At 41.8% G+C, this 72089-nt stretch overlaps 2 long non-coding RNA genes across 2 annotated transcripts; both read right to left on the bottom strand.

The window, feature by feature from the left end:
• Positions 1–11859: 11859 nt before the first annotated feature.
• On the bottom strand, positions 11860–50098 carry LOC110196547 (uncharacterized). The gene is made up of 7 exons (XR_002321258.2): positions 46338–50098; positions 45719–45923; positions 43442–43498; positions 42422–42551; positions 37112–37181; positions 15681–15827; positions 11860–12394 (listed from the first exon to the last, which is right to left on the bottom strand). It is a non-coding gene; the product is annotated as an uncharacterized LOC110196547 (long non-coding RNA).
• Positions 50099–57741: 7643 nt separating this feature from the next.
• LOC144454984 (uncharacterized) lies at positions 57742–63563 on the bottom strand. The gene is made up of 4 exons (XR_013483587.1): positions 63369–63563; positions 62542–62772; positions 62048–62115; positions 57742–59766 (listed from the first exon to the last, which is right to left on the bottom strand). It is a non-coding gene; the product is annotated as an uncharacterized LOC144454984 (long non-coding RNA).
• Positions 63564–72089: the final 8526 nt, after the last annotated feature.

The raw sequence follows: 72089 nt of genomic DNA, 5'->3' as shown, positions 1-72089 counted from the left end.
TTCAACGTTCTATAATTCGGACAATCAGTGGTTTCTTAAATGTGACCTATCATCTCCCATCTCCATGCATTTTTTGTAGGCCACACTCATTCCTGAAATGTACTTCCTTCTTGACTATCAGAAACTTTGAGACTTGGTTCAGGTGTTAGTTTCTCTGTGTAGCCTCTCCTAATCTTTGACACGGTTGCTAGAGCCTAACCCTCTCCTTTGTGAAATGAGCTTGTGGTTTGACTTACCTGCACACAGCTGCTTAAGGCAGCTAGACGGCTCAGTGGGTAGAATGTCAGGCCTGGAGTCAGGAGGACCGGAGTTCAAATGTGACCTCAGACACTTACTAGGTGTGACTCTAGGCAAGTCACTTCATTCTGTTTGCCTCAGTTTCCTCATCTGTAAATGAGCTGGAGAAGGAAATGGCAAACCACTCTAGAACCTTTGCCAAGAAAACCCCAAATGGGGTCATGAACAATCAGGCAGAATTGGACAACATCCAGGTTCAATTCAACCAGTAGAATGTAAGTAGTAAGGAACTCTCCCTTCTCTCAACACCCAACCCCTCCCCACTGGCTCTCAAGATTGGGATTTTATTCCTGTCTTCCAAACTTCCTTGATGTGGGCCAGTAAACTGCTTTACATCTCTGAGCCTCACTTTCTTCATCTATAAAATCCTAGCTGTTTGGCCTTGGGCAGAATCGCTTTGTTTTTCTGAACTTCAGGTCTCTCATTTGTAAAACGGAATAATAATCTTTGCATTACCTCCCTCAACTGTCAAGAGGAGAGCTCTTTATCAACCTGCTTTTCTTATCACTAGAGCCCCTTCTTGGAAGATACCTGTGATCCTGCAGCTTTAGGCCTTCAGGGATTACAGAAAGCAAACAGTGATATTGAACAGGTTGCTTGAAAGGCTGCAGGCCCTGAAAATAAGCACCATCAATAGATCCCAAAGAATGCTGTCAAGGCATCATTAAAGAGGCTGTTACTGGGTTCTAAAGAATCCTGGGATAGAGAAAAGGAGCCGATTCCTGCAGGCCTCAAATAAATCCTTTGGTGCCTGTGTCCCTTGGACAAATCATCTCACCTCCCTAGACCTCAGTTTCTTCCTCTGTAAAATGAGGAGGTTGGACTAGATGACCTTTAAGGTCCCTTCCCTAGGATCCTATGTGACCATGGTTAAAGTACTTTCCCCCTCTGGACCTGTTTTCTCATCTGCAAAATAAGAAGTTTGAACTAGATCACCTCCATGGCTCATTCTAGCTCTGCAACATTCCATTCCATGAGATCATCCTTAGGAAGATCCAGGATAAAATCCAGTCTTCACCCACCTGTCTTAGCCAGACCAAATCAGTAGCAGTAGTAGTATCATTAGCATCAATCATAATTTTTATGGTACTTTGATTAAATGCTTTCCTCAAAATAGCTATGTGAGGGAACACATTTTTCTTTCTATTTGATGGAGGAAAAAGAGCCTTTGAAATGACTTGCTCAAGGTCACACAGTTAAGTGGCAGATATGTGATCTGAACTCAGGTCTTCTGACAGCAAGTCCAAGGCTTTCTATATAACAATTTTCCAAAGAGAAAACATTGCCTTCTTGGGTGTGGAAACATAATAGTGCTGAATTGGCAGTTATTTCTTCTCAGTGTAGGCAAGGTTTTACTTACTATCCCCATAGTGCTGGCCCACTAAGGCTTCCTAGGAAGGCCCAGGCCCAGCTTCACTCAATCTCAGACCTCCTGCCTAGAGGAGCTGCATAGCTCTTGTATAAAACTGGGAAGGGCAATCCAGCCTTATTCTCTTTTTTTGGGGGGGGAGGGGTTTGCAATTACCATGCCTGTATCCAAAAGACCTGAAAAGTGACAGTGTAATAACAGCTTTCTCAAGACAGTGCTCCCAAGTCATGTGGAAATTGCTAGCTACTTGGGGTAATTAAAACAATTAGAATTGTTTGTTTCTATGAATGCTCGCACCAAATCCGTGTGGGCTTGATGTGCATCCACAGCCCTCAACTAAGAGCTAGAAGTCTCTGAAGAAGCAAAACATGTCTGCATCAATGCACCAACATAAAGGCATCCAGGACATGGAAGGCCAGAGCAGAAAATAACCAACTTCCTTCACTTCGCAGAGAGGAAAAGTAAGGCCCACAGAGGCAAAGGGTCTAGACCATTATATACTACAGAGTAACATAGCTAGGACTTAGGCATCTTGACTCCCCAAACAGTATACTTTTTATTATCCCATAATTCTTAAAATAGAAAGGGTTAATAATGGGAAAGGGGAGAGCACCAGAGGCAAGAAATGCTTCCCAGGTTCCTTCTTTTGAGTCACTGTATTTTCTTTACATTTTCCCCCTTCTCTTCTAACTTTATGATTGATGGATAGTTGGATGAATGGATATGCTCTCAATTCTGGATTCTTATTGCCCAGCTTCTCCACCTTGGGCTTTGAGACTTTATTTCTCCGTTGCTTCCCTAACAGATGGGTAAATGACAGGTATATCTCGTGTGTGCGTGTGTGTGTGTGTGTGTGTGTGTGTATGAATGACAGACTGATAGATGGATGATCAACACAGCATCTATTAAGTGCTTACTGTGTGCCAAGGCAATACGAACACAAGCAGGTAAGCTAGTCCCTGCCCTTTCAGAACTTGCATTCTATCCCTTCATCTCCCACTGCTTATTCCATTGGCTTTTCTCCTTCTCTACCATTCCTTCTTTCCCAGGAATGTGAGCAGCTGGCCATCCATGGCCTCAGCTGGGCTCACAAGACAGTGGAATGTCATCGGCTAGAAGTTGCTCAATTCTGAGGGGTTGCTGGAAACTCTCTGAGGGAATTATCAAGACATAACACTTTTGAAAAGTTCAGCTGCACAGGAAACCAAGAAAGCAAATCTATTAAGGTTAGCATAGAAAATTTGTACTGAATGAACAGAAAACCCATTTTTTAAAAAAAATCCTTAGGAATTTATGACAAACTATAATGGGATTGGGGCAGAAGAGGAAGGAGGGGTTCAGCACCCTTTAGAATCATGCATTTGCTAAGGATCTAAGTATAGGATTAAATGAGCCAGAGTGCGCTAGACTCATCAGGAAAAGGTCACATGACTATCAATGCCAATCTAGCTGTCAGTAATCGCACAGCCCCCTCCCCCACCCCCACTTGCAGAGTAGTGGCGGCCTTGGGCAGGAATTATATTAAAAGTCCCTGTTGTGCAAAGCCTTTGGCTCAATGTTAAGTTTCACTTGGGTTGCTTATAATTCAGGACTCCTCTCCTCCATCCCAGTTTCTTGTTGCCCCTCTTCCACCTGGACCTCGTGCCTTCCCTAATCCCTGCCTGACTGCCTGGCTTGGACCTGATCTTTTTAATTCTTTGTTCCTCTTTCAGTGCCTCCCTCCCAGAAAGGATTCGATAAATTTATCGTCTGGCTATTGAAACTCCTGGTCCTATCCCCCTTTTTTTCCCTGGGTCTACATTCATAGACTGACAGATCGTTAGAGCTGGAGGCTTCCCACAAACCTAAAGGCAGGTCTTCTTACTGCCTCATTTATTCCCAGGGCATTGGTGCTACCTACCACAGATATCAGAGCACAGTAGCTAACCCACAACTGAATCTGACTCAGACTTGTGGCACAGTAAATTTAGGAAGTCTTTAGAGGATCATTTAGTCCAAAGCTCTCATTTAACAAATGAGGAAACTGAGACCCAGGGAGGTTAACTGATTTGCTCTGGGTCACATATATTTTAAGAAGAAGGAAAAGTATTTCAACCAAGACTTCCTATCTCCAAACCTAGTGCTCTTTCCATTTCACTGAATGCATCTTCAATTCAGAGAAACCAAATATTCATGCGTCTAATCCTCCTACCAGACTATAATTTCCATCTCCACTTTCAATCTCTCCCAGTACTTAGCACAGGGCTCTGCATATAGAAGGGGCTTAACATTTTGCCAACTGAATGAACAAAACAGTGAATATCTGAGCTGGAAAGGTCTTCTGAAGTCATCTCATCCAATCTGCTTTGTCCTTCAGGAACCCTTTTATACAGACTGAGACTCAAGAAACACTTTACTGGATCAGCACATACTCTAGCCGGCACAACGCCCAGACACTCACCTAACTCCCCCTAACTTGCCTTCAGGAGCCATTTGGGGTCTGCCATTCAGTTATGTCCTCAAGTCCTTCTTGAACCTAGTTACATTTTCAACATATGTTCGGTAGAGAAGATAATAATTTCAGGTGTTTGTTATGCACTATGGAGGAGAAGTATAAAGGAAGTGTTTTTCATAATTACACTTTGGGGGTGAACTGGGTAAAAGTCTTTCAGGATTGGGTAAATAAATCTTAGTCCTCTCCCTTTCATTTCAAAACCCCTTGGCTAATATCTCCCACTCTTTCTTCCATTCCCCCACTGTCTGCCAAAGGGGCACTGGACCAACCCCTCTACATAGACACTTGAGCCCATCCCCACCTGTCTTCTCTAGCAGACTGCATCATCCTCCAATCATCTTCCTTTTCAACTGCTATCTACTAGTTCCCTCCCTGTCTTCAAACAAGCTCTGGTCCATCTCCCCCATCCTTGAAAAAACCCTTCACTAGACTACTGTCCTCTCACCAATCAGCAATAATCTTTCCATTGCCAAACCAGATGAGCTTTTCCCAGTCCTTATCCTTCTCAACACGGCTGCTCCATCTGCCACTGGTGACAACCTCTTCCTGGCTCCTCTTTCCTCTCTGGGTCTTTATGATACTACTCTCTCTCCTGGTTCTGTTCCTACTGCCTGACTGCTCTCCATCTCTTCTGCCGCTTCATCATCCATGTCATGCCCCTCAAAGTTCCTTCCGGGTCCCCCTTACCTTTTCCCTCTATCTGCTCTCACCTCATTGGGTCTCATGAGTTTAATCAGCATCTCTACGAAGATGACTTCCACATCTCTGTGTCCAGCCCTCATCTCTCTCCTGAGCTTTGGTCCCATAGCACCAATTGCCTATTGGGGTTTTTAAACTGGATGTCCTGGTGACACCTTAAACTCACCATGTCTGAAATTGAAATCATTATCTTCTACCTCAAACCCTCCTTTCTTCTAAACTTCCCCATTTCTGCCAAAGGTACCACCATCCTTCTAGTAGTTCAGGTTCATGATCTTGGTATTATCCTCCATTTCTCACCCTTCTTCACCCACATATCCAATCAGTTGCCAAATCTTGTTCTACTTCCTCAATGGCATCTGACCCTTCTCTCTACTCACACAGCTAGCCCCCCTAGTTCAGGCCCTCATCGCCTCTCACTTGCAATAATCTCCACTGGTTTTCCTGCCTCAAGTCACTCACCATTCCAGTCGAACCTACACAACGGCAAACTTCTGTCTAGTTTTTTAAGTTCTTTACAACCTGGCTCCAACCTCTATTTCCTGCCTCCCTGGACACTTCTCCATCCCACACTGAGATCTTGTAAAACTGGCCTCCTCTCTGTCACAGACACTCCACTCTATCTCTCACCGATAAGCCGTTGCACTGGCTATTCTCCCTATCTGTAATATACTCTCTCTTCACCTCTGCCTCCTAACATCGATCTCTTCTTTCAAGTAGCTCAATCACCACTTTCTCCAGGAAGCCCTTCTGGTTCTTTCTCCTCCTCTTTCAACGGCCAGTATCCTGTCTCCTGAACTACCAAGTATTCAAAGACTTAGTGCTTGTCATTTTACTTATATTGATTCTGTCTGTGTTTATATATGGACTTGTCTTCTCCATTAGAAGCTTCTCATAAGGAGGAATTGTTTAATTCATTGTATTTGTATCACTAATAGTTGGCCTAGCACCTGCTTAATAAATGCTGGTTGATCAGTCTCACCTACATTTATATGCCACTTTAAGGTTTGCAAGGCCCTTTTCATATGCTACCTTATTTGGTCCTCACAATGATCTAGGTGCTATTATTATCCCCCTTTTACAGATGAGGAAACTGAGGCAGGATCTGAACTCAGGTTTTCCTGACTCCTGCATTCCGGAGCAGCCCAGTGCTATCCACCTACCTCTCCTTTTAGACTGATTTCCCAAGACTGCCCCATCAATTCACAAGGTAGTTTTGGTCCTCTCCACACTATGCCCCTTAATTATCAAGGTGGAAAGGAGAGGAAAGGTACGTAGGAGTCAGGAGGCATGTATCAGTTACTGTGTGACTTGGGAAAAGTCCCTTCCTCTCTCTGGACCTACTTCAGTTTCCTCATCTGTCAAGTGGGCAAATTAGACTAGGTGGTCAGTCTCTTCGTGACCTTCTCAGATCTACCATTTTAGGATTCACACCACTTCATGTTACACAAGACTCAGAAAGGGGATGGGATTTGTCCAAGATCACACAATTACTTAGTAGCAGTTCAGGATTCCTGATGCCCAGCCCTGTGTACTTCCCCCCTCTCTACCACTAGCTGTAATTAGCATGCAGTGAACGGGGCCTTAAGGCCACCCACTTGTACTTTGCCTTGACTAGACTCATACTGCTGCATGGGACACCTCCTCCAGGTCTCTCTTCTCCTCAACCACTCAGGGCAGGGGCTAGACTCTGAGGTCCGGGTCATCCCCTCTCCTGGTGCTGTTCAACTGTCCTCTGTACTCTCCCCACCCACCCTCCACCAAGTGAATTTACTCCCCTCCTTATTTATGGCTCTGATTATACCACACGGCCTGCCTCTTCAAAATGCTTCAATAAACAGGGAATAGGATAGAGGCACATTTTAATCTGCAAAGGGAGGCGAATTTACGGGAAAATGGGTAGAAAGACGTACAAATTATCAGCAACTTCTACTAAAAGGCTGGACCTCAAGGGCCACTGATCTATCTTCTAGCTATTTACACCCTCCCGGTGCCAGCTTTGCCAATACTTTTCTCCTTGAAGTGCTACGGTTTAATTATTTGTGGGGGCTTGCATTAGCTGACTCCCTGCTATTTATGCAGCAAACAAAGTTTGCTCCTCTCTCAACGCTCAGCTCGGTACTTGCTGGTCTCAAGCACCCACATTGTGATTATTGGTTTGAGCCCACAGCCTGACAGGTGCATCTGAGTCAGGAGAGGGCTGATGGAAATATTTCTATCTTTGTCACTCCCCTACTCAATCAACTCCAGTGGCTTCCTATTGCTACAAAGATAACAGATCAACTCCTCTGTTGAGCTTTTAAAGTCCTCTATAATCTGGTCCCAGTCTACCTTTCCAGCCTCATTAGACGTTGCTCCCCCTCCTCCCACACGCCAATCCAGCCAAACAGGCTTTCGTTCTGCTCCTCACTCACACTTCATCTCTGTCCCTATACCTTTGTACTGGCTGTACCCCACGCCTGCAAAGGATGCCTGCCTCACAGAATCTGTCTTCCTGTAAGATGCAGCTGAGGCACCATTGTCTACAATGGTGTGGTCCCCCCAGCTGCTAGGAGCCCTGCCTCCCAAACAACCTTGTATTTAACTAACCTGTGGGTCTCTCTATCTGTATGTACCTGTTCACTTCATAGCTGTGCTGGATGTATTTTACATGTATTTATCTCCCCCATTAGAATCTGAGCTCATTTTTACCTTTATCTTCAATCTGTAGTCCAGTCCTGGCACACGGTAAATGCTTAACAAATACACGTGGATTGTGCTCACCATGGGTGGGGGTGGGGGTGTTTCTACATAATTTAGGGGACTCAGACACTAAAAGGACCTGGTACTGGTTTTGCATTGCTCCGCGCTGGCCTAGGGGTCTCCTTCAGAGGAAGGACTGCACCTCCCAGGCTGCTGAGAACACTGAACGCAACAACTCACGGACCCAGGACTTCCTCCCGGCAGTCTGTCCCTGTGTTCACACAGATCACTACCCCATCTTTACCTTAGGCGCCAGCTTCGGTAGTGGCTGCAGTCCATGCAGGCCACTTCTTCCACTCCAGATGAGAGAATGTATGGGAAGAGCATTGAAAACCTCAAACCACAATTGAAATGCCAATTATTATTACTACAGTGATTGACAGTTTATAAAGCACTTTCCTCACAGGCATGCAGAAAAGTAGGGAGGAAAAGTATCCCCAGTTCTACAGACAAGGAAACTAGGGTTCTAGGAGAAAAAGGGACTTTTTCAGGGTGCTATAGTCAGTGGTAGAGCCAAAATTCAAGCCTGGGTCTTTTGCTTCCCCAGACCAATGTTCTTTCCATTGAACTACATTGCCTTTCCAAGAATCCCAGCGTGGCTCAGCTGGCCTTCAGGCAGTTAGCTAGTACGATCTTCAGAGCACCTGGATAAGGTGTGTGGAAAAAACCTTTGCTTGAATACTCCCAGTGCCAAGGCAGCCCACTAGCTCAAGCAGTGTAGTAGATGGAGCACAGCACTTGAGAGTAAGGAGACCTCAGGCTCGAATCCTACCTCCAATGTTTATTATAGCTGGATGGCTCCGGGCAAGTCACTCAACCTTTCTGAGCCCCAACTTCCTCATCTATAAAATGGGTGGTTGTAGGGAGCCAATGGAAAAAAATTACATGCAAGAGCTTTTCAAACCTTTGAGCGCTATACAAACATGTACTCTCCTCGCTACTTCATTAGAGGGTCCTTTCCATGGTCAGGTATCTTAAAAAGACGCTTCCTTTTCATGTATGCTCCCCCCCACCCCACTCTTCCCACTCTCCCCTCCTCCAAGGGCTACAACTCAGCCTTGCAATGAGAATCCCACTCTTAGAAACACTGCTGATGACTACTTACAGCCTGGCTTCCCACAATGCCAGCAGGCTCAGCTGCGCTGACACCCCAATTGCTGGGTATCAGGCCTCTCCCATTATACCCCAAAATAACAGCAGGCCTCACCATTTGCAAGAGGATAGCTGACTTGAAGCCAAGAGCTGGAGCAAATCAAGAGCAGCAGACACGGGTGACTCTTCCTGCAAGTTCCCATAGTGGGTGCTTCCCCGTTAACTGGCTCCCAATGTTTCCTGTACAACAGGCTTCCTTGTCACTTCTTGTCAAAAGATCAGCTTTGAGCTGCCTGAAATGTCTATTCAAAACTTAGCCTAAAGCAGGTCTTTCTGAATGTGGAGGTCGCTGATTCGGGGCCTGGCAGGCAGGACTGTGTCACAGCCAGTAAATGGATCGAATACTTAAAAAGCTGTTTTCCCTTTCAGCTTTCCTCTCCCCACCTTTCCATACTTAAAAGGCTGTTCCCCCCCTCGGCACTCCCTACCCCCATGGTTCCTCTTCTTTTTAATGATGTTCCCAGAAAGAATAGGAAATGCCTAGGCCCTATGATGGGAGTCATTTGCTGTGAAAACGTTCAGGTCTGTGGCTTTCCAGACGTCTTTCCATATAAAAACGATGAAGAGACGGCGAAATGGCAGACCTGCAACCACACGCATCATACCAGAAACATATGATGCACATAAAAAGAAAAACCCACTTTAAAAGGGAGTCACCCACACAGTTGACCTGTAGCCCTGTCGGCTTACAGTAGTTGTGAGTTTATGCTTCAAAAATAAAAAACACCTTTTGTATGAATCCTAGGAAATCTTTGGCTTTTTCCAATTATCCCTCTGATAACTATGACTTCAATCAGGAATCATCAGCCTCAGAGAAATCACGAGTTAGGCTACAATAAACAAAAATAAATACTGCTATACCATATCCAATATCCTGATGATATTGGGAAATGACACCTGGAGAGGTACAACTTGTCACAAAGACGGACCGATTGTTTTCGTTCACAGAAGCTATTGGACTGAACAGAATCATCTTGAAGTCTGCAATTGAGTACCAAGTCCAGAATCGCAGAAATAAATAAAGCTAAGTACAATCTGAATCTCCCTCCTTGATTTTTCCCTCCTTTCTAAATGTCCCCAAATACAACATATTTTTTCCACTCTTTCCTTTTGGTTGCTTACCTTTCCTCAGGGAGAGGAATAGAGATCTGGCTTCTCCTTTTGACGACCAAAGTGTTGTCAGCATTCCAGAGCATTAAGCAAATGCTCAAAGGACAAAGAACAATTTCAATGAGAATACCACCACCACTTACCCCTTGGATGCATAGCCCAAACAGGTGATTCCATGAAAGCACAGATTCTCCAAGCTGCAAGGGATCCCTGAGGCCAGCCCAGTCTGTGCCAGAACAAGACTTCCCTCCCTGGCAGCCCCATACAAGTGATCATTCAGCCTTTGCTTAAAGATTTCCAGTGATGGTCAACTCACTACCTTACCAAGGCAGGCTGCCCATTCCACTACAGAACAGCTCCTACTCACAAATGTTAAGTATGCCTCAAAAACTACTCTGTGTTCAAGGAAAAAGAGTACTTGCTCTGGAGGAGTTTCACGGAAAAATGCCCCAAACCCATTTTTTAAAATAAATAAAAACTCATTTTCTGAAAGGGAAAAAGTACCATGTTTGGATGGTTTTTGCTGGGGCCAACAATCACCTCTTGGGTTAGCTAATGAAGGTAAAGTGGACAAATGGCCATTAGGTCATGCCAGATACGAGGAGGACAATAAGGGGACTGCCACTTACATCTACCATGAAAATCTTCTGGGAATCATCCAGAAACTGGACTCGCAAGTGCAGCATTCTCGCAGAGGCAGGGGGCTGCCAGCAGTCTTGGTGCTGTAGGTACCAAGTGAAAGGGGCTTCTCACTAGGCAGCCTGTCTCCACTTAAGCTTCCCCCTTACAGCTGGATGGAGCTTGATAAAGAAACCGCCCCTGGCACAGGGCACAATCCAGTTGGGCTGAAGTGATGTACGCCAAAGGAGGCCGTGCCAGAAATAACCCAGCTCGTGAGAGCAGCCCCCTAGATTTAGATGGCAGACAAAGAGGAAGTATTCCTTGCTGGTATGCTGAGTGCATCCTTAAAGCAATCTCAGCATGAGAATGAGCTTTTTAAAAGAAGATTTGTAAGCCATAGGGCATCTCCTTGATTTCAGAATTCTACACTAGAAGATGTCCTAGTAGAACTGGGCAGATACATATTTCTGCTCTATAAAATGAAGGGGTTGGATGGGGAAGCAGAGTGGGGTACAGTGGCTAGGAAACTACTCTGACACTACCTAGCTGACCTTGGGCAAGTTCCTTCCTTGCTTGGGGCCTCAGTTTCCCCATCTATAAAATAAAGCAGCTGGCTCTTGACCCAGAAATACTGCTGTTGGGCATACATGCTTAACACATGATAAACACTTAATAAATGATTTCTCATATGCCCCTCAAAGGAGTAAAAAACAGAAAGGCTCCACATATGTATGTTATGTGTATATGCATGTATACATATATGTATACACATACACACACACACACAAATATTCATAGGAACACTTTTTGTCAGAGCAAAAAAACAAACCAAAAAAAAACCCAACCCCATACCAGGCGTCCAATGACTGAAGGATGGTTGAACCAATGCTGATATATGAATGTAATGGAACATTACTGTGTCATATAAAAAGAAAAGGAATCAATAAAACTTTTTTTAAAATAAAAGGATTGGACTAGATGGTCTCTGAGGTTCTTCTTAGCTTGTATGTCTGAAGATCATATAATCCCCATTAAAAAGGACAACATGATTTGAGACATGGCAGAAATGTCAGTGTGAGTAGAAAGAGTGCTAGGCTCATAGTCAACAAAATCTGGGTTCAAGTTCCACCTCTGACACTTACTAGCTGGGTGATTATGGGCAAATTAGTTTCAATCTCTGGGCTTTAGCTACCTTCTCTCTGAAATGAAGATCACACTTGTAATGAAACGCTGAAAAAAACTATGGTACAGAAATGTAATATGATTGAGAAGAAAAATGACAATTTATGAGGAATTCAGGGATATGTGGGAAGACTTGGATGAACCGACATAGACTGAAATAAGCACAACAAAGACGACAACAAGGACATAATAATGGCTTCCAGTTTGGCAAAATGCTTTATGGATGTGACTGGGTGCATCTCTGAAATGGAGTAATGAATGCTGAGGAATCAAAAACTCTTCGGCCTGTCAGAATCCGCAGAATGAAGAGTTGTGTCTTAAAAGTAGTGCCTTTTTTCCTCCTAGCTTTGAGAGAGATTTAGAGTGATGCAATAGCCCTAGGACACAAGGGTGGGAAAAAGATGCAAGGGACAATATAAGGGAGAGACACAGGGAGCACCCACTGCCACTGTCCCAATGTGATGGGTTGTGGGGGGAGATCTAAATCACACAGACACCATCTAAGGATGAGGCAAGCTAGGCTACCGACGCTTGAGCTTGCCAAGGATGAGGGACATGATACCCCTCTAATTCTCTCTCAGTGTCTCTCTCCCCCTCTCAGGATGTGACTTTCTATTCTAAAGCCTATCTCTGTTCTTTGAAGTTACATCTTTAATTTCTGTTTAATTCATTTGAATGTCAACTTGATAAAGGTTGATGTGGCCATAAGTGTTCTGATCTGTCTGTTTCTGCAAAAAGAGACAAAAAAAAAATACACACAACTATAATAATGTAAACAAAAATGCTAAAACAAAACTTAATGCTATGTAAGCACAGTGACCAATCTTAGTCCTAAAAAATGAGGGAATGCACTATCCTCCTTTTGTTGCAGAGGCAGAGGACTGTGAGTGTAAAGTGTTGCATACTGTGTCAAACGCAGTTGTTATGTCAGTTGGTTTTACTTAACTGTTTTGCTTTCTTACAAGGGAAGGTAGAGTGGAGTGCGGGTATAACTAAAAACAATGAAACAATGTAAACAGACAAAAGTATATAAATCATCAGGAGTCTTTCTTGAATGAGGGCTCAGGAGCTATAAGAGAAACTTGTTATATTTGATAAACTTCTGAAAAGTAGAAAAAGATCAAGTCACATGGATCTAGTCCTTTTAGCTCCCCATCCTAAAACAGCAGCCTTTGAAAATAGCACCTGATCACAGCCATAGCACTTCCAGGGCTGTATCCCAAAGAGATCAAACAAATGGGAAAAGGACCCACATGTACAAAAATATTCATAGCAGCTCTTTTTGTGGTGACAAAGAGTTGGAAATTGAGGGAATGCTCATCCATTGGGGAATGGCTGAACACGTTGTGGTATATGATGGTGATAAGATACCATTGTCGTATAAGAAATGATGAGCAGGACGGTTTCAGAAAAACCTGGAAAGACTTATATGGTCTGATGCTGAGTGAAGTGAGCAGAACCAAGAGAACATTGTACACAATAACAGCCACGTTGTTCAATGACTAACACTGATAAACTTAACCCTTCCCAAGCAATACAAGGCTCTAAGACATCTCCAAAGGTCTTGTGATGGAAAATGCTATCCACATCCAGAGAAAGAACTATGGAGTTTGAATGCAGATTGAAGCATGTGGTTTGCTATTTTTTTTCTTTTCTGTTGACTTTTGTTTCCTCTTTCTGGTGGTTCCTCCTATTGGTTCTAATTCTTACTCACAACATCACTAATGTGAAAATACATTTATGTATAGCCTGTATCAGATTGTGCGCCATCCTGGGGACGGTGGTGGGGAGGAAAGGGGAGAAAAATTTTAAACTCAAAAGTTTATGGAAGTGATTATTGATCAATCAATATAAATTAATAAAAAAAAAAACCAGCACCTGTCCTGTTGCCTTTCCCCTGTTTCCTTCTATGAATGTATGATCACTAAGATTCTTCTGCAAGATGTAGAGAGCGGTCACACCCAGTGAGAGGGAGGAAAGAATAATACTTACATTCTAAAGGGGGTGGGGGTGGTGATTAGGTGAAGGTAGTACAAACACAGGAGTCAAGGGCAAGCTCACAGAGGAAAATATAAGAAGATGGGATCAAATGCATAAGAAGAGAGGCTGGCTTTGGCAAAAGGGTCACCTATTCATCAGAGCCTGGAGAAAAGGAAAGAATAGAGGGATGTGATATTGAAGGAATCTGAAGTGTAGACTTGGGGAAAAGAGGAAGCACATAATGGATGGCCTCAATTTTTTCTAGTAGGAAAGCAGCTCTTCTGTTGAGGCAGGGAGAAGGGAGGAAGAATGTGAAGGTACCTTAAAGGAAGAACAGAGGGGCAGCTAGGTGTGCTGCAGTGGATAAAGCACCAGGCCTTGGAGTCAGGAGGACCTGAGTTCAAATCCAGTCTCAGACCAGACATTTGATACTTACTAGCTGTATGACCCTGAGCAAGTCCTTAACCCCAACTGCCTAGCCCCGCCCCCCCAAAAAAAAGGAAGAATAGAGGATTTGAAACAGAGGCTGTGAATTGGTTAATCCAGAAAGAGCAAAAGGATTGTCAATTGCAGTGAGAGCCTTAATGAGATTAGAAAACAAATCTGAAGTGGATCCAGTCAATTTGTGACTTCTTCCCATAGTACTAAGCAGCACAGGACCAAGAATAGAGAAGACTGATGGTGAGACAAACTCGTGGTTGGGGGTTTAGAAAGGGATGAGCCTAGAAAAAGCTTTCTACACTTATTGCCTTTATTTTCTCATCTTCTCACTTTTCAATCCTTTGCATTCTGGCTTGTCTTCACAACTGTGACTAAAACTGTTCCTGCCAAGGTCACTATGGCTCTTTACTGCTAAACCATTTCTCATTCCTCATCTTTTTTGATTTCCCTGCAGTATGTGACACTGTTGTCCAATCTCTCCTCTCTCCTCCCTGGGTTGCTGTGATAATGGTAGGACACTGGTCTGACAATGCAATCAAGAGTAGAAGACATTGTAAAGTTGGACTAGTTAACAACAGGGTCAAAGAGTTTGAAGGGAAGAAAGGCCAGAGTCAGGAGCAATAGCCTGGTAAAGCAGGAAGGGGTAGAGTGACCGAAAGTTACACTGAAGAAGGAAAATAGGTTCAGCAAGGGTAACAAACAGTAAGGAGATGGAAATCAGGAGATTATAGTCCAAGAGAGGAATTTCTGAGTTATAGTTTAAAGAGGTGAACACTTATGAGTGATGACAAGATCAGTGAAATGACCATTCTTATATGTGGCTGAGATGGAATGAAAGCATAGATCTTGGGAATAAAGGTGACTGATAAACCAGAAAGCAAGGGCATTTGAACAGGTAACAACATGTAAACTAAAGTCCCCCAACATTAAGGACAGAGGTTGGGCTAGAGAGGAAATCTGTAAGTCGGATATGAAACTCCTTAAGAAAGGAGGATAACCTGGAAGTGGGTAGATAACTGCAACTGGGATCTAAATAAGGTGATCGGTCTGCACAGAGCAACCTCAAAGGAATGTCTGGAAGTGGTGATAAGGAACAACATCATGCCGAATGCCTTTTCTGGCCTAGTGTGTCAAAGACATTGGAGAAGGTACACTCAGTACTGAAGATGTTGGCCACAGACACAATGTCTCCTAGGGAAAGCCAGGATTTTGCGACTGAAAGAATATGGACAGAGTATGAGAGAAAAGGTCTAACATGAAGAGTAGCTTGTTACCTTTAGAACACAATGGAAAGTTAGGGCAAAGTTACAAAGAATCTGACTAGAAGACAGTTCAGTAGTCATGGAACAGTAGATTGTCACACCCTTCCCAGAAACAATGGCAGCTGAGACTCTGGCCTCAACTCAAGAGTATATCGGGATTAACATTGCCTGAACAATAAGCAGAGGAGGCCAGATGGCAAGAGGTCTGAGGCCAGATGGGAGGAGGCCTGTGTTATTTGTGTTCTAGGGAGGTCTAGTTGATTTATTCACCCTCCAATCATCAGCAAGGGCAGTTCTGCCTCAAGGCCAGCTCCAATGTGGAACTGATTACCTGGGGGTGGGGCATCAGGTCTCGTAGTCTGGGCAGAACTTGGTGGTGAGGGGCAAGGCTGGGAAGGCAAATGGCAAGAGGCCTGTGTCTGGGCCTTGATTTTGGTCTTGTTCCAGACCTGGTGGCCAGGTGGTTGGGTGCGGGAGCCTGGATGGGAATAAAAACATAAAGAGATGACATCAATATAAACCTTAGAAGACTTGCAAAGCATTGTACATGCACTGTCTCATTTGATCCTTACAACCCTGTAAGGTAGGTGGTACTATTCCCATTTCATATATTAAGAAACTAAGATTGAGAGAACTTTAAATAACTTGCCAGGGTCACACAATTCAAAGCAGCATCTGAATCCAGGTCATCTTGACTTCAACAACAACATTTGAACCTTTTGGCTGGCTACCGATAGCTAAAATCAGAAACAAGGCCTAAAGCATATTTTGCCTTCCCAATGAGGTAAGAAGGAATTTGGAATTCAAAATTTTAAAAAAGAAATGTTAAAAATTGTTTTTACCTGTAACTGGAAAAAAATAAATTTTTAATAGGCATATTCCCCTCATCTCTTTTTTAATCCATATTTTATCTGTTGACAATTTCCATATGAGACATTCACATTGAAGTCCACGTTCTTCCCACTGAAGTGACTGACTCTGCTGGTCTCTAGATTGCTCTGACCAGTTATGGGCACTTTAGGAAAAACACAGACAAACCAGGGCACACTCAGGGAAATAACTAGGATAGTGAAAGGATAGGACATTATTTACAGTAGAAACAATATTTAATTTACGTGGGCTATGATGGTTTTCCATCAAGGAAGCTGTCCTTGAGACTTGTTTGGTCCAGAGAACTGTAGGTATAAAAACCCAGTCTATTTGAGGTTAGAGCTCAAGAGGTTTGGTAGAATGCCTACTGACCTATTGGACATCTTTCTGACCTAATGCTACTGCCCTGGTGAATGTAGAAGTGGGAGGAGGGGAGCATCTGTTCTTATTAAAGTATGTCCTTTTTATTATAAGTTATTTTTATTGCATTTTATGGTCCACAAGTATTTCACTGTGATCCAATCCCAAGCCTAAATCACTGGACTGTCCTGATCTGTTTGGCCCACAACAGTAGTCAGCAGGGTTAGATGGCAATGATTTTGAGGTTCTCATGGCTGAAGTGGAGGAAGGGCCATGCCAGAAAAAAGGTAGTCTCAGATTGGATGACCACACGACTCTGGTATTCCACATCTGCAGCACTGCTAGTCAGGCCTACATGAGAAGCCCTCTTAATAGGTAGGATAAGGTGACTCTCACTGACCCTATAATATTAGTCCAATGGGTATTTAAGAAGTTTGACAAGGAGAGTAAAAATATTTTGAAATCCAATATGCCCTGACTCTTGCCAATGATTTTAGAAAAGCTGGATCAACAACATAAGGAAAATGAAAACAAACTGTCTGCTTGTTCAGTAATAAGAGATAGATAGGAATCCACTTTTGGTTTTTAAGGCTCATGCCTTGAAGGCAAAGAGGCAGTAAATGGCACTGGTAACAACTCAGGTGAAAAGAGCAATACATATGAAGGGGAAGGAATAGGATTGATAGGTTGCAGGTGAGAAATGAGGCTTCTGACTCAGAGGTCCCACCAGAAAGGGTCAAATCTTGCTGATATTAGGGTTATCGTTAGGGAAGAAAACCAAAGCCACAGTAAGGATGAGAATTTGGAACTGTTGCACATAGTAAGAAAGCCAAGCTTAACCTATCACAACCTCCTGGAGTGGGATTTCCTCTACAGAGGGATCAGATAGTGGGTGGGCTTTTACCACCACAAACCTGGGAATTTGCAGAAGCTTAAACAGCAACCTAACAAATCATTATTGAGGGTATTAGCGAGGGTGTTATTGAGGGTGTGGTCTAATGGAGGTAACATGTAATCCCAGCTGCAGAGTATCATCAGTTTGCAAGGCTTCACAGATAAATTCCCTTGGGGAAACTCAGTTAAATCAGTTAGAGGCCCTAGATAGCAATTACCCTTCATCCTTTTCAGGTGGCAAAGATGAGGAGTTCTGCATATGTGGCCCAATAAAGATGAATTCCATCTTTAGGTAGTTTCCTAGTGGGGTCAGCAAGGGAGGTGGGAAAGTTCCTAAAGAGATGGGTCTCGTAAACTTACCTCATACCTCACCCCACCTCCTCTACCCACCCTATGACCAGCCTGTGTCTGAGGCAACTAGATTTCACATTCTGGGTGGAGGCCACATGAATGGCATTATACTTTAGCTATGGGCCATCACACCTCCAGACAGACCTGGGCAGAGCAACTCATGATATCCAGACAGGTGACTAGACAGCTCCAGTGGTTTTCTAGGAAAATATGGTTCCTCACACAAATAGGTGCTCAGGGGATGATGGGAGGAGGCTCTGTGCCTGTCATCTTACTAGATGAGCTGTGATGATACCATCTCCCATAAGGAGTTTTGAATGCAACCCTTGAAACATGGTTTTAAGAAAGATGAGTGATCATCAGCCTATTTTAGTAAAATTATACCACGATATCTGACATCAGGGTGCTTTTGTATGGCCCAAACTTAGGACATCCCTGAAAGTCCCCACCTTACCTGGCCATTACAAGCTACCTAAGCCTTGTATGCAGACTTTAAGGACTTGGAGCAAGGGCTCTTAACATGCTTTGTGTCTTGGACCATTTTTTGGCAGTCTGGTGAGACCTATGGAAGCTTTCTTGGACTGTTTTTAAATGCCTAAAATATATAGGATTTCATGGGAAACAAATCATACTGAAATATAAAAAAAAATTATTAAAAAAATTTTTTTTTTACTTTTAGGCAATTGGGGTTAAGTGACTTGCCCAGGGTCACACAGCTAGTGTCAAGTGTTTGGTCTGAGGCCGGATTTGAACTCAGGTCCTCCTGACTTCAGGGCCGGTGCTCTATCCATTGTACCACCTAGCTGCCCCCTAATAAAAATTTTTAAAAATAGTTCACAGACCCCAGGCTAAGAGCCCCTGTCCTAGAACAAGAGCCAAGTTTCCCCTGAAGCTCAGACTATTCTAACTGCAGGACCAGTGGTTACAACCACTGCCCAAGTGACAATGGCTTGGAAGGGGGCAAGGGGTCAAATGGGAACCATCAAATATATGAATATACGCGGCTGCTAGATACACTGGTGGTGAAATAACTGCTATACTGGGGACTCTAGATGATTCCAGTGAGGAACCCCAGTTTCTACTGGGAATTTTGGAAACAGGCCTACCAAAGTAAGCAGTATTACTGCTCAAGTAGAAATGGGTAGAAGATTCCCTGTCTATGTCACAGCTGTGGTGGCTAACAATAATAATTAGCATTTATATAGTACTTTAATATTTGCAAAGCACTTTACATATATTATGTCATTTGATCCTAACAACATCTCTTTAAGAAGGTAGGTGCTATGAACCCCTTTTACAAATAAGTAAAAGGGGGGAGGGGAGAACAGCTAGGTGACACAGTGAATAAAGCTCCAGCCTTAGAGTCAGGAGGACCTGAGTTCAAATCTGACCTCAGACACTTGACACTGACTAGCTGTGTGAGCCTGGGCAAGTCACTTAATGCCAATTGCCTCACCAAAAAAAAACCAAAACAAAAGGAAAACAAAAAAACCAAATAAGTAAACAAATCAAAAGAGCTTAAGTGACTTGCTCAAGGTCACACAGTTAGTAACATGCAGGATTTGAACTTAAGTCTTCCTGACTCCAAAGTCAGCACTCTATCTACTGTACAATCAAGCTGCTTTTGTATAATCAGTTTAAATATACTGTGGGAATGGGCATGATGAAGAGAAAGGAATAATCATTTACATGACACCTACTACGTGCGAGGCACTGCTAAGCATTTTACAAATATCTCATTTGATCCTCACAACACTGGAGGGAAAGTACTGTTACCCCCATGTTACGGATGAGGAAACTCAGGCAGACAGCAGTGCAGTGACCTAGGATAAGAAGGGAAGGGAATAGGGAAAAAAAATTCTGTCATATTTTTCAGTAAAGGGCTTGTTATCCAAGAGACATGAACAATTAACAAATATAAGACCAACAGACATCCCCCAAAAGATAAGTGGTCAAAGGACATGATTAGATAGTTCTCCAAAGAAAAATTACTAACTATTCGCCACCATACGAAAAAATGTATACATCATTAATAATAAGAGAAATACAAATCAATATAACCCTGCGGCTTTACCTCATACCCTACAAATCAACAAAGATGAAAAAGGATGGCAATAGTCGATGTTGGAGGGGTTGTGGGAAGACAGGTACATTGTTGGTGGAACTGTGAATACATACAAGCATTCTGAAAAAAAATTTGAAATTATGCAATAAAATGACTAAAATGTCCAAACCCTTTACAAAGACAAAAATAAGCTAGGCTCATACCCTAAGGAAAATACGGGCTTATGTACTAACAAAGCCATTGATAAGAAAGTCCTCATATACATCAATATATCCATAGCAGGACTTTTTATAATAGCAAAGAACTGGAAACAAAAGTAGATCCCCATCAATGGGAGAATGGCTAAACAAATTGTGGTATATAAAGATAATGGCATATTACCATGCTGTAAGAAATGAATGTCATTTCCCAATTGACAATGGTCAAAGGATATGAACAGGCAGTTCTCACATAAAGAAATCAGTTATCTATAGTCACATGAAAAAATGCTCTAAAATCACTAATGATTAGAGAAATTAAAATTCAAAAAAACTTTGAGGTACCACCTCATACCTATCAGACTGGTTAATAATACAAAAAGGAAAATAATAAATGATGGAGGGAATGTGAGAAAATTGGGACACTAATGCATTGTTGGTGGAGTTGTGAACTGATCCAACCATTCTAGAGAGCAATTTAGAACTATGCCTAAAGGGCAATCAAACTGTGCATACTCTTTGATCCACCAATGCCACTACAGGTCTATATCCCAAAGAGACAAAAAAAAAAAAAGACGGAGGGGAAGGACCTATTTGTACAAAAATATTTATAGCAGCTCTTTTTGAGCAATTTCCAAAAATTGGAAATTGAGGGATGCCCATCAACTGGGGAATGGCTGAACAAGTTGTAGTATATGAATATAATGAACTGCTATTGTGCTGTAAGAAATGATTAGCATGGGGGCAGCTAGGTGGCACAGTGGATACAGAACCAGCCCTGGAGTCAGGAGGACCCAAGTTCAAATCTGGCCTCAGACACATTCACTCACTAGCTGTGTGACTCTGGGCAAGTCACTTAACCCCAATTGCCTCACCAAAAAAAAAAAAAAAAGAGCAGGATGATTTGAGAAAAACCTAGAAAGACTTCCATGAACTGATGCAGAGTAAAGTAAGCAGAACCAGGAGAACATCGTACACAGTAACAGCAACAGTGTACAATGATCTACTGTGAATGACTTATCTATTCTCAGCAACACAATGATCCAAGACCATCCCAAAGAACTCATAATGAGAAACGCTATCTGCCTCCAGAGAAAGAATTGATGGTGTCTGAATGCAGACTGAAGCATACAATTTTTCACTTTCCTCTTTTATTCTTTGGTTCATGTTTCCTTCTACAAAATGACTAATGTGCCATCATAAAACATTTCCACATGTACAGCCTATATCAGATTGCTTACCATCTCAGGAATGGGTAAGGAGAGGGTGGGAAGAATAAAATATGGGACTCAGAAATTTAAAAAAAAAATTTTAACCCCAGGAAATGTTTAAAAAAAAAAAGTGGTTAAATATTTTTAAAAAGGCAAATAATTTAAACCCCCTCCCAAATAAAATGACTGTAATGAATAGAGGGAAGCAACAGAAAGATCTACACAAAATGACGGAAAGTAAGCAGACCAAGATAACAATATACACGATGACTACAACAATGTAAATGGAAAGAACCACACATATGAAAATCAAAAGTGCATGTTGCAAAATTATGAAGATGATGCACAGGCTCAAAAAGATGTACGAGGACACTCTCTACCACTCCTTTGTGGAGGGGGGAGGTCCACAAGCATTGCACATTACAGGTTTTTGGCCTTTTTCAACGTATTAATAAGTTGTGTTGACTTTTTCCTTTTTTGTCTTTAAAAAAATATTACAGGGCAGCTAGGTGGCACAATGGATAGAGCACCAGCCCTGGATTCAGGAGGACCTGAGTTCAAATCCGACCTCAGACACATAACACTTACTAGCTGTGTGACCCTGGGCAAGTCACTTAACCCCACTGCCTATCCAAAAAACAAAACAAACAAATAAACAAAAATTACAGGATGGCTTTCTGTGAGGGAAAAAGGAAGAAATACTGGTAAAAACTATGATGATATAAAATAATTCAATATAAACTTATTTGAAAAAAACAATTTTTTAACTGCATTAAAAAAAAAGAAAAAAGAAAAACAGTTACTGGCCCATCACTGAAGCAGGCCTGGTTAATTAAATGGTTAACACAGGGTCAGCCTTGGTCCAGAGACATCCACTCCAAACTGAGTGATGTGAAGTAGTCTGTCTCTCTTTCCTTGCCTCCCTTGAGGAACCCCACTTCTCCTGCTTCACTGGCAGCTCAGCATGGTTAACTGGATGTTGGCAACTATTCATCCAGCAATGGGGGATAACTTGAGGGATGGGATCCAGGCAAGTCTTCCCAATAGGTGGCATGTGAATAAGCTTTGAAGGGCAAGGTCTTCGTCTATAGTGATTCATGGGCAGTGGCTATGGAGCTAGCTAAGTGGTTTGGAAAGAAGAGAACTGGACAATCAAGAGCTCTCCTCTTTGGGGTCAGCACTAATTTGGCTGATGTATACCCCATTGTGGTGTTGTATGTTGGGAATATTAGGGCATATCAGAAATACCAACCACCCTCAAGTGAACTGACTAGTCAAGCTGAGGCTCTTCTAGGGATGACAGGATGGAGAACAAGCAGGCAGGCAAAAAACACTTACTAAGCACCTGTAATGTGTTGGGGATGGGGTCCAACATCATTTTGGCTATGGGAGCTATGATGCCAGGCTGTGGTGGGCACAGGACCGTATGATCCCCTCAAATATGGATGAGGCATCTACTTCTGTTCAATGATTCTCCTCCTAGTATCAATCAGAGCATCCACCTCTGAAAGACTGGTATGGTATGATCCCACATGGTCCTTGACATGCCTCTGACTGGCAAAAATGCTCTATTGGCCCTCTTCTCCAACCTCTAGGTAAGAAGGTTCTCCTTACTGTAACTGATATTCATTTCAGGATATGGCACTGCAGTGCCAGTTAAGTCTGCTTCCTCCTTATGGGCTCCCTTGCATCACTGCCTCTGACTTTACCACAGGACAGCTAAGACACTGGATCTGCTGTCACCCGGAGGTTTTCTGTCTCCAAAATCATTCTCAAGCGGCTGGCCTTGGTACTGAACATTGGAATGGACTCATAATAGCAGCTCCATCAACAGAACCCTGATTTTCAGGGTTGGGTGTCCTTCCTCCCAGAAATCTGTAAAGAATTAGTAGTACCTCAAGATGGGATCATGAAGAGTTGGACACAACTCAACAACAATGGAGGAGGAGGGTTACAAAGCATTTCATCCCCAATCCTGGGTCACACTCTCCTACAAAGAGGCAGAGAGGAGTCAGAGGTTGGAAGAGATCAGACACAAACTTAAAGTACAATGGTACTGAGGCATATGTGTAGGGAATATGTGGCCAAGACAACTCAAAACTCTGGGCCATCTAGGCCTCTATGTGCTTTCCTTCTCCAGAATCAAAAAATTCGCTGCAGGGGTACAGCATCCATGTCAGTGATGAAGAGCGAACACTGCGCACACACACATAGAACAGGAGTATATGTCAGAGAAGCACACAGCAGCAGTATATAACAAAAACTGTATGCCTGTATACATATCAACACTGAACACTTACCTTATTGTGTGTGAAACACGTAATACGACATATTGCAGCAATATGCAAGGATCCACCGGTAGGTGGACTGGAGTGGAGAAAGAAGTGTGGCAGGCAGACATACCAGCAGGCTACTGACATACTCCAGACATGGGGTGATGTGGTCCCACACCAGGGTGGGAGTAGGGTCACAGGAGTGAAGGAGACACATGTCAAAGATATTGCCAAGGTACAACTGACAGGTCTTGGCAAAAGATTGGATATGGGGGACAGGTGTGGAGAGTGGGGATGGGGAGGAAGTGAAAGATAGTCAGGAGTCAAGGATGACACAGACTGCAAGCCTGGGTGACTGGAAAGATGGTAGCGCTCTCAACAGTAACAGGGAAGTTAGGAAGAGGGGAAGATTTATGGAGAACAATAATGAGTTCAGTTTCATACACACTGAGGTTAAGATGTTAATGGAACATCCAGTTCAAGATGTCCAATAGACAGCTGGAGATGTGAGAATGGAGCTCAGCAGAGAAGTTTAAGGATGGGTAAAGTGATCTGAGAGTTTGAGTACAGACAGAGAAAAGAAGGGTAGACAGAGCTTTGGAAAACACCCATGGTTAGCAGACTTGACCTGGATAAAGATCCAGCAAAGGTAACTGAGGTCAGACAGTTAAGAGGAGAACCAGGAGAAAGCAGGATCATGAAAACCTAGAGAGAAGACATGAGCAGAATTAGACATAAAGAATAGCATTATGAACAAATTAGAGGAACAGGAGAATTACCTTTCAGACCTATGAACAGGGGAATAGTTCATGACCAAACGAAAGGTAGAAAGGATCCCAGAAGATAAGCTGGACAATTCTGATTACATAAAATTAAAACGTTTTTGAACCTATGGAATCAATGTAGCTAAAATTAGAAGGGAAACAGGTAACTGGGGAAAAAAAAATCTGTGCAGCAAATTTCTCTAATAAAGGTCTAATTTTCAAGATATGTTACATATATAAGCAAATTTATATACATAAGAGCCATTCCCCAACTGACAAACGGATAAAAGGATATGACTAAGCATTTTTCAGAGGAAGAATCCAAGCTAACAGTCATATGAAAAAATGCTCCAAGAGAGAAATGCAAAGAAATTAAGTGAACTCTGAGATTTCACCTCACACTCATCAAAAAGTTAATAAAAAAGAAAATGGCAAATGTCAGAGTGGCTGTGGGAAAACATGTACACTGATGCACTGTTGGTGGAAAGCAATTCCTTTCTGGAATCTGGAAAGCAATTTGGAACTATAATAAAAAAGTGACTGAATCTTGCATTACCTGTGACTCAGAGGTACCACTATTAGACCTATACTCCAAAGAGATCAAATAAGAGGAAAAAGGGCCCTTTTGTACAAAAATAATATTTCTATCAGCTTTGTGTTTTGGGTGGGTAAGGGAGAGGAGAATGACAAGGAACTAGAAACTAAGGGGGTGTTTGTCAATTGGTGAATGGCTGAACATATTATAGTGTGAGAAGAACATAATGGAATACTATTGTGCCAAAAGCAAGGGTGAAAAGGACAATTTCAGAGAAACCTGCAACGACATGTAAGAACTGGTACAGAGTGAACAGAACCAGGAGAACAACTTATACAATGACAAACAATTCTGAAAGAATTAAGAACTCTGATCAACACAACAACCAACCATGATTCCAGGAGACCCAGAATGAAACATGCTACCTATTTCCTGACAGAGAGGTGATAGACTCAGGATGCAGAATGAAACATATGTTATTTTGGACATAGCTTATGTGGAAATTTGCTTGGCTTGTTTTTCTTTTCTTCCATGGGGAGGAAGGAGACAGGAGATGGATAAAAAAAATAAAATCTAGTTAAACAAATGGGTGTGTCAAAGGAACATGATAGAAACAATCAATAATGTCATTAAAGATAACAAAAACAATGAAAAAAAATTACCAAAATTTGTAGGATACAGCCAAAGTAGTCCTTAAAGGAAAATTTATCCATCTCCAAACACCTTGATCAATAAAAGAACAAAACAAACTGGATGTGCAACTAAAAACTTTGAAAACCGAGAAATTTTCAAACCTCAGTTAAATAGCAAAACAGAAACTCTGAAAATCAAAGAAACTACATAAAACTGAAAGAGAATTATTAAATAAATAAATAACTAAGAATTGTCTTTTAGAAAGCTAATAAAACAGGTAACCAATAGATAATTTGATTAAACAAAGTGGAAAATGAAAGACAGTATCAACATGCCAAAGTATTTACAACAAATGAAGAAAGGAAATTAGAATGGTTCCTGTGGTTGAGTTTGCACTGGCTCCTAGAGGCTGAGTTCCTCCGCTCCCTGACTGACCTTAGCAGGTTTCAACTGTGATGCCTGTGCAGAATAAGAAACCAGTCAATTGAGCCTTGAGCTCCTCCTGTGTGAGCTATACCAGTGCCCCCTCCCCTGGGCCTCCAAGGGTTGCATGGCCTCCTCTTTGTATTTGTACACTTACCATTTCAAAACTAGCTGTCCTCATCATTGCTCATCATGGCTCCAGAATGTGCAAAACTGGATTTGTTGAGAGAAGCTGCCACCGTGCCACACTACCCCTACACTCCACCCCAAGTTTCATCCCTGACACTCAAGATAAAAGAAAGATGACACAGATCACTTTAGAGACCTTCACCAGCCCAGCCACATACATTGCCAATGCAGGCTGTGCTGTTTCTGTATACCTCTAGATGGACTCTGGTGAAGGCGGTCTAATCTGCACTGTGCCCAAATATGCAGTTACACCCTTCCTTCCCAGTGCCATTCTCCATCTGGATACGGCTATGACCTGACAGACTACCTCACGAAGATCCGGACTGAGAAAACCTATAGCTTCACTCTCAGAGTGGAGAAAGAAACTGTGACACCTGAGAGAAACTGCCCCACTGTCCTAGACCTTGAGCAGGAAATGGTCATTGCTGCATCTAGCTCTTCTCCAGAAAAGAGCTATGAGATCACTGATAATTAGTTGGTCAGGCACTCTCTTCCAACCTTCTTTCTTCAGTGTGGAATCATGGAGTATCCATGAAATTATCTTCAACCTAATCATGGAAAGTGATGTTGACATCCGTAAGGATCTGTAAACCAATACCATATTTTCTGGTGGTACCACCAAGTAACCAGGCATTGCTGACAGGATCCTGAAAGAGATCACAGCCCTGACCTCTAGCACTATGGAAATCAAGATCACTGCCCCACCTGACAAAATGTCCTCTGCTTTAAACTGTAGTCTCCATCCTGGCCTTCCTGTCTATCTTCCAGTAGATGTGGCCCAGGAACCAGAAGTAGAGAAATCTGAGCTCTTCATTGTCCATTGCAAATGATTTTTTTTTTGGAGGGGAGGCAAAGAGTGTGACATGATAATTGTCCCCAAAAGAGATAAGACTGGCGTAGACAAGATTGTGTGTTTTTTGGGTGCTTGACTCAGAATTTTAAAACTGGAGTGGTAAAGGTAATAATGAGTCTAAAAGTATGTTGGAAGCAAACATCCCCAAAATTCCACAGTCTGTCTTCAGGATTCTGATTGTACATTTGTTTTGGTTTGTTTTTAATAGTTGTTCCAAAATTCATACAATGCATTATGATAGAGTGACTTGCCTCAATGAAACCTTCCCTGATCTACAAAAGGAATTAATTACATAAATTCAGACAAGGGAGGGGAAGGATGGAGAGGGCAAAAGGACTGCTTATGGGGCAGCTAGGTGGCACAGTGGCCAGAGCACCAGCCCTGTGGGCAGCAGGGCGTGACTTCAAATCTGGCCTCAAACACTTACTAGCTAGCTTCATGACCCTCGGCAAGTCATTTAACCCCTATTGCCTCCAAAATAAAAACCACCACCACCACCACCCCCCACCCACACACACACACGGGCAGCTAAGTGGTGCAGTGGATAGAGTTCCAGCCTTGGAATCAAGAGGACCTGAATTCAAATCTGACCTCAGACACTTGATACTTACTAGTTGTATCACCCTGGGCAAGTCACTTAACCCCGACTGCCTCACCAAAGGAAAAAAAAAAAAGCAGGGGGACTGTTTACATGTAAATTAGGTAACCCTTAAAAACCAAAACTTTTTGTATCTTCTGTCTTGATATTTTTTCCTCTTTAAAAATTGTTAAGAGTCATGATAGAGCCTTCCTTTCCCTCCCTGATCACCAATATAAAGGAGAATGAAGGCTTTTTATGGATTTCCCAGGAATTTCATGAGATCAGTGCCTATAGTTGGAGAAGAAGAGCTTTATCTGTATTGACTTAAGATGAGTTCAAATAAAAGTACACACATTAAAGGGAAAAAAAAGAGAAGAAACCAGACAATTAATTACTCACAATATGGGGACTTTGACAATGATGATGAACTTCTTTCTTGGACTACAACTTTAAACAGGCTCATTATTTGGGTTTTGATGGCTCACAGTGAGTATAAAGAGCAATAATTTCTATTCCACCCAGAAACTCTGAAGGTCTTCCCTCCCTGATTATTCTGTGAAGGCAAAGTAGACCATCTTTTAGCCTTTAACTACTGAATGGGTGTTGCCTCAGACAAACTGAAAGCTGAGAAAGACCTTAGCTTAAAATGGCCAAGATCTCCCACATGTACAAAAACATTTATAGCAGCTCTTTTTGTGGTGGCAAAGAATTGGAAATTGAGAGGATGCCCATCCACTGGGGAATGGCTGAGCAAGTTGTGGTATAGGAATGTAATGGAATACTATTGTGCTATAAGAAATGATGAACAGGCTGACTTCAGAAAAACCTGGAAAGACTTAGATGGACTGACGCTGAGTGAAGTGAGCAGAACCAAGAGGACTCTGTACACAATAACAGCCACGTTGTACGATGACTAACACTGATAAACTTAACCCTTCCCAGCAATACGAGGATCTAAGACATCTCCAAAAAACTCATGATTGAAAATGCTATCCACATCCAGAGAAAGAACTATGGAGTCTGAATGCAGATGGAAGCATACTATTTGCTCTTTTTTTGCTTTTGTTTTTTTCTTTTTCATGGTTTCTCCCATTGGTTCTAATTCTTTACAACATGACTAATGTGAAAATGTTTAATACGAATGTGTATGTAGAGCCTATATCAGATTACATGCTGTCTTGGGGGGAGGGGAGAAAATTTAGAAATCAAAATCTTATGGAAGTGAATGCTGAAAACTAAAAATTAATTAAAAAAAAAAAGGCCAAGGTCTCCCACTGCATCCTGGGCCACTGCCAGTCATCCCGACCTATGTCCTACCACTGGACTCCAATGACTCTGTGCAGGAGAGTGGAGCTCTTTACACAGCTCTGCCTCACTTAAATCCAATTTACTTGCAAGTCAAGACATCACCCTGCTGATGTCACTGATCCTCTTTGAGATGAAGGATGAACAACAAGAACTTTAAACAAAAAACACTAAAGGAGAAAAAACAAGAGAAACTAAAATTTGAAAATGGCCACAAAGAAAAGCACTTGAAGTGTGAAGTCCTAATAAAAGGATAGCCTTGGATGATAAGCTCCATCAGGGAGACTTAGAAGGTGCAAGATCAGTGAAGGAATCTCCTGCAAGATCTGAATAAATTACTGAGGAAGCCCATTCTCATAGGAGCCAGAGGAAAAGAAAAGACCCATCAAAGTTATGATACAACAAATAAGGTCATTTACAGAAAACTGCGAGGGAGACAAATGCGAAGCAAAGTGAGCCTGAATAAGACTAAGTGAAGGGTAAATCTCATTTCAGCTAAGGGAGGGGGAAGATGATAAAAATTTTGCCCTAGGAAAAAAAGAAAAGCTAAAGAAAACAAAAAGACAGGCACTAAGGTCAGAGCCAGCCCTGGTGGGGAAGAAAGAGAAGAAAGCTTGTAAGAGCAAACTTCATGTTTTGGTAACTCTAGGGGTCTCTGATCCAGCACCTGTCAAATCAAAGTCAGCCCAAGAGGCTTGTCTGTCTTCAGAGCTTGTTAGGAAGCCATTACAAACACTCATCCTTTTAGCTGGAAAGCGAGAGGCTCAAACAGGGCCTACCAAATTCATCAGGAAGCAGCCGCAAAAAATCCCTTAGAAGGGGTTCAGTGAAGTCTCCCCGTCACAGTCTCTGATCTGACCTGCCAGATCTGCACAAATTAAATCCCGGCACTCAAGTTCTAACAGTACTAGAAAATGATGGGAAAGAGAACTTTTATTAAAAGAATCATAATTTTTAAAAAAATGTTATTTGAAAAAGGGTGCTGATAATCTACTGAAGTTCTTTTAAATTTCAAGGGAAAAAAAAATTAAAATCCTTGTGTGATAAATTCTTTTGAAAATTTAAGGATGATACCAATCTAGTCAAGACTCCAAAGAGAGGTAAAGAACTGTCCTCTAATTCCCTTTCCTCCTAAAAAGCACATACTGGATTTCATTTTGGCCTAACACGTCAGCTGATGTCAGTTTACCAAGTCTTAAATATATGATATAATGTTCTTATAGTTGTTAGTTGATAAACATTAAGCACCCACTCCGTGCTGGGCATTGTGCTAACATGCTAGGGATACAAAAGGAAGCACAAGACAGTTCCTGTTCAAGGGACTCACAATCTAATGGGGGATGCCAAGACGAAAACAACTATCTACAAACAAGCTATCTATAGGATAAATAATGGGATTTTGGCTGGGACTTGAAGGAAGCCAGAAGGTAGAGATGAGATGAGCAGGCATTCCAGGCATGGAGGAATACCAGGGAAAATGCCTGGAGCTGGGAGATCAAGTGTCTTGTTTAAGGAACAGTAAGGAGGCCAGTAATATTGGATTGAAGAGGACACAGGTTATATGGGATAAGAAGACTAGAAGGGGGAGGGGAGACTGGAAGAGGTGGTGTCAGGTTATAAAGAACTTTAAATGCCCAACAGATTTTATTTATCTGATCCTGGAGGTGATAAGGAGCCATCAGAATTTACTGAGTAAGGGAGTGATTTGCTCAGACCTTTGCTTTAGGAAGATCACTTCGACAGTGGAGAGGAGGATAGACTAGAGAGGAGAGAGATCTGAGGCAGGCAGACTCACCAGCAGGCTGCTGCAACAGTCTGCGTATATGGCGGTAGTGACTGCTGCACCAGGGTAGTGACAGTGTTAGAGGAGGGAAGATATGTGAGAGATGCTACAAAGGTAAAACTGACAGGCTTTGACAACAACGAGGGTGACAGAGAGTAAGGAGTTGAAGATGACTTGTAGATTTCAAGCCTGTATGACTTGGGAGAATGGTGATATCCTGAACAGTAACAGGGAAGTTAGGAAAAGAGAAGAGTTTGGGGTAAAAGGAGATGAGGTCAGTATGGGATATGCTGAATTCAAGTTATCTATGGGACATCAAGTTTGGGATGTCCCATAGGTGAGACATGAAGTTAGCAGAAAGGTTAGGGCTGGATAACATTTGATCTACTTAGCATAGCTAGCATATCTGGCTTAATCAGCAGAAAGATGATAATTGAATCCATGGGAGCTGATGAGATCACCAAGTAAAATAGTACAAGGGAGAAGAGGGTCCAGGACAGAAGCTTAGGGGACACCCACCCATAGAAAATGGGTAGGAGCCGGATGAAGATGTAGCAAGAGAGATTAAGAAGGAGCAGTCAGGCAGGTAGGAGGAGGACTGGGAGAGAGCAGAATCCTGAAAACCTAGAAAGAAAAGAGAGTAATGGACAGAAGAGGGTAACAGACAGCATTAAAGGCTTCAGAGAGGTCAAGAAGGATGAGAACTGAGAAAAGGTCACTGGACTCAGCAACTAAGAGATGTTTAGTAACTTCAGAGAGGTTGAGTGACTTGTAGCCAGTTATGGCTTAATCAGATTTGTGTCAACCTAGTTTTGTGGAGTTTATTTTTTGTGAATAATTTGGTGAAAATTACTCTTATACTTTCCTAAATTCAAGTGACACTTATCTTATAAAACCTAATTAAGCTAAATTGTAGGTTTTATTGTAAAGATAGTTCATATTTTAATTAGCAAGATATTTTTCTAATGTGAAATTTTAATTGCTTTCTAATTTTAAGTAGTTGCTAGATTGTGACTTATTTATTATTATATTTAGAAATTGTGTATACAACACACAATTAATTTTCATTATATTTTTATGAAGTTTCAGTATTGTCAGGCCCCCTTCCCCTTTTAAAAAAAAAGATTAATAGCTATGAACATTTTATAAAAAAAAAAAAGAAAAAAAAAAGAAAGAAAGAAAGAAATGAAGGAAATTATTAGAAACTATTCTGTCCAATTACACGCTAATAAAAATGACAACTTAAGTGAAATGGATGAATATTTATAAAAATATAAAATGCCCAAACTAACAGAACAAGAAACAAAAAAGTTAAATGACTAAATCTCAGAAAAATAAATTGAATGAGACATAATTGAACTCCCAAAGAAAAATAAATCCCAAGACCAGATGGATTTACAAAGGAATGCTATAAAACAGTCTAAGAACAATTAATTGCAATATTACACAAACTGTTAGCAAAAATAGAAAAAGGAGAGATCCAAACAAATTCCTTCTATGATACATGTATGGTCTTGGTAGCTAAACCCAGAGAAAAACAAAACAGAGAAAACTATATGCCAACATCCTCAAAGATTTTAATGTAAAAATGTTAAAGTATTAACAGCAAAGAGGCTACTGCAACATATCAAAAACATTATAAGCTATGACCAGGTGGGATTTATAACAGTAACAAATCATTAGTTCTACATCAGGAAAACTATCAACAAAACAGATAGCATAACAAGAACAATGAAAATTACAGAAGTATATCAACAGATACAGAAAAGGCTTTTGACAAAATACAACATCTAGTTCTGATTAAAAAAAACCCCACTCCAAAGCATATAAATAAAGGGCCTTTCTTTAAATTGCATCTATCCAAAACCAAGACCCAGCGTCATATGTAATGAGGATAAACTAGAGGCCTTTCCAATAAGATCAGGGCTAAATAACGCAAAGAATGTCTATTATCACCATTACTGTTTGATATAGTGCTAGAAATTCTAGGTATAGCAATAAAACAAGAAAAAGAAATTGAAGGAATAAGCACAGGCAAGAAGGAAAGAAAACTACTGCTCTGCGCATATGATACGGTAGTTTATTAAGAAAGCCCCAGAGAGTAAACTAAAAAAATGGAAATAATTAGTACTTCCAGTAAGGCTGCAGGATGTAAAATAAATCCACATTAATCATCAACATTTCTTTAAATTACCAACAAAAAACACCAGCAGTAAGCGACAGAAAGAGAAATTCCATTCAAAATAAGGTAAAGGAAGGGAGGGCATTTATATGAAGTGTCTAGTACGTGCCAGGCACTGTGCTAAACACCTCACAACTATGATTCCATTTGACATCACAACCACCTTGTAAGGTAGATGCCATTTTATAGATGAGGAATACAAGGTAGATATTACATGACTTGCCCAGGGTCACACAAGCTACCACATGTCTGATGTTGGATTTGAACTCAAGTCTTCCTGGTTCCGGACCCATTGCTCTATCCACTGAACCACCTAGCTGTCTCAGGAAGTACAGAATGCCTAAAAAACTTGAGTCTACCTACAAAGACGCATATATAGGAACTCTATGACTACCACTAGAAAACATTCTTAAAAAAATAAAGAACTGTAAAAACATTTATTGTGTTGGCATGCTGGGACGTTATGAGTTCTGATTTGGATGTGTAGGTCTGGACCTCTGTAGAGAGACTGGGGTTACAGAAATAGATTTGCAATTTATTTCTTTAGACATGACACTTGGGGAATAGCATGGCAGAATAAAAAGGGTACTGGCTTTGGATTCAAAAGACCTGGGTTCAAATCTCACCTCTGATACTTACGATCTATGTGTCCTTAAACCTGTCTAGATGTCAGTTTCTTCGCCTGCAAAACGAAGATGATGGACTAGATGCCCTTTAAAGTCACTTCCAGCTCTAGCTCTATGATCCTATGTGTGACCTTGGATGCTAATATCTCCTCCCAGGGCCTCAGTGCCTTCCTTTTGTATTATGAGGGGAAGAGGGGGTAGGACTAGGTCCAACCTTCTACATCCTTGGGTGTGGCAGCCTTTTGACTGAGTTCAAGTTTTCCAGAACAAATCCTTTTATTAAGGGGATTTGTTCTGAGAAGTTGGATTCAGTCAAAGGGTCACACTTGAGGACCTAGAGGTTCACGTGTGGCCTCGAGGCGGCAGGTTCTCCACCCTTGGCATAGATCATCTCTAAAGTCTCTTATCACGTCCATCATAAAATTACCATCCCCTTTCCGCTCCCTTCTGAAAGACTATTTACTCATCTCCCCAGTTATAGGAATGACTCCCCTCATTAGCTGTAACCAGATATATTTTAACTTGTCTTCTAACAAGATTTAAAATGATAAAGAGCATCATTTAATGATCTTTATTTAAGATATTGATCCTAAAAGAACATTAAACCTAGGTTTTATTTTCTAAATTCTAGATCAATTAAATCCAATCAAATAAACATTTAGTAACAGCCTGAAATGTGCCAGGCCCTTTTTATGGGGATACAAAGATGAAATATTATACAGTCCATGCACATTCTACTGGGAGCAGAGGTATGATGTCTACACAGATAACTGTAATAAAAAGTAGACAGTGATCAGTAGAAAGATACTGTCCAAGTGCTCTGTGAAAAACTGAGCAGAGAAAGAACATTTTTAGCTGGGAGGGATCAGGGAAGGTTACACAGGCAAACTTTGAAGAACTAGAAGGAATCTGAAAAGCAGAGATAAGAAAGGTCCATGTTTTGGAAGAGAAGATACCTGAAGCCGCAGGAGCTGAACTGGTCATCAAGAGAATGAATGTGGAGAGAGAAAAGAAGAGGCCCTACGGCAGAACAGGGCCTAGATCAAGCTGCCTTTTCCTACATGGTTTTCTTGACTTCCAGAAAGTCACCAATTTCACTGTCTTCATTGCTTTTCTTTTTGCCTTCTGAAAGAGCCTCTTGGGTACCACTGAGAGAGTACTGGGGGAAGGGGAGGCAAGACGGCAGAATAATAGGAAGAAGTACAGCAAATGCTGCCCTCAAAATTCCTTCTAACAGATCTAGAAAATGCACCAGACCAAAGCCTGACAGGAAAATTCAAGAAAAAGTCAGAATGACTGGGGTATTTGTCCCACCTAGGTTATCAACACAGGGAGACAGAGGGATCCTTTATCACTGAGGCCAGAGTCTGACCAGGAGTGTGATATGAGGCACTCCAGCCCCAAAAGTGACTGGGCAACAGGCCTAAGGGGTGGGTCCAGACCCATATTGGGGCACCATGAGCAGAGCATGGGAACAGGTGTCAACTGGTAGCTTTGTCCCCCACTCTGCAGGTCTAGGTCACAGATCCAGGGCAGACTGAGAAGGGAACCTGCCCCAAGGGTGGTGTTCCAGCATAAGAAGCAGTCACAGAAGCAAGCAGCAGTGGGGTGGCTTGGACCCCAGGAGTGGAGTGGAATCTCAGTTCCAGCCTCCAGCCTGGGCTGAAGCCTGCAGAGGAATAATGCAGGCAGGGATCCCAGACCAAGGGGAAAGAAACCTCAAGTTCTGGCCCTCTGAACCAGCAGAGCTCCCCAGCTGGTGTAATGCTGGTGAAAAGGTGAGTTCAGAAGCAGTTTACTATTGCTCAGACTGAACAGAGAACAAGAATTTGCAGAGTTCAGACCATAAGGGCAACAATCAGACCACTGTGAGAGCACTGGAAACTTGTAAGTCCTCAGCCTGTCCCGAGATCCTAGAATAACACAGCACTCAATAGCCCAAGAAAGCAGGAATAGGACCAACCCAGACCTTCCCGTCAGAAGTACACAGAGCATAGCCCTCAAAGCTCATCAGGAAGTATGATGGGAAGAATAAACAAACAAAAAAAGAATCCCACCATATCAGGCTATTATGGTTATAGGGATGCTCAAGACCCAAATGCAGAAGAAGGTGACTCCAAAACATCTAGAAGCAAAGCCTCAAATAAAAACACAGCTTGGGCACAAATTTAACTGGAAATCCTAGAAGAGATGAAAGAAGAATTTAAAACGTTTTCATAAATGAAATGAGAGCATTTAACGAAAGAATTGGAAGCACTGAAAATCAGAATGAACCAGACAGAAGCCAATGATGCCATGAGGCAACAAAAAATATTAAAACAAAGTAAAAAAAAACTGAAAAAGCAGAAGACAAGTATAAGGTATCTTCAAGCAAAAACAACTCACCTGGAAAACAAACTGGAAAAAAAATTAAAAATCATTAGACTACCTGAACACCACGACCAAAACAAGAGCCCCTAGACAGCTTATTTCAAAAAAAATCTTAAAACTGCCCACATTGCTTAGAACCAGAGTAGACATAGAAAAAATCCTCCTGAAAGAAAGCACTAAATGAAAACTTCTAGGAACATCCTAATCAGGTCACAGCTATGATGTCATGAGCTTCCAAGTCTAAGGAAAAATACTTCAAGCAGTTGGAAATTGAGAATCTAATTATCAAGAGACCACAGAAGGAATCACACACGATTTAGCATCCACCACTATAAAGGAGGAGAAGAACTTGGAATGCAATCTTCCAGAAGGCAAAGATATAAGCTTTTAGCCAAGAAAACGGAATATAGTCCAACAGGGGAAAAAAAATGAAACTCTCATGAAATAGAGGATTTCCAAGCATTCCTGATGAAAAGACCAGAGCTGTGCAGAACTCTGAAATTCAAACAGAGGAGTTACGACAAACATAAAAAGGGAAACATGAATGAACAATCATAAGGGCCTAAACAAAGATACACTACTTATATTCAAATATGGGGACCTCTGAGACCTATCCTCATCAGGAGTCACAGAGGAAGTCTAATTAGACAGAAGGACCAGAGGTGATTGTGTTTTGTCATTTTAAAATTTTTTTCAAAATTAATTTATTTTTAATTTATGGGATAAAACGAGCATTTTCCTAACAGTTTAATTAAAAAAAAGATGATTGCACACGAAACTATAAATCTATTCTTTACAATTTGCTATTCCTTTTAAATATGTAATAAAGTTATCATGTAAATTTCCGTCCACCCCCCCCCCATCATGTCTTAATGGTATTAAGGGAAAGAAAATTCAGAGGAAGAGGAATACACTGTGAGGGGAAGGAAAATAATCAGGGTGTGCAAGGACACATCTACATAAGCAAGGAGGAAGGGATGGGAGGAGCAGCTGATCACTGAACCTAGCTGCCACATGAACTAGTTTTAAGTCACAGTCACACACACAGTCAGTCTCAGTCTCTCTCCCCACCCCCAATACAGAAATACATTTCACTCAACACATATTTTTCTTTTCTTTGGACACGGTAAATGCAGAAACCTGATTTGCTTAACTATACATGTTTAACAGAGGTTTTGGTCTTTTTCATTTTCAATTAGGGGAAGGGGGGGAGAGTTGAGGTGAAGTTTTGCTGATTTAAAAAAAAAAAAAGAGCCCACGATCTAGAGTCAGAGGACTGTGGCTAAATAAAATCTTACCTTTAGCCCTTACCACCTGTGTGCCATTCAACAACTGTCTTCAACTTCTGTGGTTTTGCATTTTCCTCATCTGTAAAATGAAGGTTGGACTAGATGGCTCTTAGGGTCCCTTTGAGCTTTATGCCTCCTCCCCCTTTGCCTTGACATATACTACCAGTCAGTTCAACATAACACATGGGTATTGGGTATGCAACAGCCTTTATTTCACCAAACTCAGGAAAATTTCTAGGATGCAAAATATAAAGAGGAGCCCACAGACAAAAACAGAACTATAAAGCCAAGTCAAGATGTTAATAAGCATTTAGGAAGTGCCTAACGTGCCAGTCACTGTGCTAAGCACAGAGGATACAAAGAAATACAAACAGCAGTCCCTGTTCTAAGGCATTCACCACCTAATGGGGCAGACAACACTCAAACAACTATGTACAAACTAGATATATACACTCAATAGAGGGAAGGCACTAGCAGTAAGGCTGAATTGGGAAAGGCTTTTTGCAAAAAGTTACTGGGACTTGAAGGAAGCTAGGGGAATGGGAGAGAGAAAGTTCCAGGCCTGGGGAAGCCAGAAAAAATACCTGGAGTTAGAGAATAAAAAGTCTCTATTAAAGAAAAATCAAGGAACCAGTGTCACTACATTGCAGAGAATGTAGAAGGAATAAGGTATATAAGAAGACTAGAGAGACAGGAAACGGCCAGGTTATAACAAGTTTTAAGAGCTGGAGAGGTTCTGGTAGCAGCCACTGACCAGGAAAAATCAGTGGGTGGGTGTGTGGGTCCTTCAGCAGCAAGGAGCTGGCTTCTGAGCTATGTGTAAGTAAGGACCCACCCATCAGGGCCCACCCAGCACTTTCTCCTGCCTCCCACGTGCTGGGGTGCTGCCATTTCCTACTCTGGAGCCTACAGAAGTGATGGACAGGCCCCTCAACCAGGCTATCAGCAGAGAAACAGATCGGTTATTAACACAGGGAAACACGAAGAGGCTGTCACGAAAAGGCAGCCACGTATGTTTCTGAAGCCATGAAGTTGATACAATCTGAGTAGGCTCAATTATCACTGGAATTCCAAAAGGATAGCTATATGAAACTTATCTAAGAGAGGCAGAAAAGGGCAAAGCAAGAAGAAAGGTGAAAAGCCCAGCAGAATCCTCCTCACCAGCTGACAACTTCAGAAGGTGGGTCAGATGGTCAAAGTGTGCCTGTGTCTCAGAAGTTTGGTTTTGCCCTCAAGAAGCCCTTGCCAGAAATGCCAAGATTCTTTGACAAGGACTCAGACACTCCATTTTTTCTCCTTCAGAAGAGCAAAGAGCCAAAAGAACCATTTCCTGGAGGCAAAGCCCCCAAAGACAACAAAACAATAATAGGAAGCAGGTGATCAAGATTTCGATCAGAAGCAACAGGCAGAGCTTCTTGTGGCCGACGCTGAAAGGTTAAAGAGAGAAAATTTAAGCAAGTCAAAGCTGAAAAGACCAAACCCCTGAAAAACTCCACTAGAGAAGCAATTTGACATAGATGTTGACTTTCAAAAAAAGTATGAATGATGGAGCCTGCTGCCACCTTCAGAGACTGCTCCAACCTCCTAAACCTGACAGAAGTTTGCAGTAAATAAGGGAAAGCCAAGGACATTCTCCAACCTTTTCCCTTTGGCCTTGCTATCCCCAGAGCTTGCTCTTCTGGAGCTTCCCAAGGATATTCTGAAGCATTTCTGAATAATTAAATGGAGGTCATAAGAGGTTAAAAGGTGGTAAAGGAGAGGAAGTTATAAAATTAGTACAGGAAAAAGGGAAAACCAGGAAGCTAGGGATGGTCTTGGTGGAGTATCACCTGATGGATACTGTTGGAGAAGAGGCATGGTGGTGGCTTAGAGGACTTGAAGGAAGCTAGGGAATGGGGCGGGGGGGGGGGGGGGGGGAAAGAAAGAGTTCCAGACCTGCGGGAGTCAAAAAAAAAGGAATGTCTTATTAAAGAAACAGCAAGGAATCCAGTGTCACTAGATTGCAGAGAATTCCTAGTGAGTAATTGACCAGAGCTGAGGATGTTGGAGGTGTCAAATGCTAACCACCTGGAGGGTCTGTTTCTCTTGATTCAAACCAAATGGTAAGTGGGAATAATTGTTTCAAGCAGCAGTTATTTTTCCTTTTCCTAACTTCAAGATTATGTTATTTAATTAATTTGTAATGCCATAAAGAATAATGCAAAATCTAATTACTACAGGAGCCCAAGGGTGGATTTGTATGATGTACTGACTGCATGCATTTTGTTATGCACAATTTATTAATTCAAATAAGGCATACCAGTTACAAGCCTTTTAAGATGAGCCTATATGTGTAACACCTTGCACTACTCCTAACATGGTGATAATCTCAGGATTATTAGGAGAAATGTTCAAATTTCTGCTTTAATAAGGAAGGAACCAGATTATCATGCATGGAAGTAATGCAAGTTGGCAGTATTTGATTGCAACAAATCAATAAAATAGTTTATTATTAAAAGGCCAGAGGATTTTATATTTGATTTTGGAGGTATATGGGAGCTAGTGGAATTTACTGAATAAGGGAGTGATATGGTCAGACCTGTACTCAAGAAGATCACTTTGACAGTAGGGTGGAGGATGGACTGGAGTGGGGAGAAACTTGAGGCAAAGAAATCAATCAGCAGGCTACTAAAATAATCCAGGTATGAGCTAATAAGGGCGTAAACCAGGGTAGTGACACAATCAGAAAGAAGAGAGCATATAAAAGGTGTTATGAAGACAGAAATGACAGGACTTAGCAATAGATTAGATGGGGTGTGAGAAAGCTTCAACGGTGACACCCAGGTTGCAAGTCTGGGTGACTGAAGAATGGGGGCGGTGTCTCAACAGCAAAAGGGAAGTTAGGAAGAGGGGAGGTTTTGAATAGAAAGACGATGAGCAGAGTTTTGGACTTGAGTTTTAGATGTCCAGTAGGTAGAGAAGCAAAACTGGGGATGAAGTGAGAGGTTAGGGCTAGATAAATACATCTGAAAACCACCAGCAGAGAGAAGATAATTGAACCCATGGAAGTTGAAGAGATCATCAAGTGAAACTGTATAGAGGGAGAAGAGAAAAGGGCCCAGGACAGAACACTTGGGGATACCCACAGTTAGCCAATGCAGATGGGGCAAAGGAGACTGAAGAGACAGGTAGGAAGAGAACCAGGAGATAGAAGTGTCACAGAAACCTAGAGAGAAAAGAGTGTCACTGAGAAAAAGGTGATGGATGAAGACCATTAGACTTGGCTATTAAGGAAGTGAAGGGCAAAGGGGGGAGAAATAAGTATTCATACAGCACCTACTATCATGTAGCAGAAATTGTGCTAAGCACTTTACAAATATCTCATTTGATTCTCAGAACAACCTGGTGAGTTAGGTGGTGTTGATATCCCCATTTTACAGTAGAAAAACTGAGGCAGAGGTTAAGTTACTTGCCCAAGGTTATGCAACTAGTAAGGGTCTGAGGCCAGATTTAAAATCTGATCTTCCTGACTCCAGGCCCAGGGCTCTATCCACTTTGTCTCCTAGTTACCGATCTATTAAGAGATCATCGGTAACTTTAATGAAAGAAGTTTCACTTGAATGATGAGACTGAACACTAGACTGCAGAGTTAGGAAGAGAACGAGAGGAAGGAAAGGAAGCAATAATTGTAGATCAAATTCTCAATATGTCTAACCACAGAAAGGAGGCAAGACGACTAGTGGGGATAGGTCTATCAAGTAAAGGTTTGGGGGTTTTTTTAGGCACTATTTTTCTTTTTTTAACACAAGAAAAAAATTTTAACTTTTTTCAGGTTTTCTACATGTAAGTATAAGACCCTTTTAATAAGAGATGAGCACCCCCCTCCCCCATAGCAGTCTCTGCCCACACTTAACCCCTTATGGAAAGAGGTTCAGTTGGAGGTAGCAATGCCGCCATTTTCTGGAGGCTCTAGACTCAGCAGAAGGCAGGGCATCTACAGAGGACAAGCAGCTTGTCCTTTCTGAGCAGTGTCCTGGGAGCTCAGGGCCACTGTGAGAAGTAAAGGTTTTTTGAGGATGGCTGAGATATGGGCATTTTTGTAGGCAGCAGAGAGAAGTAGACAGGAAGAGATTGAAGGTTATCAAGGGAGTAGGGATGATAGATGGGGCACCCTGCTGGAGAAGACAGGATATGGAATGGGATCACTCGTGAATACAGAGGGTTTTGTCTTGACGAGAAAGACCACATCTTCATTTGAGACGGGTGAAGGAGTAGATTGTTACCAAAGGCATCTGAGTGATGTAGGAAGAGGATGAGATAGGAAGGAGCAAATGGGATGCAATCTTTTCAGTGAGATATAAGGCAAGGTTCACTTCGGAGAGAGGGGGTGAATACAGACGATCAGACTCCTCCTAGAAAGTAAAGACATTGTCCTAGCTTCCTTCTCTCACTGGATCTACACTTTCCAAGTAACTCACAGAAAAAGCAAAGCAAGACAAGGCCAGGAGAACTCCTAGCTCTTCCTCCATGCTAAGTGCTTGGAAATACAAACATAAATAACAAAACAAGACAGTCCCTACCCTCAAGGTACAAAGGAGTTGGGAGAGTGAGGAGAGCAAGCTGAGGTAGTCCCGGAGACTCTGAAGCACAGCCAGGAGGAGACAAGCAGGGTTGGCAAGGTTCAGATTTACACAAAAGTAAACCAAAGAGTAAAAGTAGGTAACTAGCTTAATTAATCATGAGGCACCTTTTCCAAATTTATTTCCTGAATCCCCTGCCTGCAGTGGACTTTTTAAACAAATCTTCCTTCCCCTTTAGCCCTCCCCGTCCAATCAGTTGCCAGGGCTTATTCTACCTCCAAAACATCTCTCCCAACAGACCCCTTTCTTGATCCTAACAGACACCCCACCCTAGTTCATCATCATCATCATCCCTTCTCAACGCCAAACTATTGCAATCATCTCCTAAATGGTCTATACTGCCAGTCTGTATTTTCCTGAATCCATGCTGCACACCTCTGCAAAATCATACTCCTAAAATAAAGGTCTAAGCATGACACTCCCCTTCTCAAGTCTTTGGTGACCTCCTATGGCAATCCCCTCAGTCTGATATATGTAAGAGCCTATTGGGCAAATTACTAGAATATACTGTCTTCCCCTGCTCTTCACGTTCCTTCTCTTCCTCAGAGGCTCACCTCCCCCAGTGCAACCTTCCCTGAACCTTCCCAGCTGAAAATGTTTTCTTCTTCCTCAGTTTTCCTGGAGTCCTTGGACAAGATCATTCTCCTCTGCTCCCATCATTCCCCACCTGATATCACTTTGGTCCCCATAAATGACCTACCCCTTCAGCCCAGAGGCACACAACCTCCTTGAGGTGTCACTGCTGATCTTCCTGTACCCAGCACCAAGCACAGCATCTGGGACCTAGGAGACGCTCAAAGTTTTGTTCACTTGAGTTGCACTGCATACATCTGTGATACAGGAAAAAACACAGAGACACGGTCTGAAAGGCATTTCAGTTGCAGTACCGCAGATATTTACCAGAGCGCTTTCAGGAACTTGAAACACAGGTAGGTTGGGACAAGAAACTTGCAGGAAGACCTGGGCGCCTCCTTTCAGACGCACGCCTGAGCGCGCAGAGGAATAAACAGAAATGGAAGCAGGCGCGCGGCGTCTGCGTCACCAGCGCGCCCGCGGCGCAGCCGTGACGTCACCAGCGCGCCGGCCCAACCTCAGCAGCGGCCCGGCGAAGGGGGAGGGGGAGAGGCGCGCGCAGGGAGGGGTGCAGGACGGCGAAATTTTCCGGAAGCCGCCGATCTAGTAATTTTGAGATTTGGGGGCAAAATCGAGCGGTTTTGAGGGCGAAGCCTCGATCCGCGGGCCCGGGGCTGGTCGGGGGCAATATGGAGGAGGGGTGGACTCGGACCGATCTCGGAGTCCTAATGTCCGGTTTAGTAAATACTGACTCGAGGTGTATTTGGCCTTGACCTTCCTCTCTGGGGGCGGCGGGGCACAGCGGGAAGAGGACTAGGTGCCAGGAAGGCCTGGGTTCAAGCCCTTCCTCCCACACAGAATGGCCAAGTCATTTAACCTTTTCAGTGCTCCGGCTTACTTTTAAACCAGGGGCTCACAACCTTTTCTGTGTCTGGCAGGAGAGTGAAGCCTATGGCCTCCTTTCGCAGAATGTTTTTAAATACAAAGGATTACAAAACACAGAATAAAATACACAGGATTACATAGGAGGCCAATTATATTGGAAAATAATCGTCACAGTATTTTTTAAAAGGCAAGTTCATGTATACCAGGTTAAGAAACCTTGATCTAAGAAGATACTGACCTGCATTGGCAGAAGCTTACCCACCTCTTTGAAATCACAGGTCCGGTTCCTGGGTTTTCTTGTCAGTGGTGGCTTGAAGTGCTGCAAACCACAGTTAGATATTTGGTGATCAGCTCATTGTAAATAAGAGTTTTCAGTTTTCATAAGTGGGGGAAAAAACCAGTAATAACCACTGGAAGAAAAGACTGGACAAAAGATCCTAATGAGGAATGGTGATGGGGGGGAGGGGGAGTTGTAGGGTCCTTCAAACCAAAGATTCTAAAAACAAAAGGCAGCAAGCCAGAACGATTATTTATATTCATCTTCAAAATGAATTTTCCTTTAAATATCTGGCAAAAAACAAAAAAGGGAAGTGAAAATAGTGATTTTCTGAAGAGTAAGGCAACTGAGACTAGGGATTCTTAATCTGAGATTATACACCATTGGATCTATGGACAGATCTAAGGGGGCCAGTGATCTTAATTTTTAATATTTTGACAATAATTCCCTTTTTGAAAAATTAAATACCAGAAGTTCATTTAAAAAGATAATGTGGAAAATGTGAACATATAAAGTTTCTGAAAGCTATGGCTCAGTAGCAGTGTTTGAAGGGGAGAAAAACCATTTCCTTTCCTTAGTTAGCCAAGTGTCATTTTACCATCAGCACAAAAGTAAAAAGTTCTGTTACACCTACATAGTCAATTTATGAAATAGATCTACCTTCGGTCTGTTCCACAAAGTACCTCATTTAACGAGGTAGTTGTTGACAGTCAAGAAGTTAATTGAAATTAAATTTATCCAGCAAAGAAAGCAAAGATGACCCTCCCAAAAGGTCTTACAAAAATGTAAGAATCAATACCTTCCTAGAATCCAAATTTAGAGCCACTAGCTTTCTCTTCCAACGTTACCAGGAGGATGTGAAGGATAGGCCAAGGAACCTGAGCTCACTATAGATAGCAAGTGTTGATTTTTCTTTAGGGAGGTGACCTCTCCATCCCACTTATTTTTAAAACCAGGAACCATTAGCAGTTTTTACATATACTTGGACATGAGTTTGATGGTAATAATGGTACTAAAATTTTTACTATCAGACTGCAGGAAAAGAGTCATGATTATAGTTAAGACTTCTCTACATATATATAAACAACCTCGTACTGATGTGATATTGACATTCTGAATGTTTTTGAAAATAAGTTTTTATTACTGTATTTTTTAAAAAATTATTTTAAGCATTCTTTTCTTTTTAAATTTGAATTTCAAATTCTTTCTCTCTCCCTTCTTTCTACTCCATCCCCTACCCACTGAGAAGGCAGGCAATATAATATCTATTACACGTGAATCATGCAAAACATTTCCTTAGCCATACTGAAAAAAAAAGCAAGAAAAATAAAGAGAGAAAATTATACTTCAATCTGCACTCAGCGAGTTCATCAGTTCTCTCTCTGGAGGTGAAGCATTTTTTCATCATGAGTCCTTTGAAATTATCTGGGATCAGTGTATTGATCAGAGTAGCCAAGTCTTTCCCAGTTGGTTATCATTACAACATTACTGTTACTGTGCACAGTGATCTCCTGGTCCCCTCACTTCACTTTCTATCAGTTCATATAGGTCTTGCCATGTTTTTCTGAAACCATCCTCCTTGTCAGTTCTTATTAATATAATAATATTCCATCACAGTATTATGCCACAACTTGTTCAGCCATTCCCTAATTGATGGGCATCCCCTCAATTTCCAATTCTTTGCCACCACAGAAAGAGAAGCTATAAATATTTTGTACATATAGGTCCTTTTTCTTTGATCTCTGGGATACAGACCTTGTAGAGGTATTGCTAGGTCAAAGGGTAGTTCCAAATTGTTTTCCAGAATGATTGGAGTTTACTATTCTACCAACAATTCATTATTTTCCCTCATCCCCTCCAGCTTCTGTTATTTCTGATAGGTGTGAGGTGATACCTCAGAGTTGTTTTAAATTCCATTTTTCTAATCAATAGTGATTTAGAGCATTTTTTTCATATGACTATAGATAACTTTGATTTCTTCTTCTGAAAACTGCTTGTTGATATCCTTTGACCATTTATCAATTAGGAAAAGGCTTATTTTTATAAATTTAACTCTGTTCTATTCTCACTATATATTTGAGAAATAAGGCCTTTATCAGAGAAACTTGCTGTGAAAAATGTTATATTACTTCACTGTTTTTTTACATTACTACAGTTCTCCAATGTTTCTCTGTCTTCTCCCAGAGTCATCCCACGTAAAAGTATTCTTTAAAGATGAAAAAGGCATAACTGATCAATATCCAATACTCATGGAACTCCTACCTTTGTAAAGGGATAGGCTGGGAGTATCCTCTTGTATCTTTTCTCCTAAGTCATATTTGTTCTTTACAATCTTCACATTTAGAACTGACTGCTGCCTCGAAGCAACTTTCACTCTATAGTCCATTTGGGAGAGTAGGATCCATCCCAATCCTAGCTACTCCAGGTGTGAGAGTTGCGTATATAAGTTATAAGCTGGTTTTATGGTCTAGGAACAAGGGGAAGATAAAAGTTCTTAAGTGGTTAATAGATCATAGGAATTGATTTGGTAAAAAAAAAAAAAGTCATTCCTTCTCAGATCTTTAGTACAAACACTGGCTACCATCAGTCCAATGCTATCCACACTACAGGTGTCAAACTGAAGTGGAAATGGGGGGGGGCAGGCAGATGGACTTGGAAAACCACAATTTTGCATCATCTACATTGCATTTTTATTTATTTTGTTAAAAATTTCCCAATTACATGTTGATCTGGGGAGTTAGGCAGAGCCAGTTTGACACCTCTAATCTACAATGCAATCACATGGCACATTTATAATTAAACACCTGTGATTTTTGTAAACAAGGGAGGAAATACATTGGTAAAACCACCAGGACTTTTCTAATTTTCCCAAAATACATACCATATGCAAGCCCAGTTATTCCTTTGATCAAGGCCATGAAGAGGAAGAGATGAGCCAGCTATTACAATGTGTGCTCCTCTTTGTGTCCTTTTCTTCTTGAGTGCTTGCTTTCTCCCTTCGTAGTTTTTCTCATTCCTTCTTTCCCTGGGACTCATCCCAGAGTGAACATCACTACAATCTGCTTGAATTCAGAACATCCTCCATACTGGTGTTTCGGAACGGAGATTCTTCCAAATCAGTAGTCGGTGTAGTAGCAACTGAAACACCTTCTGTGGCATTGGCATTCTGGGCCACTAGGGTTGCTTCTCCTCTGCCACCACCTTGGGCTTCACCCTAATCTGCACCTGCTTCTCTATAAGAATGGCTTTGGCTCACACCTCATCTTCTTTTCTCTTTGATTTTCTTACCACAACCTGACAGTCTCCCTGCAGATATCAAGGAGGAATCTTCCAATACACTCGATTTCCTTTGGAATCTTATGTATTTTATCATATGCATTTAAATACATTCTGAGATGGGGCCTATTAGTTTCACCAGTCTCCTAACATGGTCTGTAACATCAATTAAGAACCCCAAATATAGAATGAAGTGGCTTCAGCCTAGCTCTGTCCTGGGCCATCTTCTCCCTCCCTTGGCATTCTCATCAGTTCTCAAGAGTTTATTTTCATACCTATAAAGACATATACCCACTAAATCTGGAGATCCAGCCTTAATCTCATTATGGGATCCTAGGTACAAAGAAAGACTAAAAACAAAACCAAAAAACCAGTCCCTGCTCTCTAGGAGCTCAGAGTCTAATGCAAGAAACAATATGCAAACAAGAGATAAGGAATTAACAAAGGAAAGGTCCTAGCACTAAGGGAGATTGGGAAAGCCTTCTTGTAGAAAGTGGGGTTTTAGCCGGGACTTGAAGAAAATCAGGGAAGCCAAGAGGTAGAAATGGGGAAGGAGAGCTTTCCAGGCATGGGAGACAGCCCATGAAAATGCCTGGAATCAGGAGATGGGAATATCTTGTGCAGAGAACAACAAAGAGTCCAACGTCACTGGACATTAGAATAAGGTGTAAAAAGACTGAAAAAGTAGGAGGCTAGGTTTTAGAGGGCTTTGAATGCCCTCCAATGACTGGAGGGGACAGGGAGCCACTGGAGTTTACTGAATAGAAGCATGATGTGGTCAGATCAGCACTTCAGAAAGATTCATTTTACAGCTAGGTGGAAGATGGATTGGGGTGGGGAGAAACTTGAATCAGGAAAACCAAGTAGCCAGCTATGGCAAGAATCTAGGTGTGAGGTGGCAAAGGCCTACACTAGGGTAGTGGTGAAGTCAGAGGAGAGAAGAAGGTGTAGGGGAGAGATGTTAAAGTAAAACAGGCTTTGTCAAGAGACTGGCTATGGAGGTTCAGCTTCTGGGAGCCAAGATGGCGGAGTAAGAAGTAAGTCACTCTCATCCTCCCTTATTAACCTCTGAAAGCCGAGAAACTACTGCCCTAGGAAAAACCCTGGAACAGCTGAACCAGAAGAAAGATGGGGTACAGCAGTCCAGTGCTCCAGGTAGCTTGAGGGATTAACAGGAAAGGACCCTCTTGCGCTGGGGGAAGGGGAGTAGTAAAGAATAGGAAGCATCCCACCAAGTTAGCAGAAAGCCCCAACTCAGCACACAAGGGGGAGATCCTGAAGCCCAGGTGGTGGAGCAGGCAAACACAAACACCAAGACCCCCAAGTGCCTCAGTAAGGGCAGGGGTACCAGTGGACCTGCTCAAAAAACCACCACATGCCTAGGTGTTCTATGGCAGCCAAGTCTCCCAGTGCCTCAGCAAAACTCTGGGAAGCACTCCAAGAGGGAAAGCCCCAGGCAAAGAAAACATCCCAAAGCAGCAAAACTTCCATCTGAAAGGAGCCTAACAAAGTGAAAGGAAGGAAAGGCTCAGGTGAGCAGGCAGCCCCCTGGGGCCAGACTCCCCACCCCTACCCCTAGAGTTCCAGTGTTGTTGATTCCAGCTCAACACCAGGTAAGCTGCCAGAACCCTACAGCCTCCAACCGCCAGCACTGGAGGCCCCAGCACACAAAGCCATCACCCAGGCCCTAGGCTCCCAACACAAGAAGTATCCATAGTTCTTTCTTTGGATGTGGACAGCATTTTCCATCACAAGGCCTTTGGAGATGTCTTAGATCCTTGCATTGCTGAGAAGGGTTAAGTCTATCAGTATTAGTCACTGCACAACGTGGCTGTTATTGGGTACAACATTCTCTTGGTTCTGTTCACTTCACTCAGCATCAGACCATACAAGTCTTTCCAGGTTTTTCTGAGGTCAGCCTGATCATCGTTTCTTACAGCACAATAGTATTCCATTACATTCATATACCACAACTTGCTCAGCCATTCCCCAATACATGGGCATCCTCTCAATTTCCAATTCTTAGCCACCACAAAAAGAGCTGCTATGAATATTTTTGTACATGTGGGTCCTTTTCCCATTTGTATGATCTCTTTGGGACACAACCCTAAAAAGTGGTATTGCTGGGTCAAAGGGTATGCACATTTTTATAGCCCTTTGGGCATAGTTCCAAATTGTTCTCCAAAATGGTTGAATCAGCTCACAACTCTCCCAACAATGCATTAGTGTTCCAATTTTCCCACATCTTCTCCAACATTTATCATTTTCCTGTTTTGTCATGTTGACCAATCTGATAGGTGTGATGTGGTACCTCAGAGTTGTTTTGATTTGCACTTCTCTAATCAGTAGTGATTTAGAGCATTTTTTCATATGACTATAGATGGCTTTAATTTCTTCATCTGAGAACTGCCTGTTCTTATCCTTTCGCCATTTATCAATTAGGGAATGGCTTGTAGTCTTATAAATTTGTCTTAATTCTCTATATATTTTAGAAATGAGGCCTTTATCAAAAGAGACTGGTTGTAAAATTTTCTTTGCCAATTTTCTACCTTCCTTCTAATCTTAGTTGCATTGGCTTTGTTTGTGCAAAAACTTTTCAATTTAATGTAATCAAAATTGTCCATTTTGCTTTTCATAATGTTCTCTATCTCCTGTTTGGTCATGAATTCTTCTGTTCTCCATAGATCTGATAGGTACACTATTCCTTGCTCTCCCACTTTGCTTACAGTATCAGCCTTTATAGCTAAATCATGAACCCATTTTGACTTTATTTTGGTATATGGTGTGAGATTTTGGTCTGTGTCTAGTTTCTGCCATACTCTTTTCCAGTTTTCCCAGTTTTTTTTTTCAAAGAGTAGGTTCTTATCCCAGAAGCTGGGGTCTTTGAATTTATCAAATAATAGATTACTATAGTCACTGACTACTGTGTCTTGCATATTTAACCCATCCCACTGATCCACTACTCTATTTCTTAGCCAGTACCAAGCAGTTTTGATGACTGCTGCTTCATAATACAATTTAAGATCTGGAAAAGCTAGGCCACCTTCCCCTGCATTTCTTTTCATTAGTTCCCTTGATATCCTGGACCTTTTGTTCTTCCAAATGAATCTTGTTATTTTTCTAACTCTATAAAATAATTTTTTGGTAGTTTGATTGGTATGGCACCGAATAAGTAAATTAACTTAGGTAGAATTGTCATTTTTATTGTATTAGCTCTGCCTACCCCTGAGCAACTGATGTTTTTCCACTTACTTAGATCTGATTTTATTTGTGTGAAAAGTGCTTTGTAATTGTGTTCATAGAGTTCCTGGGTTTGTTTCGGGAGGTAGACTCCTAAATATTTTATAATGTCTACAGTAAGTTTAAATGGGATTTCTCTTTCTATCTCTTGCTGTTGGGCTTTGTTGGTATATATAGAAATGCTGATGATTTATGTGGGTTTATTTTATAGCCTGCAACTTTGCTAAAGTTGTTTATTATTTCAAGTAGTTTTTTACTTGATTCTCTAGGATTCTCTAAGTATATCATCATGTCATCTGCAAAGAGTGATAGCTTTGTTTCTTCTTTGCCTATTCTAATACCTTCAATTTCTTTTTCTTCTCTTATTGCTAAAGCTAATGTTTCCAGTATGATATTGAATAACAGTGGTGATAATGGACATCCTTGTTTCACCCCCAATCTTACTGGAAATGCTTCTAGTTTGTCCCCATTACATATTATGCTTGCTAAAGATTTTAGATAAATGTTATTTATTACTTTAAGGAAGACTCCATTTATACCTATGCTTTCTAGTGTTTTTAGTAGGAATGGGTGTTGTATTTTGTCAAAAGCTTTTTCTGCATCTATTGAGATGATCATGTGGTTTCTGTTAGTTTTGTTGTTGATATGATCAATTATGCTGATAGTTTTCCTAATACTGAACCAGCCCTGCATTCCTGGTATAAATCCTACCTGGTCATAGTGTATTATTCTTGTGATAAGTTGCTGTAATCCACTTGCTAGTATTTTGTTTAAAATTTTTGCATCTATATTCATTAGCGAAATTGGTCTATAATTTTCTTTCTCTGCTCTGACTCTTCCCGGTTTAGGTATCGGTATTATATTTGTATCATAAAAAGAATTTGGTTAGACTCCTTCTTCACCTATTTTCCCAACTAGTCTATATAGTATTGGAATTGTTTTTTAAATGTTTGATAGAATTCACATATAGAGCCATCTGGCCCAGGAGATTTTTTCCTAGGGAGTTCATCAATGGCTTGTTCAATTTCTTTTTCTGAGATGGGGTTATTTAAGTATTTCACTTCCTCTTCCATTAATCTGGGCAGTTTATATTTTTGTAAATATGTATCCATTTCAGTAAGATTGTCAAATTTTTTGGCATATAGTTGGGCAAAATAATTCCTGATTATTATTTTAATGTCTTCTTCCTTGGTGGTAGCTTCACCCTTTTCATTCTTGATACTAGTAATTTGGTTTTCTTCTTTCTTTTTTTGAATTAAATTAACCAAAGGTTTATCTATTTTATTGGTTTTTTTTATAAAACCATCTGAGTTTTATTTATTAGTTCAATAGTTTTCTTAATTTCAATTTTATTAATTTTTCATTTAGTTTTCAATATTTCTAATTTGGTGTTTAATTGAGGATTTTTAATTTGTTCTTTTTCTAGTTTTTTTAGTTGTATGCCCAATTCATTGATCTCCTCTTTTTCTATTTTATTTATGTAAGCATTTAGAGATATAAAACTTCCCCTAAGAACTGCTTTTGCTGCATCCCATAAGTTTTGGTATGTTGTCTCATTATTGTCATTCTCTTGAATGAAATTATTGATTGTTTCTATGATTTGTTGTTTGACCCAATCATTTTTTAGGATTAGATTATTTAGTTTCCAATTACTTTTTAGTCTATCTTTTCATGGCCCTTTATTACATATAATTTTTACTGCATCATGATCTGAAAAGGATGCATTTAATATTTCTGCCTCTCTACATTGGATTGTGAGGTTTTTATGCCCCACCTAAGCTAATTTACTTATTCAGTGCCATACCAATCAAACTACCAAAAAATATTTTATAGAGCTAGAAAAAATAATAACAAGACTCATTTGGAATAACAAAAGGTCCAGAATATCGAGGGAACTAACAAAAAGGAATGCAGGGGAAGGTGGCCTAGCAATTCCAGATCTTTTTTTTTTAATTTATTTATTTTTAGTTTTCAATATTTACTTCCACAAAATTTTGAGTTCTACATTGTCACCCTATCTCCCCCCCCACCCCAAGATAGCATGCATTCTGAATAACCCTTCCCCCAGTCTGCCCTCCCTTCCATCTCTCCCTCCCTTCTCTTATCCCCTTCCCCTTCTACTTTCCTGTAGGGCAGGACAGATTTCTATACCCCATTTCCTACATTTCTTAGTTCCCAGCTGCATGTGAAAACACATTTTTTTATTAAACAGGTGTTTTTAAAACTTTGGGTTCCAAATTTTCTCCCTTCCTCCCTCCCCACCCACCCTCATTGAAAAGGCAAGCAACTCAATATAGGCTATAGTGTGCAGTTATGCAAACCACTTCCACAGTACTCATGTTGTGAAAAACTAACTCTATTTCCCTTGATCCTATCCCACCCCCCCGTTTATTCTATTCTTTCTTTTGATCCTGTCCCTCCTCAGAAGTGTTTGCTTCTGATTATCCCCTCCCCTAATCTACACTACTCTCTATCATTTCCCTGCTCTCTTGTCCCCTTCTCCCCCTATATTCCTGTAGGGTAAGACAGATTTCCATGCCCAATTGAGTGTGTATGTTATTCCCTCCTTAAGCCAAATCCTATGAGAATAAGATTCACTCATTCCCTCTCACCTTTCCCTGTTTCCCCTCCACTGGAAGAGCCTTTTCTTGTTTGTTTCATGTGAGATAATTTACCCCATTCTACCTCTCCCTTTCTCCTTCTCTCATTATGATCCTCTCTTACTCCTTAATTTTGTTTTCCAGATATCACCCCTTCATTGTCAACTCACCCTGCGCCCTCTATCTATCTATATTTATATCTATATATATGTACATATAATTTTTTTCCCTCCCACTACCCTAATACTGACAAAGGACTCATGAGTTACAAATATCATCTTTCCATGCAGGAATGTAAACAGTTCAACCTTAATAAGTCTCTTACGATTTCACTTTCCTGTTTATCTCTTCATGTTTCACTTGAGTCTTGTATTTGAAAGTCAATTTTCTATTCAGCTCTAGTCTTTTCATCAAGAATGCTTGAAAGCCCCTTATTTCACTGAATGACCATTTTTTCCCCTGAAGGATTATACTCAGTTTTGCTGGGTAGGTGATTCTTGGTTGTAATCCTGTCTCCTTTGCCCTCTGGAATATTATATTCCATGCCTTGCGGTTCCTTAATGTAGAAACTGCTAAATCTTTTGTTATCCTGATTGTGTTTCCACAATACTTGAATTGTTTCTTTCTGGCTGTTTGCAATATTTTCTCCTTGACCTGGAAATTCTGGAATTTGGCTACAATATTCCTAGGAGTTTTCCTTTGGGGATCTCTTTCAGGAGGTGATCAGTGAAATCTTTCAATTTCTATTTTTCCCTCCAGTTCTAAAATATCGGGGCAGTTTTCCTTGATAATTTCTTGAAAGATGATGTCTAGGCTCTTTTTTTGATCATGGCTTTCAGATAGTCTAATAATTTTTAAATTCTCTCTCCTGGATCTATTTTCCAGGTCAGTTGTTTTTCCAGTGAGATATTTCACGTTCTCTTCTATTTTTTTACTCTTTTGGATTAGTTTTACAGTGCCTTTATTTCTCATAAAGTCACTAGCTTCCATTTGCTCTACTCTAATTTTTAAGGAAGTATTTTCTTCAGTAAGCTTTTGGACTTCCTTTTCCATTTGGCCAATTTTGCTTTTTAGGGCATTCTTCTCCTCATTGGCTTTTTGGACCTCTTTTGCCATTTGGGTTAGGCTATTTTTTAAGGTGTCATTTTCTTCAGTATTTTTTGGGGTCTCCTTTAGCAAGCTGTTGACTTGTTTTTCATGATTTTCTTGTATCACTCTCATTTCTCTTCCCAGTTTTTCCTCTGCTTCTCTTACTTGCTTCTCAAAATTCTTTTGAGCTCTTCCCAGGCCTGGGACCAATTCATATTTTTCTTGGAGGCTTTGGATATGGGAGCTTTGGCTTTGTTGTCTTCTTCTGGTTGTATGTTTTGATCTTCTTTTTCACCAAAGTAAGATAATATAGTCTGACTCTTTTTGCACTGCTTGCTCATGATCCCAGCCAATTACTTGAGTTATAAACTCTTTGTTAAGGTAGGGGTCTGTTTCCAGTGTGGAGGATGTACTGTCCCAAGCTTCGGGGGTTTTGTGCAGCTGTTTTCAGAGATACTTCTAGGGACCTGTAAATTTTCCATTCTTCCAAGGTGGCATGATAAGGGTTGAGGTGTTTACTCTTTTGCTGGCCTGTGCTCTGGTCTTTGAGTGACCAGCCACAGGCAGTCTTTTCTCTCTTGGAACTGTGAGGAGGATTTGCTCTCCACAGCCACTGAAAGCTCCACCGTGCCAGTGCTCCTCCTCGTCCCAGGACTACCACCCAGGACTGTGACCTAGATCCAAGCATGGGCAAAGCAAGAGAATCCTGCCTCAGCAAAGAGATCCCTGCAATCCCCCTCTGATCAGCCACTTGATTGCCCCTCAGTCTGTGGGCCAGAAGCTCAGGAGGCAGCCGCCGCCCCAGGGCCAAGCTTGGGGAATGAAGCTGAGACCCCACGCTCCTCTCTCACTACAGACACAGACTTTTCCCACTGACCTTCTGAGTTGTCTTTGGCGTTCCTGGAATGAGAAGTCTGGAAACCGCCACAGCTGTCCGCGATTCAGTCCTCTGAGGCCTGTTCCAGGTTTGCTGCAGCCTGTGTGCCCACACCAAACTGAGCTCCTCTCCCAGCCTGGCGAGATATACTTTCCGATCAACCATCCAGGTTGTCTTGGGCTGGAAATTTGTTTCACTCTCTCTCTTTTTGTGGGTTCTGCTACTTTAGAATTGTTTAGAGCCATTTTTTATAGGTATTTGGAGGGGTTTGGGGGAGAGCTCAAGCAAGTCAGAATAGATGAAGCCAACCTGGATGGTTGATCGGAAAGTATATCTCGCCAGGCTGGGAGAGGAGCTCAGTTTGGTGTGGGCACACAGGCTGCAGCAAACCTGGAACAGGCCTCAGAGGACTGAATCGCGGACAGCTGTGGCGGTTTCCAGACTTCTCATTCCAGGAACGCCAAAGACAACTCAGAAGGTCAGTGGGAAAAGTCTGTGTCTGTAGTGAGAGAGGAGCGTGGGGTCTCAGCTTCATTCCCCAAGCTTGGCCCTGGGGCGGCGGCTGCCTCCTGAGCTTCTGGCCCACAGACTGAGGGGCAATCAAGTGGCTGATCAGAGGGGGATTGCAGGGATCTCTTTGCTGAGGCAGGATTCTCTTGCTTTGCCCATGCTTGGATCTAGGTCACAGTCCTGGGTGGTAGTCCTGGGACGAGGAGGAGCACTGGCACGGTGGAGCTTTCAGTGGCTGTGGAGAGCAAATCCTCCTCACAGTTCCAAGAGAGAAAAGACTGCCTGTGGCTGGTCACTCAAAGACCAGAGCACAGGCCAGCAAAAGAGTAAACACCTCAACCCTTATCATGCCACCTTGGAAGAATGGAAAATTTACAGGTCCCTGGAAGTATCTCTGAAAACAGCTGCACAAAACCCCCCGAAGCTTGGGACAGTACATCCTCCACACTGGAAACAGACCCCTACCTTAACAAAGAGTTTATAACTCAAGTAATTGGCTGGGATCATGAGCAAGCAGTGCAAAAAAGAGTCAGACTATATTATCTTACTTTGGTGAAAAAGAAGATCAAAACATACAACCAGAAGAAGACAACAAAGCCAAAGCTCCCACATCCAAAGCCTCCAAGAAAAATATGAATTGGTCCCAGGCCTGGGAAGAGCTCAAAAAGAATTTTGAGAAGCAAGTAAGAGAAGCAGAGGAAAAACTGGGAAGAGAAATGAGAGTGATACAAGAAAATCATGAAAAACAAGTCAACAGCTTGCTAAAGGAGACCCCAAAAAATACTGAAGAAAATGACACCTTAAAAAATAGCCTAACCCAAATGGCAAAAGAGGTCCAAAAAGCCAATGAGGAGAAGAATGCCCTAAAAAGCAAAATTGGCCAAATGGAAAAGGAAGTCCAAAAGCTTACTGAAGAAAATACTTCCTTAAAAATTAGAGTAGAGCAAATGGAAGCTAGTGACTTTATGAGAAATAAAGGCACTGTAAAACTAATCCAAAAGAGTAAAAAAATAGAAGAGAACGTGAAATATCTCACTGGAAAAACAACTGACCTGGAAAATAGATCCAGGAGAGAGAATTTAAAAATTATTAGACTATCTGAAAGCCATGATCAAAAAAAGAGCCTAGACATCATCTTTCAAGAAATTATCAAGGAAAACTGCCCCGATATTTTAGAACTGGAGGGAAAAATAGAAATTGAAAGATTTCACTGATCACCTCCTGAAAGAGATCCCCAAAGGAAAACTCCTAGGAATATTGTAGCCAAATTCCAGAATTTCCAGGTCAAGGAGAAAATATTGCAAACAGCCAGAAAGAAACAATTCAAGTATTGTGGAAACACAATCAGGATAACAAAAGATTTAGCAGTTTCTACATTAAGGAACCGCAAGGCATGGAATATAATATTCCAGAGGGCAAAGGAGACAGGATTACAACCAAGAATCACCTACCCAGCAAAACTGAGTATAATCCTTCAGGGGAAAAAATGGTCATTCAGTGAAATAAGGGGCTTTCAAGCATTCTTGATGAAAAGACTAGAGCTGAATAGAAAATCTGACTTTCAAATACAAGACTCAAGTGAAACATGAAGAGATAAACAGGAAAGTGAAATCGTAAGAGACTTATTAAGGTTGAACTGTTTACATTCCTGCATGGAAAGATGATATTTGTAACTCATGAGTCCTTTGTCAGTATTAGGGTAGTGGGAGGGAAAAAAATTATATGTACATATATATAGATATAAATATAGATAGATAGAGGGCGCAGGGTGAGTTGACAATGAAGGGGTGATATCTGGAAAACAAAATTAAGGAGTAAGAGAGGATCATAATGAGAGAAGGAGAAAGGGAGAGGTAGAATGGGGTAAATTATCTCACATGAAACAAACAAGAAAAGGCTCTTCCAGTGGAGGGGAAACAGGGAAAGGTGAGAGGGAATGAGTGAATCTTATTCTCATAGGATTTGGCTTAAGGAGGGAATAACATACACACTCAATTGGGCATGGAAATCTATTTTACCCTACAGGAAAATAAGGGGAAAAGGGGACAAGAGAGCAGGGGGATGATAGAGGGGAGGGCAGATTGGGGGAGGGGATAATCAGAAGTAAACACTTCTGAGGAGGGACAGGGTCAAAAGAAACAATAGAATAAATGGAGGGGATGGGATAGGATTAAGGGAAATAGAGTTAGTTTTTCACAACATGAGTACTGTGGAAGTGTTTGCATAACTGCACACGTATAGCCTACATTGAGTTGCTTGCCTTTTCAATGAGGGTGGGTGGGGAGGGAGGAAGGGAGAAAATTTGGAATCCAAAGTTTAAAAAAAAACACTTTAAAAAAATTTTAAAAATTTTTTAAAAAAAGAAATAGTTATGGAAGTTTAAAAAAATTTTTCAAAGCAGCAAACATCAAAACTACTTGGTACTGGCTAAGAAATAGAGAAGTGGATCAGTGGAATAGGTTAGGTATGCAAGACACAGTAGTCAATGACTATAGTAATCTACTGTTTGAGAAACCCCAGCTTCTGGGATAAGAACTCAGTGTTTGACAAAAACTGCTGGGAAAACTGGAAAAGAGTATGGCAGAAACTAGGCATAGAGCAAAATTTTACACCACATACCAAAATAAAGTCAAAATGGGTACACAATTTAGATATAAAGGCTGATACTATAAGAAAACTGGGAGAGCAAGGAATAGTTTGCCTGTCAGATTTATGGAGAACAGAAGAATTTATGACCAAACAAGAGATAGAGAACATTATGAAATGCAAAATGGATAATTTTGATTACATTAAATTGAAAAGTTTTTGCACAAAGCCAAAGCAACCAAAATTAGGAGGGAAGCAGAAAACTGGGAAAGAATTTTTACAACCAGTCTTTCTAATAAGGGCCTCATTTCTAAAATATACAGAGAATGAAGTCAAATTTATAAGAATACAAGTCATTCCCCAATTGATAAGTGGTCAAAGGATAAGAACAGGCAGTTCTCAGATGAAGAAATTAAAGCCATCTATAGTCATATGAAAAAATGCTCTAAATCACTATTGGTTAGAGAAATGCAAATCAAAACAACCCTGAGGTACCACATCACACCTATCAGATTGGCCAACATGACAAAACAGAAAAATGATAAATGTTGGAGAAGATGTGGGAAAATTGGAACACTAATGCATTGTTGGTGGAGTTATTAACTGATCCAACCATTTTAGAGAGCAATTTGGAACTATACCCAAAAGGCTATAAAAATGTGCATACCCTTTGACCCAGCAATACCACTTCTAGGGTTGTATCCCACAGAGATCACACAAATAGGAAAAGGACCCACATGTACAAAAATATTCATAGCAGCTCTTTCTGTGTTGGCCAAGAATTGGAAATTGAGGGAATGCCCATCAATTGGGGAATGGCTGAACAACTGGTGGTATATGAATGAAATGGAATATTACTGTACTATAAGAAATGATGAGCAGGCAGACTTCAGAAAAACCTGGAAAGACTTGTATGGACTGATGCTGAGTGAAGTGAGAACCAGGAGAATGTTGTACAGTAACAGTCACATTGTACAATGACTAACTTTGATAGACTTGGCCCTTCTCAGCAATGCAAGAACCTAAGACATCTCCAAAGGCCTCATGATGGAAAATACTATCCACATCCAGAGAAAGAACTATGGAGTTTGAATGCAGAGCGAAGCGTACTATTTGATATTTTTTTCCTTCTGTTGAGTTTTGTTTCCTCTTTCTGGTAGTTTCTCCCACTGGTTCTAATTCTTACTTACAATATCACTAATGTGTAAATATGTTTAATAGGAATGTATATGCATAGCCTATATCAGATTGTGTGCTGCCTTGGGGAGGAAGGGGGAGAAAAATTTAAAACTCGAAAGCTTATGGAAGCGATTGTTGGCAAATAAAAATAAATAATTTTTTTTAAAAAAGAGAGATACTGGATATGGGGGATGAGAGAAAATAAGGCACTGAGGATGAGTCCTAGGCTGTGAGCCTAGGTGACTGAGAGGATGGTAGTACCTTCAACAGTCATATGGGAAGTTAGTAAGAGGGGAGGGTTTGGAAGGGAAAGATAAAGAAGTGTAATTTTGGACTTGGTAAGTTTAAGACAGGGGTGGGGAACCTGAAGCCTTGAGGCCACTCGTGGCCCTCTAGGTCCTCAAGTGCGGCCCTTTGACTGAATCCAAACTTCACAGAACAAATCCCCTTAATAAAAGGATTTGTTCTGTAAAACTTGGACTCAGTCAAAAGGCTACATCCAAGGACCTAGAAGGCCACATGGGGCCTTGAGGCTGAAGGTTCCCCACCCTGGTTTAAGATATCTACAGGACACGCAATTTTAGATGTCCAGCAGGCAACTGAAGATGTAAGACTAGGAGTCAGGAGAGAGGTTAGGGCTAGATAAACCTAGAGAGAGGAGAGTATCAACAAGAGGGTGATGGCCAGTGCCCAGGGCTGCAAAGAGGTCAGGAAGGATGAGAACTGAGAAAAAGCCTTTGGATTTGCCTGCAGATCAGGAGAGAAGTTATGGTATTTGAGAATGATCAGCACTGAGATCACTGAATCCATGGGAGCTGAGGCGGGGGCAGGATTCCAAAGCCAGGTGCTCTCCTCTCTACGGCCATCGATCCTTCCGGGGCCACCATTCCTGGACTCAGGTCCTGTTGGACAGGCATTCATCCAATAGGAATTTAGGAAGTATTTTCAAGGTGCTGGTGAAACAAAGAAAATAAGACTGCATGCCATCAAAATGCTTCCATGCTACTGAAAAAAAAGAACACAGAAAAGACTTTGGAGGGTGAGAACACTAGCAGGATCAGGAAAGGCCTACTGCAGAAGCAGCACTTCAGCTGAGCTTTGGGGGAGGCTGGGAATTTCACTGGGGCAAAACAGACTAGATACAGGGAGACCAATTAGGAGACTATATCTTAACAGTGAAGAGAAAAGGAAGTCCGAGTGAAGATGCAGTGTGGACATGAAAGGCAACATTTCTACCCACACTGCCAATCTAACATGTTGGAATCATAGCTTCTGATCTCCTCCCCTCAACGGAGGCAGCTAGGTGGATAGAGTGCTAGGCCTAACGTCAGAAAGACTTGAGTTTCAAGTTGGCCTCAGACTATAAAAAGGAGAGACTTAACAGCTCCTCCCTCACTGAGGCTTAGGAGAGCAAATAAGATATATGTAAAAACACTTAGCTCAGTGCCTGAGGCAGAGTAGGTACTTAATAAATGTTTATTTCCTTCCTTAAACACCGCCCTCAACTTTCCCTACTATTACTGAGGACATCACCATCCTCCCAAGTCATGTAGGTTCTCAGCTTTTGTAAGATAACCATTCACCACGTGGTTGCAAAAGTGATTTTTTTTTTTAAGATACGGATTGGACTACATGACTGCTAAGGGCTGTTCCAATTCTAAAAAAAAAGCCTGTGAAACTCCTGTTTAGAACACAGGCACCCAAATCCTCCCAGTCACACTTATCTCCTAGCCGGAACCCTACTTTAAGCCCTAATCAACTCTCACCTGGACTATTGCTAAAGCCCAATTAGTCTTCCTACTTCAATTCATCCTTCAGTTTCAGAAAGGCATAGGTGGGAATGAGCACAAATCACCATTGGCTCCCTCCTGCCTCTAAAATGAAACACAAACTCTTTAGCCCAGGATTTAAAGGCCTGAACAATCTGGTGCCAGGCTACCTTTCAAAGTTCATTACCATATGACTGCTACTCACATAAACTGGCCAAGTAGCTCTTCCATGCACTCCCCACTCATCTCCCACCTCAGGGCAGTGGCCCAGGCCAATCCCCTGGCCTAGAATGTCACCTCTCCTAACCTATCCTTCTTAGAATTCGGAGGTTCCTTCAAATCTCAGACCAGGGCCCACTTTCTTCCCCACAACTTTACTAATTCTCCGATTGTTAGCACTCTCTCCCTTAAAACATTCTGCGTTTCTTTCAGATTATGTGTTCTATACTCCACTGAACAGAAATTCCTTAAGAGCAGAAACAGAATTGTTCTCATCTTTGTATCCCTAGTGCCTAGAAAAGTACTTGTCACTAAATTAGGCACTAAAAAAAAGAAACATTTTTACATGCAATTATATAGACTCTATGGCTATGTCAACAAGTTTTGCTTTTTTTTTCCCTAACTGCAATATCCTAGTAGTCCAGAAGGCGGAGCTCCTGAACTTTTAAAGCCAGCAGAAGGGAGGGGACAAAACAGCGACAATGACAATGACCGCAATCTGAAATGAAGCCACACGAGGGAGGTAGTGAGACTTTTCCACTTTACACACGGCCCGAAAGGGGTGGAACAACAGAGGAGGGAGTGGTTTGGAGCAGTTGCGTCACAGGAGGGAGGGGGAGAGGAGTTTTTATTTTTTTCCCTGTTGCTAGGAGACGGTGCTCCTGCCTCTCCCGCCCCCCTCCTGAGTCGCTTTTTTAAAATCGTCACTATTTTCCTTACAGTCGCTTTGCCGCCTTATTTAAATCGGGTTTTTTTTTTTTTAAAGAATGAGTTTATTTAAATTTGTGGGCTATTTTTTACCGTGATTTTTATTTGAATTAGTGCTTCATTTTGGAAATTTTCAAAGTATTCTTAAGTTTAGGACTTGCACAGCAGCAAAGGTGATAATTCTGCAAATAAAGGTTGGGTTTTTTAAAAAATATACTTAATTATTAAATCAAAACAAACTTACTATGCTTAAAGAAAATTACTGAACAAAAATCCCGATGGGGACTTGGCAGAACAAAACAAAGAAAAAGTATTAGAATTCTTAAGGCATTTAAATCCATTTAAATATAAGAATACATATCAACTTAGACTAGTTACTTGTTTTTGGTTCACTGTAAAGTTTCTTCTATTTACTTTTTTTTTTTAAGTCCAAAGAAACTTTTAAATACAGGGAAGATACAACCTCTAGCATCCATCTCTTATATACCCAGGAAAAATAAACACACTGTGGGGAAAAAAAAAAAGTAAAACCTCTCACCTGGCCAATTGTAATAGCTTCTAATTGCTCTTCCTGCCTCTAACTTCTCCAATCCATCCTCCACACAGCTAAATAATAATAAAATATATTACATACATTATATAAATATAATAAATTATAATACATATTATATATTTTATTCTATATTTATTATATTCTATATTTTATTTTGTTATATATTTTGTTGGAAATAATATATTATAGATATATCTATAAGATATATTTAATATAGTATTTAATACATTATAATATATAAGATAACATATTATAGATCAATATAATATAGAAATAAATATATTATAAATATAAACAATATAATATACGATATATGAACAAATAAAAATAAATAAAACAATCTTCCTAACCCTATCACTTCCTTGCTGAAAAATACCTATTACTTATAGATTAATACACAAATTCATAAGCCTGACATTTATTGCCCCCCAACAATCTGGCTCCGGCCTAATTTTTCATGTTTGTTGTACATTACTTACCTTCATAAACTATGTCCAGGCAAAGTCATTTGCTATTCCCTGAACTCTGGATTCTATTTTCCACATTTGTGCATTCCCACAAGCCTTTACTCCATGCCTATAAAGCGATCCTTCATCTCTGCTTCCTTACACAAATAGCTAATAAGGGCCCACCACATGCCAGACCCCGTGTTAGGCACCAGGGAAGCAAAGGCCAAGAGAAAACTGTCCCATCTTCATGCTTACACCCCACTAGGAAGAAAGAATAGGAACATAGGTAAAAGATACAAAATACACGCAAATACATTAAAGTTCAGGAACACAGATAAAGAGATGAAAAACAATAAGTAGATACAAAATAATTTGGGGATGGGAAGGAATCAGGAAAGGCCTTCCATAGCATTCAGTGATGGGCCCGTTGATCTGTGCAGGGAGTTCTGGTTCCCAAAATCGAATGTGATAAAGTAGTGCCCCTCAAGCATGTGAGACAGCCCGTGCAAACGTATGGTGGTGGAAGATGACAGGCTCACAGATCGGGAAGCAGATGGACCCTTAAAAACCATCTAGTTCAATTACAGAAAAGACATGAGGGCGATTCAGGTGTAAGCGGCACTCAAAAGCCCTGCAAGAAGGGGGAGCATGACGTATGGGGACCTCCTACAACAAAGGAAATGGCGAAAGCGTTTTTCTGGGGGCTTAGGCAATGTGGAAAACGACAGCGGCATAGATTCTGGGGCCTGGGGAGATTGAGGGGAGGCGAAGGGGGTGGAAGCGAAGCAGAAGCGGCCCCCAGGAGCGGAAGGAAACAGGGTAAGGCCGGGGTGCGGGCGGGCCTGGCGGGCCTTTACCTTCGCTGCTCCCCGAAAGGCCTCGAGGCCGGCTTCTTGTGCGCTGCCGCTATTCCAGGAATCCAACGAGGAGGAAGCATTGCGGGGTGGCGGCCACGCGAAGGCCTGGGGGGCGGAGGACAAAGCGAAGCGAAGCAAAGGCCCCGAACTGCGCAGCAAGAGCCTAGCGGACCTCGCCCAGCGAGCTGAGCCAAGCTGCGTGCGTGCGTACGTACTGTGCGTGCCTGGTTGTCTGCCAGCCTGGGCTCGGAGGCGGGTGGGGCGCTGGTGACAGAGGGTGAAGAGCCAGCATCTGCGCACCAGGTGGCCTTAGGGAGCCTGCAGTTTGCGTGTACCTTCTCGTGTGCCTCAGTTAAAGTGGCCCCAGTCCTGTTTCCTACGGGACCCCCATCTCCTGCTGCATGCCTAGTGCAGATCGCCCACCCTCAAACTGTTGAAGGCTGCCCACAAGGTGGCCGGGCCTGGAGTGGGGTGGGAGCGGGAGACACTGGAAGGTTTGGGGTTCGCTGCAGAAGCTAAGTGCTTTCTTCCCTCTGGCCTGCCCTTAGGACCCGGGGTCTGGAGGGGGACAATAATCTTCACACCACATCTTGCCTGCACCTACAGCTAGCAGGCCAAATGAACCAGGCTGCCCACTGGGTAACAAAATAGCCCCTCTCACTTACTTTCCCCTAGGCTTTCCAGCCAAGAAAAACTTTTCTGTGAAATCCACATGTAATGTTTATTGATTAATGTTTCTGTGAAATCCACATGTAATTCACCTGAAACGTGCTCCCTCCCCCCCCATGAGAAATGTTGAATACAATCGAATTGTTTCCTATCCTTTGGAAAATACAGGCATGTTTTTTCTGAGTTACTATAACCTAAAATGGCACACAATAGGGAACGTTACTCCATCAAATTAAAGCCAAAGTGCAATAAATCACCTAAAAGTGGGGGAAAGTGTGTTGGGGTCTTGCAGGAGGAGTTCCAAACCCATGTTGTTTCTAAAACAGAAGGTCATTACTTCTGGACCAGGTGTAGGACGAATAAGGCACAGGAACAGGTGGAGAGATAGGTTAAGGTCAGGTGGAGTAACTTTAGAGATCGAGGATTTGACCATCCCTATGCCATGTTGTGTTTAATAGGTGGGGCAGGAATCCAGGTAGAGATGTCCAGTAGGCTGTAGGTGACATGGAAAGAGCCTGAGGCTGGATAAGCAAATTGGAAAGAGGTGGTACTAGAACCTAGAGGGAATGTTGAAATACCAAGAGAGTAGGTGTGGAAGAAGAGTGCTATCAAGGTCTGTGGCTGGGATTAAAAGGAGCTTCACAAAATAATTAGACAAACCAGTAGATTCTGTCTCTCCTCTCTCCTCACTCCTCTCCTCTCTCCTTGTCTTTCTGTCTCTGTCTCTCCCTCTCTCTTTTAAAGGAAGACCCAAAAAGAAAGTCTGCATAACTTAGAAACAAAAAAGAGTAGGAGGGACAGCCAAGGAAAGGTATTCAGGATGCCCGTGATCCTTTCCTTCTTTACACTGGGGCCAACACTGACACCTCCAAGCTGGAGCAACTTGTCACCAGGGCTAGGACTGACATCTCAAAAGCAGGACAGGGAAAGTTTCTATTTAAGAATGTTACTAGGGTATCTCAGATATAATGATCTTTCAGGCCATGGCAGGAAAAAATAGAGTTGTTGGTCTTGTGAGAGACTGTTCCCAGGACTTGGGCCTCCTTCTTTACCTTCTCTACCCTCCAATGCCGCCATCCCTCATTGTTTTTTTCAGGTTATTCCTCCTATTAGGGCTCATTTTAGTCCCTTCCCAACCTTAACCTGACCTGCTCACCTCTGCCTTTTAGAAATCTTAAGGACTCAGCCTTGGTACTACTCCTATCCTTCATCTTTCCCGATTCCTCCCAAATAACTGTGTTTATGTATCAGAGAAGGTATTATATTCCCCAGTAGAATGTGAACCCCTTGAGAACAGAGATTATATTGTTTTTGCCTTTGTATCCCCAGTACCTTGGCATATAGTTGGAACTTAATAAAATGCTTGTTCCTTTGAATTTTTTTTTCATTTATGGATATATGAAAAAATAGCAAGCCTGGCTTGGTTGAGAAGGTGCTGGACTTGAAGTCAGGAAGACCTGAGTTTGAATACTACCTCAATTTCCCCCTTAGGTGACTCAGTACAAGGCACTAAATCTCTCTCAGCCTCAATTTCCCCACCTGTAAAAGGAAAATGACAATAATACCTACATTACAGGGTTGTTCTGAGGATCAAATTAATTAAATGATATATGTAAAGTGCTTTGCCACCCCTAAAATGTTATATAAACATTATTATTTTTATTATTTTATACCTTCCCACCTGCCACGTCCCAAATGGTCACTAGAGAGAGACAGAGACCAGAAATTAAGGTATATACGCCGTTTCAAAAAATCGGTTGTGATGCTGGTGTTGGCCTGGGTCTTCAGAGGCGCTGCTGCCCTATATTTGTTACACTCGCACCTGCGCCGAAAGGGCTCCTACTGCGTCACAGAGAATGCGGAGGCGGGTTCTTTCCTCTATTTCTGTGCACGGGGTGCATGGGGCACAATGAAACTTACGGAAGCCTCCAGTTGTCCTAATCCATTGACTTTTAGACTTGGGGTGAAAGTGTTGTTGGAGGAAAATGCTCGAGCTGAGGACTGGCCGAGGCTATATCGATCTAGTACTCAGGGCCACCGGGAGCAACGTTAAACTTAGAGGGGACCCTCCCCAGGGAATGTGGGCTGGGTTCACTGGGACCTGACCTGGCCCTTAGGAGCCGATTTGTATTGTTGCAAAAAAGTCCACTGAGATTATAGGAGGAATAGTGAAGAATGGGAAAGGAGGCCAGATGGGCAGTTGGAGGGACAGAAAGAAAAGGAGGCTTTAGGAATTCACATTAACTTTAATGTAAGAAAAAAAAAACACAATTCACAGAACATATGGTTTTATTGAGATTGAAAAAGCTGTGCTTTTCTGAAGTTTAAGATGACTGGAGAGGCCGCTTCTGCACCGTCCTGGACCACCTGCTCTTCTTTTTTCATCCATGGTCCACATCACACATCCTTTCTCTCTCCCCCACAACAGGATCCTAGGCTCTCATATAATACATCTGATTTCAAACCAATTAATTTCTCTTTGCTCCTGCTCCAATCTCAGAGATGCTCTCCTTCCCCCAAAGCTCATGTCTAGATTTCCCCCAAAGAGAATAACAAGGTCCCCAGTGCTCAGAGGCTCCTGTGTAAATGGACATCTGGTACAAGGCATCCTCCCCAAACAAGCCATAGCAAAGATGTAAAGGACTCACAGGGGCCCATGAACAAAGAAACATCATAATCACATAGGGTCCCCAACGTTTGAAAACCTGGCCTGAAATGTGGCAGGCACTTGTTTCTTCATTTGAAAAAAATTGAATTGATAGCATGATTAGTTCAGACTCTCATCGACTCTGGCCTGGACAACTGAAACAGCCTTCTACCTCTATCCCTACCTGGTCCTTGCCCACTAGTCCATTTCCATATTGGTTGCCAAGGTATTTTTTTCCAAAGCCAAAGTGTGAGCATGTCATCCAAAAAGCTCCACCAGCTATTACACATAAAATCTTATTTGGCCTACTTTCACTTCCTCAAACAGAACCCTGGGCAAGCCACTCTAGGCCTCACTGCCCTCAGGCTACTCTCTAGTACTACTACACTGGGGAAGTGCTGATGTGTATGCATGTGGGAAATTTCTCATGGAGAAGCCAGCTTGGCCACAAATATTCTGCTCCTCCCCCACCCCAACTCTCAATTTCCCAGGATTCTTTCAAAACCTCCAATATGATCTTCTCCAGGCCTTCCTCTCTTCTATTACCCTCCATACCTACCTAGTAACTTATACACCTTCTCTCCAGTTAGAAATGCTGCTTCTTGCTGGCAGGACCAGTTTTTGCGTAGCACAGGGCCTGGCACACAGTAAGGACTATAGACCTGGAGTTTATAATCATTTAAAAGCAGCAATACACAAAGGAAAAAGAAAAAATAATCATGTTTTAATCATCCTTTAGCAACAAGATCTGAAAAGACCAGATGATACAATGTTACTCCATTGTGTTAAAGCCAGGGAGCAGGAAGGCAAGCTGAAGCGGATCATGTGTTTGCAGTGTTGATGAATGCTAGAAACAGAAAGGGAAGTTGGTACCATTTCAAAGGGGGAAAGAAAATCATGAAGATTGAAGACCAACATTTTCTGGAGGTCTGGACAATTTAAGATAAGTAAGTTCCAACTCAGCTTCTCTTCTTTTCCCACATCCTCTTTCAGTAATTTCATCAGCTCCCAAGTGCTCTTGTATCACTGGGCAGATGTCTCCTCAATCTCTCAGAGACCATAGAACTTTGCTTTAGAGCTAGAAGGTACCTCAAGGGCCATCTAGTTCACTCTCTCATTTTACAGATGGGCAAGCTGAGGCCCAGAGACATTAAATGACATGTCCCAGGTCCAAAAGAGCTGGGATTCAAATCTTAAGTTTTCTGATTCCTAATCTCCTCTCCCGTTTTCCCCACATCACACTGTTTTGTAATCCCCTCTGTTTTTTTTTAACATTAGCTTTGAGACCAGTAAGACTACTGAAATAGTGTAAGTATTCACATTTTAGTTGTGAGCTAAGTAGGGACTATTGGAGGGCCCAGGTCTGTCCACCTATCCCCTCCTCAGACACCTTACAAATATTTGCTTTTGGTCATAAGGAGGGCTGGATGAGAATGCACATAATAGCAGTCTATGCAAAGCTCTCCCCACTGCTACCTTCCTGTACAGACTCTGCAAGACTTCAAATACCTAGTCCCTCTTTTCAACCAGCAACATTTTTTAAAGGAAGAAGGCCAAAGTATATTCTTTAGATGACAACTGGTTCACAAGCCAAGGGCATCTAGGATACAAATTTTTTTTAAAGCTTCAAAACGTTTTATTTTTTTTAAAGTTAGAAAAGGAAAGCTGCAGCTTAGAACTGAATCACTTGGCCTCTCTTTTCTCTCTTAACAGTTGGAGATACCATAATGGCCAGCATCTGCTTAGCTCTGCAATTAGGCTCCACACTTTCAAGCTTAAGTGGTCCCGGCCTTTGGGGGGGAGGGGCTTCATTTGACCACCCCAGCCACTCCATGCCCAATCACAGTGCCCCATTTTCCTGAGAGCAGAAGCAGTCCTTGCTCTTCGGGTACTAGGTTCTTTTGTGGGGCCAGGGCTTAATGCCACTTTATGTAACAAGATCTTCAGGTTTGGAGATGTTCACCACATGGGAACCGCTATTGTCAGACTGAAAAGAGAGCAACAGAAGTAATTTTTCTGAATGACATGACTAGAAGAACTTAGTTCGGGCACTTACCGAAGCAGGTGTTTATAACTGGAGAGGAAGAACTGAATTTGTTCCATATTCTCTTATTCAATTCAATGAACAGTTACTAAGCTCTATGTATAAGATGGTACTGTATTAGGCACTGAGGTTACAAAGATTTCAAATGGCAGGTTCCCTGTTCTTGAGGCAGGAAGGCACAGTAGATAAGAAGACTGGGCCAGAAGGCAGGAAACTTAGTTCCCATGGTAACCTGGGTTGGCCTTCTGATGGCTATCAAAATCCTGCCCCAGATACTAACTAGCTGTGTGATCTGAGTAAGTCTCCCAACCTCTCAGGGCTTGTTTTTTCATTTGTAAAACAGGGATAATAAAAATGTTTACATCAGCCTTAACAAAAGACTGTGAGAGTTAAAAGAGAATGTTAATTAAAGTGTTCAGAAAACCCTAAAATATATGTCAAATATTAATGGGGGGGAGAGGGGTCCAAATTATAATACAGGGTAAGCGCAAAAGAGATCACAGAAAAATGTTCAAAGAATATTTGAAAAGGGAAGAAACAATTTCAACTTGGGGAGACAGAAATCAAAGAAGTTTTATCTGATACCTTCGAGTATTTGGACATGGCAGGCCCTTCCCCAGGCCTACCATGCCCTCAACTCCTCACCACTGCCTCTTAGGATCCCAGACTTCCTTCAAGACCCAGCAGAGGGGTTGCTTTCCAGCCTTCAACTTTCCTGATCCCACCAGACAGGTTAGCTAGCCCTCTCTCCTTCCTCACATGAACTTGTGTTTACTTATCTCTGTACATCTGCTTATCCTCAGCTTGGTCGGATGTTCTTGCCTTTTTATGCTCAGCGCTCCACTTAATGGGCCAGTAGGCTTGATTAAGTACAATAGCCCTCTAATACAGATTTGTTCCATTGGATTCTATTTGTGGCTATGATATGGGAAATACAGGGCCCGGCTTGTAGTGCCTTCAGCTGCACTATGCCAAGAAGCCTTAAGAGTGTATCAGACATCATGCAATGGGAGAAGCAGGCAGTCAATTCAGCTGCAATGCAAACAGAGGCCTCGGAGGCGCTGTTGTCAAGCCTCCATGTTACACACAGGCACAGGCCTGAGCAGGCAGAGCTGGAAGCGAAAATGGAGGCCAGGGCTGCCACGTCATTATTGCTGCAGAAAGGAAGGGGAGGGGGAGAGAGAGAGAGGGAGGTCTTTGTTTGTTTCTTAGCTGCTGGGGGAGGGAGGGAAGAGAACAAGACAGAAACAAAGGAGGCCCCCCAAGCTGCTCCCCCTCAGTGGTCAATCTGCTGATTTAGGACTGAAGTGGAATCTTTATTTAAACAAAAAAAAAGGGAGCTGTTTGGGTTATCCCCTCAGTTTGAGGACTGCTCTTACCCCTGACTTCGATTTGTATTCATGCCTAAAGTGGAAACTTTGAAACCACTGGCACATTTCCAATGGATTTTTTGTATAGGGAGCAAGGACTTGTGATTTATTCTATCTTACCTTTTCTTGTTTTCCTGAAAACCTTGATTTCTATCAGCCCATTGCAAATACAGTGTTGAATGTGTTTGTATCAGAAAAAAAAAGCCCATTGTGTCCAGAGGGGGAAAAAAGAGTGGACAGAGAGACTGGCCAGATGGACACTTGGAGGGAGGCACAGAAAGAAATGCCTTTCATATTGAAATGAATTCATTTAAATAGTCACTGAGCAGGTATAGCAGTGTCTACTGACATTCAGTGTAAATTTTCTAATAAACATTTTTTTTTAATCAAAAGAAATGGGTGAAGACAGTAATTTCCTGGAGGCTAAGAACTGAAGAGGTAAATTTGGTCCAGTTCTGTCCTGGGCCCACTTCTCCTACTCCCATAAATCAACTGTCCTGGGTTCAGGTATTATCTCTGCAAATACCTCCCAATCTACAAATTCAGCCCTAATGTCCTTCCTAATCGAAATCTTTCCTCTCCACCTGGGTATCCCCATAGGCATCTCCAATTCAACAGGTCCACAAAACCGCCTCATTACCCTCCCCCTCCATATTCCACTGGGGGACCACCAAGCTTCCTGTAACTCAGCTACTGCCTGCAGCAATATGAATGAGGACCCCATCCACATCAGTAAGGGCAGCTGAGCCCCATCTCCTTGCTTTTGCACTGGCTGCCCCTCCCTCCTCATCTCCACCTCCTAGAACCACTCTGCCCTTTCTAATCCCCCCAACTGCCAGTGAATGGCCTCCTCCCTCCCAGACTACCTTGTATTCAATGAATTGGTATTTATTCTCTTTATGTACTTCTACACCTACTTCTTGTCTTCCCAGTTAGCTCCTTAAGAGTAGCAATTGTAGCATTTTTTGTTTAGCACAGTGCCTAGCACACAGTGGGTGTTTAATAAATGTTGACTGATCGATTGGTAATCCCAGAGCTTTGCACAATGCCAAGCTCATCCTAGGTGCTTAATAAATGCTTGTTAATTAATGGATTGAATGGATGAAAAAACTATGGTATGTAAATACAACAGAATATTACTTTGGAGTAAAAAATGATCAATGTGAGAAACATGGAAAGATTTATATGAGCTAATACAGTAAAATAAGCAGACCCCCAAACAATAGACACAATTCCAGCCATGTAAATCCACAGCTCAGGAAAAAGGGGGAATCTCTGAGAAATGGAAATAAAAACAAAACAATGCAGGCCTTGAAAAACAGAATGAAACTTCCCTCACAGTCAAGAGGTAAACGGCTACAAGGAGAGAATACTGTCTCCAATTGTCAGGTGCTGTTTCTGCTGCTTTTGCTTAATTGTTTTTCTTTGTCACAAGGGAGCATGCAATGGAGAGGGAGGATGCTGAAATGACAACAGGCATTCATCAAATGTTGGGGGCTTGAAAATATGTTTTGTTTTGGGTTTTGTTTTGTTTTGTTTTTTTAAGGAAAAAAAAGAAAAGCTAGCTTGGTTTTAATGATCTCTTAGCAGCAATATTCCAAGGTGCCTAAAGATGGCAATGTTGCCGCACCATATGAAGGCCAGCTCCCCTGCAGGCAGGCTGAAGCCCCATCACACGGCTGCAGGAGTGACTTGTGCTGCAACCAATGTTTTAGTTGCTGCTTAAAAAGGGGGAAACTAATCAAGATGGTGAAGACAATAACTTTCAAATCCAGAAAATAATTTAAATTAAGGTGACTTCTGTCCTGGCCCTCTTCTATTGCTCTCCCCATACTTTCTCCCTCAATGATTAAATCAGTTCCCATAGGTCCAAGTATCATCTCTATGCAGATGAGTCACAAATCTATATAATCAGCCTTCATCCCTCTCTGAATCTCCACTCCCACACTGCCAGGAACCTATTTGCAGACATTTCTACCAGGATGTCTTAA

This window comes from Phascolarctos cinereus, unplaced genomic scaffold, assembly GCF_003287225.1.
Source record: "Phascolarctos cinereus isolate Bilbo 61053 unplaced genomic scaffold, phaCin_HiC Scaffold_8;HRSCAF=390, whole genome shotgun sequence".
Taxonomy (NCBI): Eukaryota; Metazoa; Chordata; class Mammalia; order Diprotodontia; family Phascolarctidae; genus Phascolarctos; species Phascolarctos cinereus.
The sequence above is the reverse complement of the archived record's forward strand: the minus strand, read 5'-3'. Positions and strand labels throughout refer to the sequence as shown.